The following is a 72089-nucleotide window of genomic DNA, read 5'->3' as shown; positions in this document are numbered from 1 at the left end:
TGGACTGCACAGGACGCGCCGATCGGCGCTACAGTATATGTGGGCTCCATCCGTCTATCAGGTTAAAATTCATCAATCCTCTATATTGTTGCACTTGGCTACCGTTTCAGCTGATGTATTAATGATATGATAATTAGCTACAGGTGCAAATAATTATGTATTCTTTGGTATTTCTTTTAATTAGTGCACATTTCTGATTTTTTGTCATTTTATCTAGCACAGGTCACTTGATATCATATTAATGAAATGTGTTTTTGTACCTACATGTATCATGCACAGATACTATTTGTAAAGTACCAATTATGTGATTATATTGATTGTATATGTGATACACCTATATATGTTTGCTATGTACTGTTCACCAATGCTTGAGAAAGGCTCAGTTGGAGCCGAAACGTCGCTTTGCCATAGATGGGTGAATAAACTAAGATTTTCTTCACGAATTGCTGGGAGTGCAGTCCAATTTTTGTATCTACAAACGTGGGGTAAGCACCTGCTGCCGTGCTTGGATTTTGCACCCATATACGGAGGGTGGTGCCGCCTGTGTTTTTTCTTTTTATATATATATCTAGGCACTGCCCATAATCGGGACCAAAACGTGATTAGACATGACAAAGTTTATAAAATATACAACCCATTATACAATTATTTTTAAGATTATTTTTAAATAAATTAATAACCAGTGCCAAAAAAAAAAGTGATAAAGTGCACAGTGCAAGTGCTCCATGATCATGCAATGAATAGTGAAAAGTCATACAGTACAGACCAAAAGTTTGGACACACCTTCTCATTTAAAGAGTTTCCTTTATTTTCACGACTATGAACATTGTAGATTCACACTGAAGGCATCAAAACTATGAATTAACACATGTGGAATTATATACATAACAAAAAAGTGTGAAACAACTGAAAATATGTCATATTCTAGGTTCTTCAAAGTAGCCACCTTTTGCTTTGATTACTGCTTTGCACACTCTTGGCATTCTCTTGATGAGCTTCAAGAGGTAGTCACCTGAAATGGTCTTCCAACAGTCTTGAAGGAGTTCCCAGAGATGCTTAGCACTTGGTGGCCCTTTTGCCTTCACTCTGCGGTCCAGCTCACCCCACACCATCTCGATTGGGTTCAGGTCCGGTGACTGTGGAGACCAGGTCATTTGGCGCAGCACCCCATCACTCTCCTTCATGGTCAAATAGCCCTTACACAGCCTGGAGGTGTGTTTGGGGTCATTGTCCTGTTGAAAAATAAATGATGGTCTAACTAAACGCAAACCGGATGGAATAGCATGCCGCTGCAAGATACTGTGGTAGCCATGAATAAATCCCCAACAGTGTCACCAGCAAAGCACCCCACACCATCACACCTCCTCCTCCATGCTTCACGGTGGGAACCAGGCATGTAGAGTCCATCCGTTCACCTTTTCTGCGTCGCACAAAGACATGGTGGTTGGAACCAAAGATCTCAAATTTGGACTCATCAGACCAAAGCACAGATTTCCACTGGTCTAATGTCCATTCCTTGTGTTCTTTAGCCCAAACAAGTCTCTTCTGCTTGTTGCCTGTCCTTAGCAGTGGTTTCCTAGCAGATATTCTACCACGAAGGCCTGATTCACACAGTCTCCTCTTAACAGTAGTTCTAGAAATGTGTCTGCTGCTAGAACTCTGTGTGGCATTGACCTGGTCTCTAATCTGAGCTGCTGTTAACCTGCGATTTCTGAGGCTGGTGACTCAGATGAACTTTTCCTCCGCAGCAGAGGTGACTCTTGGTCTTCCTTTCCTGGGGCGGTCCGCATGTGAGCCAGTTTATTTGTAGCACTTTATGGTTTTTGTGACTGCGCTTGGGGAAACTTTCAAAGTTTTTCCCAATTTTTCGCACTGACTGACCTTCATTTCTTAAAGTAATGATGGCCACTCGTTTTTCTTTACTTAGCTGCTTTTTTCTTGCCATAATACAAATTCTAACAGTCTATTCAGTAGGACTATCAGCTGTGTATCCACCTAACTACTCCACAACGCAATTGATGGTCCCAACCCCATTTATAAGGCAAGAAATCCCACTTATTAAAACTGACAGGGCACACCTGTGAAGTGAAAACCCTTTCAGGTGACTACCTCTTGAAGCTCATCAAGAGAATGCCAAGAGTGTGCAAAGCAGTAATCAAAGCAAAAGGTGACTACTTTGAAGAACCTAGAATATGACATATTTTCAGTTGTTTCACACTTTTTTGTTATGTACAGTACAGACCAAAAGTTTGGACACACCTTCTCATTCAAGGAGTTTTCTTTATTTTCATGACTATGAAAATAGTAGATTCACACTGAAGGCATCAAAACTATGAATTAACACATGTGGAATTATATACATAACAAAAAAGTGTGAAACAACTGAAAATATGTAATATTCTAGGTTCTTCAAAGTAGCCACCTTTTGCTTTGATTACTGCTTTGCACACTCTTGGCATTCTCTTGATGAGCTTCAAGAGGTAGTCACCTGAAATGGTCTTCCAACAGTCTTGAAGGAGTTCCCAGAGATTTTTAGCACTTGTTGGCCCTTTTGCCTTTACTCTGCGGTCCAGCTCACCCCAAACCATCTCGATTGGGTTCAGGTCCGGTGACTGTGGAGGCCAGGTCATCTGGCGCAGCACCCCATCACTCTCCTTCATGGTCAAATAGCCCTTACACCGCCTGGAGGTGTGTTTGGGGTCATTGTCCTGTTGAAAAATACATGATGGTCCAACTAAACGCAAACCGGATAAAATAGCCTGCCGCTGCAAGATGCTGTGGCAGCAATGCTGGTTCAGCATGCCTTCAATTTTGAATAAATCCCCAACAGTGTCACCAGCAAAGCACCCCCCACCATCACACCTCCTCCTCCATGCTTCACGGTGGGAACCAGGCATGTAGAGTCCATCCGTTCACCTTTTCTGCGTCGCACAAAGACACGGTGGTTGGAACCAAAGATCTAAAATTTGGACTCATCAGACCAAAGCACAGATTTCCACTGGTCTAATGTCCATTCCTTGTGTTCTTTAGCCCAAACAAGTCTCTTCTGCTTGTTGCCTGTCCTTAGCAGTGGTTTCCTAGCAGATATTCTACCATGAAGGCCTGATTCACACAGTCTCCTCTTAATAGTTGTTCTAGAGATGTGTCTGCTGCTAGACCTCTGTGTGGCATTGACCTGGTCTCTAATCTGAGCTGCTGTTAACCTGCGATTTCTGAGGCTGGTGACTCGGATGAACTTATCCTCCGCAGCAGAGGTGACTCTTGGTCTTCCTTTCCTGGGGCGGTCCGCATGTGAGCCAGTTTCTTTGTAGCACTTGATGGTTTTTGTGACTGCACTTGGGGACATTTTCTAAGTTTTCCCAATTTTTCGGACTGACTGACCTTCATTTGTTAAAGTAATGATGGCCACTCGTTTTTCTTTACTTAGCTGCTTTTTTCTTGCCATAATACAAATTCTAACAGTCTATTCAGTAGGACTATCAGCTGTGTATCCCCCTGACTTCTCCACAACGCAACTGATGGTCCCAACCCCATTTATAAGGCAAGAAATCCCACTTATTAAACCTGACAGGGCACACCTGTGAAGTGAAAACCATTTCAGGTGACTGTCTCTTGAAGCTCATCAAGAGAATACCAAGAGTGTGCAAAGCAGTAATCACAGCAAAAGGTGGCTACTTTGAAGAACCTAGAATATGACTTATTTTCAGTTGTTTCCCACTTTTTTGTTATGTATATAATTCCACATGTGTTAATTCATTGTTTTGATGCCTTCAGTGTGAATCTACAATTTTCATAGTCATGAAAATAAAAAAACTCTTTGAATGAGAAGGTGTGTCCAAACTTTTGGTCTGTACTGTATATAATTCCACATGTGTTAATTCATAGTTTTGATGACTTCAGTGTGAATCTACAATTTTCAGTCATGAAAATAAAGAAAACTCTTTGAATGAGAAGGTGTGTCCAAACTTTTGGTCTGTACTGTATGTAAATTTATAACATTATTTGATACAAGGCACCAAGTTACTAGATGCAAATTCAAAATATGTGCATACATATACTAGAAAAGTTTACCTGGCCAAATATATAAATAAATACCCAATCAGACATCAACACCACATAGTATATATATGATTCCATGCACTATATGTGACTTGTCGTCCATCCTTATAGAGGTACATCCCTCATAACTCCCCCCTAATCCATCCGATTCATGCAGTCCCAAACGAAAGGAAAGGCATCAGCTGTGACAGGTTTCGAAAGCTCATCTCTATTTCTGAAACATATAGAATGCCATTAGCATTAGCAGGATACAACACAAGAATATATATAAGGACCTGTTAAAAACAAAATAAGACAATTAAAATAGCAGTTAAAAACAAACAGTCCTGGGCGTCAGGCCCAGACCCAGGGCAATGATGACCCGAGGAAAGCCCCTGAACTGAACTGAGGGCACTGGGGAATAAACCATCACAGATGGAATTCTGAGGAGAAAGAGGATAGCATGGAGCCAAAGCTCAACAAGAGAGGGGAAGACCAATTTTGAATACCCCAACCTTCTAGATTAAAGGGGCAAAACTGTTGCCCTCATTCAAACCCAGCGGTGCAACTGTATTTAACCACCTCCCGACTGCCTAACGCACGGATGCATCCGGAAGGTGGTTGATTTACTCCACCTGGACGCATCCGTGCGTCATCTCGCGAGACGCGAGATTTCGGTCACAGCCGGCCCGCGCATGCTGGGCCGGCAAAAGTTAAAGGAGCATTTCGTCAGCAACCTGCCAGCCAATGATCGCGGCTGGCAGGTTGCTGATTTTAAAAAAATCCAATCAGAAGCCACATAGCAGATCATATTTGTAAATATGATCTGTTATATGGCTGGCCTGCACCTCTGCTGGTCCTTTTCGTCGGTTGGATCCAGCAGAGGAGCAGGCTACACAGTGAGTACACCAACACCACATACTAGCCCCAGATCACCCCCCTGCACCCCAATTAACCCTTTGATCACCCCTTTGATCGCCCCTGTCAATCACTAGTGAAAGGAAAAAAGTGATCAGTGCAAACTGTCACTTTTTTTTTTACACTGGTATTGACTAGGATAGTTTAGGCCCCTTGGTTAGGTAGTTTAGGGATCAGTTAGCGCCCAGCCCACCGCACCGCAGTCCCTTATTCGCTGATTAGCGTACCGCTAATCAACATTTGTACTTTTATAGTATCTGGAAGTGATCAAAACTGATCACGGTCAGATCTATAATTGTATTAGTGTCACTTTAGTTCGCCCTCCACCCAAAACGCAGTGTTTGCCCGATCAGGCCTGATCGGTCGCCCACACGTGCGTTCACCCACGCCCGCCCCACGGCAGTGACAAAAAAATATCTTTTTTTGATCACTGCACATTCACTTTACACGCGCTGCGGCGGTAAAAAAAATCAGTTTTGATATTTTTTATCAACCGCAGCGGCCTCCGGTACTTCGCTAGCCTCCCATTTGTAAGACAGGCTTGCTTTTTTTCTTGGGTAGTCTCAGGGAATACCCCTAAATTTAGTTGCCCAAATTTCAAACAGGGGGTATTCTTCTGAAGAGGCCTACAGGCTTCTGACCCAGTTGGATGAGGAATGGGAACCCTCATCTGATGAATCTAGCGGGTCAGAATATGAACCTGTAGAAAGCAGTGGCTCTCTGACCCAAAGTTCGGACGAGGAGGCTGAGGTCCCTGATAGCACCAGGCGTACCTGGCCCCGTGTCGCTAGACCTCAGGTTGCGCAGGATCCGCTTCAAGAGCAGCAGAGTGGGGCTGGTGCTGTCGGATTACGTGGTGAGGCATACACCAGCAGCGCAGCCCTTCCTGGACCTATTACCAGCACTGCCGTAGAACATGGTGAAGTAGCAAGCACCAGAAGGGCAGTTGAAGCTGGTACGGTGGCAAGTGCAGTAGTTACCCCGTCGCAGCCACCGCAAAGACGTGCCCGTAGAGCCCCTAGAATCCCTGAGGTGCTGGCAAACCCTGATTGGCAGTCCCCAACTTCAGCTGCACCTGTAGTTCCCCCTTTCACCGCCCAGTCTGGAGTTTGGGTTGAGACAGCTCAGATCGGTTCGGCCCTGGGATTTTTTGAGCTGTTCTTGACTGCGGAGCTCTTAGACTTAGTTGTGGCAGAAACAAATCGGTATGCCACACAACTTATAACCGCCAACCCGGGAAGCTTTTATGCCCAGCCTTTCCGGTGGAAACCAGTCCAAGTTTCTGAAATTAAAATTTTTTGGGGCCTTCTCCTCAACATGGGTCTAACTAAAAAGCATGAATTGCGGTCATATTGGTCCAGGAACCCAATTCATCATATGCCTATGTTCTCTGCTGCTATGCCCAGGACACGATTTGAGACCATCCTGCGTTTCCTGCACTTTAGCGACAACAGCACCTCCCGTCCCAGAGGCCACCCAGCTTTTGACCGGCTCCACAAAATTCGGCCCCTCATAGACCATTTCAACCAGAAATTTGCAGATTTGTATACCCCAGAGCAAAACATCTGCGTAGACGAGTCCCTAATACATTTTACCGGGCGCCTTGGCTTCAAACAATACATCCCAAGCAAGTGCGCCCGGTATGGGGTCAAGATGTATAAGCTCTGTGAAAGGGCCACAGGCTATACCCACAAATTTCGTGTCTATGAGGGAAAAGATCAGACCCTGGAGCCGGTCGGTTGCCCTGACTACCTGGGGAGCAGTGGGAAGACAGTCTGGGACTTGGTGTCACCCTTATTCGGCAAGGGGTACCATCTTTATGTGGACAATTTCTACACAAGTGTGGCCCTCTTTAGGCATTTGTTTCTAGAACGGATTGGCGCCTGTGGCACCGCGCGAACTAGTCGCGCGGGCTTCCCCCAACGGCTCGTTAGCACCCGTCTTGCAAGGGGGCAGAGGGCTGCCTTGTATAACGAAGAACTGCTCGCGGTTAAATGGAGAGGCAAGCGTGACGTTTACATGCTCTCCTCCATTCACGCAGACACGACAATACAAATTGAGCGAGCAACCCGTGTCATTGAAAAGCCCCTCTGTGTCCACGACTATAATGCGCTCATGGGAGGGGGGGGACTTCAATGACCAGATGTTGTCTCCGTATTTAGTTTCCCGCAGAACCAGACGCTGGTATAAGAAGGTGTCTGTATATTTAATTCAATTGGCTCTGTATAATAGTTTTGTTCTCTACAGTAAGGCTGGGAGAACTGGATCCTTCCTCAAATTTCAGGAAGAGATCATCAAGAACCTCCTGTACCCAGGAGGTTCAGTGGCCCCATCCACCAGTGTAGTTAGCCGTCTACACGAGCGACATTTCCCCAATGTCGTTGCTGGTACCTCAACCCAATCGTCACCCCGAAAAATATGTTGTGTCTGTAGCAGGAGTGGAATAAGGCGTGACACCCGCTATTTCTGTCCTGACTGTCCTGACCACCCTGCCCTATGCTTAGGGGAGTGTTTCCGGAAGTACCACACACAGGTACACCTAGCATAGGGATCACATCTCACCAGGACAGGCACACAGGGCTATTAGGGCCCATTCACTCACAGCTGCTGCAAACGTCTCCTTTTACCTGGGACAAAGTGCATAACGCACTTCGCCACATCTTTGGGCGGTTTGCGCTTTGCACATTGACCCATGGGGAAGGAGAGGTTTGTTCTATAAAGGTAAAAAAAAAAAACACCAGTAAGCAAAAAGGTTAATGTTTAGTTCAAAAAGTTAAAGTTTATATGTTCTGTTCCAAAGTTAATAAAATTATTGCGTTGCGGCCTGGTTTTTTCTTTTTTACCTTCCAGGTGGACCAACCGATCGACTAGCTGCAGCACTGATGTGCATTCTGACAGAAGCATTGCGCTGCTGTCAGATTACACGCAAGTCGGTTTATGCGGCGCTGCAAGACGAGATTTCTACTCTGCAGTAAAAGATACGTTTGCCAAGGCATACGAGCTGAGGAGGAGGCGGCGTTCCTATGCTTTGGCAAACACTTTGTATATAAAAATAAAAAATTCCCGGCAATTATTTATTCATCCACATGGATTGATGTGAATGGAGAAATCTGGTTTGCCAGGGCATACGAGCTAAGTGGGTATGGATGTAGGGCGGAGCTCCTATGTCCTGGCAGATGCCTTTTTTTTTGGGCAGAGATTTTTTTAATCCACATTGATCGATGCGAATGAAGAAATCTGTGCCGTTCATTTTTTTCTTTCAGCCCAGAGGCTGAACGGAAAAAAAAAATCTCATTACCTGTATGCTCAATATAAGGAGAATAGCAGAAACTCCTAATGCTGGCCATACATGTAATGATTGCGGAGACCCTCAAATGCCAGGGCAGTACAAACACCCCACAACTGACCCCATTTTGGAAAGAAGACACCCCAAGGTATTCGCTGAGGAGCATATTGAGTCCATGAAAGATTTAAATTTTTGTCCCAAGTTAGCGGAAGGTGAGACTTTGTGAGAAAAAAAAAAAATATCAATTTCCGCTAACTTATGCCTCAAAAATCTTTTTCTATGAACTCGCCAGGCCCCTCATTGAATACCTTGGGGTGTCTTCTTTTCAAAGTGGGGTCACATGTGGGGTATTTATACTGCCCTGGCTTTTTAGGGGCCCTAAAGCGTGAGAAGAAGTCTGGGATCCAAATGTCTAAAAATGCCCTCCTAAAAGGAATTTGGGCATCTTTGCGCATCTAGACTGCAAAAAAGTGTCACACATGTGGTATCGCTGTACTCAGGAGAAGTTGGGGAATGTGTTTTGGGGTGTCATTTTACATATACCCATGCTGGGTGAGAGAAATATCTTGGTCAAATGCCAACTTTGTATAAAAAAATGGGAAAAGTTGTCTTTTGCCAAGATATTTCTCTCACCCAGCATGGGTATATGTAAAATGACACCCCAAAACACATTCCCCAACTTCTCCTGAGTACGGCGATACCAGATGTGTGACACTTTATTGCAGCCTAGGTGGGCAAAGGGGCACACATTCCAAAGTGCACCTTTCGGATTTCACCGGTCATTTTTTACAGATTTTGATTGCAAACTACTTCTCACACATATGGGCCCCTAAATTGCCAGGGCAGTATAACTACGCCACAAGTGACCCCATTTTGGAAAGAAGACACCCCAAGGTATTCCGTGAGGGGCATGGCGAGTTCCTAGAATTTTTTATTTTTTGTCGCAAGTTAGTGGAATATGAGACTTTGTAAGGGCCCTTTCACACTTGCGTTGTCCGGATCCGGCGTGTCCTCCACTTGCCGGAGGTACACGCCGGATCCGGAAAAACGCAAGTGTACGGAAAGCTTTTGAAGACGGATCCGTCTTCAAAATGCTTTCAGTGTTTCTATGGCAGCCAGGACGCTATTAAAGTCCTGGTTGCCATAGTAGGAGCGGGGAGCAGGGGAGCGGCATACTTACAGTCCGTGCGTCTCCCGGGGCGCTCCAGAATGACGTCAGAGCGCCCCAGGCGCATGGATGACGTGTACATGCGATCACGTCATCCATGCGCCTGGGGCGCCCTGACGTCACTCTGGAGCGCCCCAGGAGCCGCACGGACTGTAAGTATGCTGCTCCCCCGCTCCCCGCTACACTTTACCATGGCTGCCAGGACTTTAGCGTCCCGGCAGCCGTGGTAACCATTCAGAAAAAGCTAAACGTCGTATCCGGCAATGCGCCGAAACGACGTTTAGCTTAAGGCCGGATCCGGATCAATGCCTTTCAATGGGCATTCATTCCGGATCCGGCCTTGCGGCAAGTGTTCAGGATTTTTGGCCGGAGCAAAAAGTACTGCATGCTGCGGTATTTTCTCCGGCCAAAAAACGTTCCGTTCCGGAACTGAAGACATCCTGATGCATCCTGAACGGATTTCTCTCCATTCAGAATGCATTAGGATAATCCTGATCAGGATTGTTCCGGCATAGAGCCCCGACGACGGAACTCTATGCCGGAACCGGCCAACGCAAGTGTGAAAGGGCCCTAAGAAAAAAAAAAATAATAATAATCATTTTCCGCTAACTTGTGACAAAAAAGAAAAAGTTTTATGAACTCACTATGCCCATCAGCGAATACCTTAGGGTGTCTACTTTCCGAAATTGGGGGTTTTCTACTGTCTGGGCATTGTAGAACCTCAGGAAACATGACAGGTGCTCAGAAAGTCAGAGCTGCTTCAAAAAGCGGAAATTCACATTTTTGTACCATAGTTTGTAAACGCTATAACTTTTACCCAAACCATTTTTTTTTTTTGCCCAAACATTTTTTTTTTATCAAAGACATGTAGAACAATAAATTTAGCGAAAAATGTATATATGGATGTCGTTTTTTGGGCAAAATTTTACAGCTGAAAGTGAAAAATGTCATTTTTTTGCCAAAAAATCGTTAAATTTCGATTAATAACAAAAAAAGTAAAAATGTCAGCAGCAATGAAATACCACCAAATGAAAGCTCTATTAGTGAGAAGAAAAGGAGGTAAAATTCATTTGGGTGGTAAGTTGCATGACCGAGCAATAAACGGTGAAAGTAGTGTAGTGCAGAAGTGTAAAAAGTGGCCTGGTCATTAAGGGGGTTTCAGCTAGCGGGGTTAAAGTGGTTAATAGGAAAATCCATTTTGTTTCTTATTGGGCTAAAGAAATCAGCACTCGATCGATGCCCCTAACCCGGAGTAGGGTACCATCTGAGTCGTGCTTCTCTTTAAAATGTCTGGCCAAGGTCTTAAGTTGTGTGATGTCTTTCTCATCTTTTGCTGCCTGAATAGAAAGCACATGTTTCCTAACCCTTCTTCTCAGCTGCCGAGACGTTAATCCCACGTAAATAAGATCACAAGGGCAAATCGCCCAATAAATGACCCCAATGATCATACACGTGATCGTATGTGTGATCTTGAACACTTTGTCCCCTACCGCATTGTGGAAGTGGGTTGCTCTGTCCATGTTGGCACAGGCAACGCACTTCCTACATTCGTTAATCCCCCACGGTGACCCTTTTTAGCCAAACAAGCCTCCTTCCTTGCGAGCATAATAACTGCGGATCAATCGGTCACGCAGCTTCTTAGACCTGCGGAAGGTTGTTGAAGCATGTGGGGGTATCACTTCTTGTAACTGGGGATCTGATTTCAAAATGTTCCAATATTTATTCAGGGCTGTATTTACCTCTTTCCATTTGTTGTTAAATTCAGTGATGAACCTAATCTGTTGCGTATCTTAATGAGTTGGTTTCTTATGAAGTAAATCGCCTCTCTTTGATAGTCGTGCTCTCTTATATGCTGTCTCTATGCAACGATTGCCATAACCTCTCTTTCCAAATCTTCTTCTGAGGTCCTCAGCCTGTATCTCAAAAGACTCATCGGACGAACAGATCCTATGGGCCCGCAGAAACTGCCCCACTGGTATGCTCTTTATCAAATTGCCCGGATGTGACGAGCCTGCATGTAACAGTGCATTCACAGAGGTTTCTTTCCGGTACAGATTAGTGCCCAGATGGCCAGCCGCATCCACCTGGAAGACCACGTCCAGGGACTCAACATTTGTACGGGCCATCCATACTTGTGTTCTTTAAAGGATAACTGTCACATTTAGACCCTAATTTCAATTTTCATATATATAGTTACTAATAACATGATATTCCAGAATCAGTTACTATTAGACTGACGTACCCCATATTTAATAAGATTCAGCGCTTAGCAACCAGTCTGCATAAACTACAATTTCACTATTCAGTTAAGATGGCCGCCACTGCCCTCACCCTGAGGCGTATCCTGCCTGCCCTCACTAGCCAGTAACAATAGCCCCCAAAAGTGTCAGTAACCAGAGCCCTCCTCCTAAAGGGTCAATCTCCTGCAGCACAAAGGGGTCCTCTTACCACATGTTGCTTTCATTTATACACTGAGCAGACGGCAGATCTCCATTCCCTGGTCTGCGCCGCTCCAACTCTGCTTTCTCCAGCTCTGCTGAGTGAGGGGGCGTCTGCCAAGCGCAGGGACAAGGATAAGTGCACACAGCCCAGGCACTGTTATCAGCTGTTGGGGAGGACCTGGCTCTAATCATTTACTTACAGTTCCTGGCTGTCAGGAATGTGACCCTGCACGCTGCCGTCCTGCAACACATAGACGGACCATGTCTAGCAACTCTATTTTAAGCAGAGGTAAAAGTAGGCAGTACAGGGAACAAAAATGTGTAATTAAGGTGCAATTGAATACACAGTGAAAAGTTTAAATAGGGTCACCAAGGAGATATTAATCACCACAATTCAATACTCCCAAAAAAATAATAATATGACAGTTATACTTTAAAAACAAATCCATGGGTTCCAACCCATCTTGATGTTTAATCGACGTGTACAAGGATTCCACATCACATGTGGCGATGAGCATATCAGGTTCCAGGTGTATGTATTTTTCTTAAGATATCCATAGTGTCCTTTAAGTGTGTTGGTAATCCCTCCACCAGCAGCTGTAAAAAGTAATAGATGTATTTACAGACTGCATCATTCAAACCATTTACCCCTAATACAATGGGCCTACCAGGAGGCTTCATCATATCTTTATGTATCTTGGGTAAAAGATAGAGGGTTGGAATCATAGGATGATCCGGTAACAGGTGGGAACTCTGTCTCCCAGAGATGATGCCTTGCTCAACCCCTAATTGCAAAATATCTTCCAGTTCTTGCTTAAATTTAATTAGGGGATTAAATGTCAATTTCTTGTAGCAGTTGCCATTCTGCAGCTGTCGTTGCACCTCTTTCTCATACATGGCCGTAGGCCATATCACAATGTTCCCACCTTTGTCTGCCTGTTTTATAACCACATCTTCCCACTCCCCTATCTCTTTCAACGCTCGTCTCTGACCAATAGTGCAATTATCTCTGTCTTTCTGGTCAGAGATGTTAGAGAATTCACTCTCAACCAATTTGACAAAATAATGCACGTTTGGGTATAGCGATAGTGCTGGGAAGGTCTTAGATTTTGGCATCAATGTTTTAGGGAACTCACCAGATTTTTCTGCTGTCTCCTGTTCCTCCAAATATGCGATTAAAGTGGCTAGCGCTTCTTGTTCCATTTGTGTAGAAAAATTTGAGTCCCTCTTCTGATGATAAATCTTTTTGAAAATAAGACGCCTGGGGAAGAGATGTAAATCCTTCACTGTGGAGAAATAGTCAAACGTACAGGTTGGTGAAAAGGATAACCCTTTCCCCAATAGCGACATTTGATCATCTGTCAGCACGTGATCAGACAGATTGATTACCTGTAATTGATGTCTCCCATCTTGACGTCTCTTCCCCACAGGTTGTTTAACATCTGCCATTTTGCGCTTGTTGTCCCTCCTTGGGTATCTACGTGTGTCCTGTCCGGATGTAGTGCCATCTTCACTCCTCGAAGTCCGTGAGGACAATAATGCAGACCGGGATCTCCCCTCATGTGTCTTGTACTTCCATCTATAGATTCTGTTGCTTTCCATATCTTGCAAATCGCGTTGGAATTTTCTGGCTTTGACAGCCTTGATTTGTTTCTCCCAAACCAGGAAGGCCTCGTCGATTTCTCTTTTGGATCCTTCTAATTCCGTTGTGCTCAGTTTCTGAGAGAGTTGTTCATCTAGCTTTGCAATCTCACTATCCAATGATGTCATGGTCTTACCCTTCGATTCAGTAATAAGGCGCACGAGGGTAACCGAGCAGGTGCCACATGCAGCTTTCCATTTTGTACAGAAATCATCATCTTCTTACCCATATGAAGGGAACATCTGTACCCGTAATCCTCTTGGAATAAGTCCCCTTTCTGTATATTTATCCAAGGTGGCTTTATTCCACCAAAGTTTCATGTGTCTGTGTAGCGCATTCCTCAGCTGTGCCCTCAGCTACAAGGCACTCCTACCTCCTGGGTCTGGCCCCCCCGCAGCGCCTCCTGCAAAAACTGCATCAACCTGGGTAACCTAAGTTGACTCTCTGCTGATAGCAACTCCTCTGTGAAAACACAGGAAACAATTATTATAACCAAAACAATCATCTAAAAGATGAAGGATTATGTGTGAGCAAATACTCAATATACCCGACAAATGAGAACACACATATACATTGATAATAGATTTTTATTAAATAGCATCATAAAAAACAACAAAATAAGTAATCATAAAGCTAATATAAATAGCAGTAATGGAAAGGGGGTACATTTATCCGTTGTTTCATTGGTGAGCCGCTGATTCGCAGCGCTACTGCATTACTGCTATTTATATTATATTTATGATTACTTTTTGTGTTGTTTTTTATGATGCTATTTATTAAAAATCTACTATCAAAGTATATGTATGTTCTCATTTGTCGGGTATATTGAGTATTTGCTCACACATAATCCTTCATCTTTTAGATGATTGTTTTGGTTATAAGAATGGAACACTAGTCTGAAATGTTGGGAATATAAACAAAGGTGAAGGTTTGTCGCAAAGAATGACTGTCCTGAAGGGAACACCACCAAACAGCTGTAAACATAATGGGCCAGATTTATCATTAGCTCAGGTCAGAATAATGGAGTGAAAAAGTCCCCCAAAAATGTGCAAACGCTAAAACTGCGCACAAATTTGCCACTTTCTGAAAGTGGATGTGTTTTCTTATGCAACTGAATCTCTAGACAGATTTACTATTGGGACTATTTAAAAAGTCGCAATTTCACTCCAGTGAGGACCATGCTAATTTTATGAGACTTTTTAATAGAACATGCGACTTTTTCATAAAAACGTGCAACTTTTTCGTAAAGATGTGCGACTTTTATAAAGCTGCTTACTGACGGATAAACTGCTACCGTCACAGGAACGCATAATGCACAAGTTCATCTGCAGCCTGCCGGCCGCGATCATTGGCTGGCAGGCTGTAGATTTTTGAATCGTCCAATGAGATGGTTATGTCAGATGCTATTTTGAAAATAGCGTCTGATATAACTGCTGCCTGGTCCTCTGGTGGTCCCTTTTGCTTGGATCGACCACCAGAGGACACAGGCAGCTCAGTAAGTAGCACCAAACACCACACTACACATTAGATATTACCCTGTCATTTATTAACCCCTTATTTAGCACCTGATCACCCATATTAGACTCCCTGATCACCCTGATCACCCCCTTGTCCACCCCCCTGTCATTGATCACCCCCCGTAAGGGTCCCTCATCCCTGCCAGGTAGTTAGCTACTTGCTAGGTAGTTTAGCGCCCACCGCACCGCAGTCACCGATTAGTCGTTGATTAGCGTCATCGCTGTCGCTAATCAGCACTAGTACTATATAGTATCTGTAAGTGATCAATACTGATCGCAATCAGATCTATATAAGTACATTAGGGTCACCTTAGGTTCTACAAAAAACGCAGTGTTCGCCTGATCAGGCCTGATCTTGTGCGCACACTTGCGTTCAGTCCGCCCCGCCGCAGTGACAGAATTTTTTTTTTCTGATCACTGCAAAAACACCGTAAAATCGTGGCCAGACGTACCCGATCCCATGTAAGAGTTCTGCCTACCCTGCATGATGATCCTCATTTGCAGCAGAGTGGTGCTAGCGCTGATCTTGTTTATGGTGCGGCATACACCAACAGCGCAGCACAGCCTGGACCTTCTACCAGCACTGCCGTATTCCCTGGTGAAGTGGCGAGCACCAGAAGGGCAGTTCCAGCTGGTACGGTGGCACGTGCAATAACTCCCCTGTCGCAGCCACCGCGTTCACAGGCCCGTAGAACCCTTAGTCTCCCAGAGGTGCTGGCAAATCCTAATTGGCAATCCCCTGATACCGCCGCACCCGTATTGCCCCCTTTCACCGCCCAGTCTGGAGTTCGCATGGAGACGGCTCATTTAGGATCGGCCCTTCAGTTTTTTGAGCTGTTCTTCACCGCGGATCTCTATGACCTAGTTGTGGCAGAAACCAACCGCTACGCCACACAGTTTATTACCGCCAATCCGGAAAGCTACTATGCCCAGCCTTTCCGGTGGAAACCAGTCACCGTTTCCGAGTTAAATTTTTTTTGGGGCCTTCTCCTCAGCATGGGTCTAGCTAAAAAAAATGTATTGTGGTCATATTGGTCTAAAGACCCAATACATTTCATGCCCATGTTCTCTGCTGCAATGTCTAGGGCACGTTTTGAGGCCATCATGTGCTTTATGCATTTTACGGACAATAGCACCTGTCATCCAAGAGGCCACCCTGCTTATGACCGGCTCCATAAAATTCGGCCCCTCATAGACCATTTGTCATCCAGATTTGCAGATGCGTATACCCCTAATCAAAACATCTGCATAGACGAGTCCCTAGTACATTTTACCGGGCGCCTTGGCATAAAACAGTACATCCCCAGCAAGCTCGCCCGGTATGGGGTCAAACTGTATAAGCTCTGTGAAAGGGCCACAGGCTATACATATCGTTTTAGGGTCTATGAGGGAAAAGACTCAAAACTGGAGCCGGTCGGATGTCCTGACTACCTGGGGAGCAGTGGCAAGATTGTCTGGGACTTGGTGTCACCCTTACTCCACAAGGGGTACCACTTATACGTGGACAATTTTTACTCAAGCGTGGCCCTCTTTCGGCACTTACATCTAGTCGGAATTCAATGCTGTGGCACCGCGCGACCTAGTCGCCGGGGCTTCCCCCAACGGCTCGCTAGTACCCGACTTGCACGGGGGGAGAGGGCTGCCTTGTGTGACTAAGAACTGTTCGCGGTGAAGTGGAGGGACAAGAGGGACGTTTACCTTCTGTCCACCATTCACGCAGACACGACTGTCCAAATTGAACGGGCAACTGGAGTCATTGTGAAACCCCTCTCTGTCCACGACTATAACCTTCACATGGGAGGGGTGGACTTCAATGACCAGATGTTGGCTCCCTATTTAGTTTCCCGCAGAACCAGACGCTGGTATAAGAAGGTGTCTGTTTATTTGATCCAATTGGCGATGTACAATAGTTTTGTTCTCTACAGTAAGGCTGGGAGAACAGGATCCTTCCTAAAATTCCAGGAAGAGATCATTTCGGAAATCCTGTAACCAGGAGGGTCCGTGCCCCAAGGCCCTGATGTAGTGAGCCGGCTACATGACAGACACTTCCCGTCTATCCTGGTACCCCAACTCAACGTTCCCCAAGAAAAAGATGTTGTGTCTGTAGCAGGGGTGGAATAAGGCGTGACACCACCTTTTTTTGTCCTGACTGTCCTGACCAGCCTGCCCTATGCATAGGGGAGTGTTTCCGCAAGTTCCACACTCAGGTACACTATTAGCATAGGGATTGCGTACACAGGACAGGCACACAGGGGTCTTAGGGCCCTTTCACACAGAGCTGCCACAAACCTCTCCTTTCACCTGGGACAAAGTGCATAATGTACTTCACCGCATCTCTGGGCGATTTGCGCTTTGCACATTGTCCCATGGGGAAGGAGAGGTTTGTTTAATAAAGGTAAAAAAATAAAATAAAATCACCGGTAAGCAAAAAAGTTATTGTTCTGTTTCAAAAGTTTATAAAAGTTAATGTTAATAAATTTATTGCGTTGCGGCCTGTTTTTTTTTTTTTTTTTAGTTTTTTTTACCTTCTAGGTGGACCAAGCGATCAAGCAGCTGCAGCACTGATGTGCATTCTGACAGAAGCATTGTGCTGCTGTCAGATTACACAAAAGTCAGTGTATGCGGCGCTGCAAGACGAGATTTCTCCTCTGCAGTAACAGATACGTTTGCCAAGGCATACGAGCTGAGGAGGAGGCGGCGTTTCTATGCTTTGGCAAACACTTTGTATATATAAAAAAATATAAAAAATCCCGGCAATGATTTATTCATCCACATCGATTGATGTGAATGGAGAAATCTGGTTTGCCAGGGCATACGAGCTAAGTGGGTATGGATGTAGGGCGGAGCTCCTATGTCCTGGCAGATGCCTTTCCCCTCCTTTTTTTTTTTGGGCAGAGATTTTTTCATCCACATTGATCAATGCGAATGAAGAAATCTGTGCCGTTCATTTTTTTCTTTCAGCCCAGAGGCTGAACGGAAAAAAAAAATCTCATTACCTGTATGCTCAATATAAGGAGAATAGCAGAAACTCCTAATGCTGGCCATACATGTAATGATTGCGGAGACCCTCAAATGCCAGGGCAGTATAAACACCCCACAAATGACCCCATTTTGGAAAGAAGACACCCCAAGGTATTCGCTGAGGGGCATATTGAGTCCATGAAAGTTTTAAATTTTTGTCCCAAGTTAGCGGAAATTGAGACTTTGTGAGAAAAAACTAAAAAAAAATCAATTTCCGCTAACTTATGCCAAAAATGTTTTTTTCTAGGAACTCGCCATGCCCTTCACAGAATACCTTGGGGTGTCTTCTTTCCAAAATGGGGTCACATGTGGGGTATTTATACTGCCCTGGCTTTTTAGGGGCCCTAAAGTGTGAGAAGAAGTCTGGGATCCAAATGTCTAAAAATGCCCTCCTAAAAGGAATTTGGGCACCTTTGCGCATCTAGGCTGCAAAAAAGTGTCACACATGTGGTATCGCCGTACTCAGGAGAAGTTGGGGAATGTGTTTTGGGGTGTCATTTTACATATACCCATTCTGGGTGAGAGAAATATCTTGGCAAAAGACAACATTTCCCATTTTTTTATACAAAGTTGGCATTTGACCAAGATATTTATCTCACCCAGCATGGGTATATGTAAAATGACACCCCAAAACACATTCCCCAACTTCTCCTGAGTACGGCGATACCAGATGTGTCACACTTTTTTGCAGCCTAGGTGAGCAAATGGGCACACATTCCAAAGAGCACCTTTACCCTAAGTTCACACTTGAGCGTTTTACAGCGCGTTCAAACGCGCTGTAAAACGCTCAACACGTGAAAACCAATGCTTTCCTATGGCCCTGGTTCACACTTGAGCGTTTTACAGCGCGTTTGAACGCGCTGTAAAACACCCGACGCATAAACAAGTTCAGGAGCTTTTTTTGGGGCGTTTGACGCGCGTTTGGGCCATAGACTCTTTGAACAACACTGCTGTCAATCACCCAAACGCGCGTCAAACGCGCGTTTACTATTACAAAAAACGCGCATAAAAACGAGCGACAAAAACGCGCGTAAAACGTGCGTTTGAGAAACGCTTAGGTGTGAAACCAGGGTCAGGATTTCACCAGCCATTTTATACAGATTTTGATTTCAAACTACTTCTCATGCATATGGTCCCCTAAATTGCCAGGGCAGTATAACTACCCCACAAGTGACCCCATTTTGGAAAGAAGACACCCCAAGGTATTCCGTGAGGGGCATGGCGAGTTCCTAGAATTTTTTATTTTTTGTCACAAGTTAGCGGAAAATGATGATTTTTTTATTTTTATTTTTTTCCTTACAAAGTCTCATATTCCACTAACTTGCGACAAAAAATAAAAAATTCTAGGAACTCGCCATGCCCCTCACGGAATACCTTGGGGTGTCTTCTTTCCAAAATGGGGTCACTTGTGGGGTAGTTATACTGCCCTGGCAATTTAGGGGACCATATGCGTGAGAAGTGAGGGACATGGCGAGTTCCTAGAATTTTTTATTTTTTGTCACAAGTTAGTGGAATATGAGACTTTGTAAGAAAAAAATAAAATAAAAAATAAATCATCATTTTCCGCTAACTTGTGACAAAAAAATAAAAAGTTCTATGAGCTCACTATGCCCATCAGCGAATACCTTAGGGTGTCTACTTTCCGAAATGGGGTAATTTGTGGGGTTTTTCTACTGTTTGGGCATTGTAGAACCTCAGGAAACATGACAGGTGCTCAGAAAGTCAGAGCTGTTTCAAAAAGCGGAAATTCACATTTTTGTACCATAGTTTGTAAACGCTATAACTTTTACCCAAACCATTTTTTTTTACCCAAACATTTTTTTTTTATCAAAGACATGTAGAACAATAAATTTAGCGAAAAATTTATATATGGATGTCGTTTTTTTTGCCAAATTTTACAACTGAAAGTGAAAAATGTCATTTTTTTTGCAAAAAAAAATCATTAAATTTCGATTAATAACAAAAAAAGTTAAAATGTCAGCAGCAATGAAATACCACCAAATGAAAGCTCTATTAGTGAGAAGAAAAGTAGGTAAAATTCATTTGGGTGGTAAGTTGCATGACCGAGCAATAAACCGCTAAAGTTGTGGAGTGCCGATTTGTAAAAAAGGGCCTGGTCGCTAGGGTGGTATAAACCTGTGGTCCTTAAGTGGTTAAATATTTGGCCAATTTAAAAATATGAAGACAAACTGGCCTTAGGGACAGGATTTATACAGCAAAGCCCTTTGGTGTTTTCCCTCCAGGATATTCTTCTTACATAATTCAGCTGAGTAAGACTCGCAGTTTCGCTGGGGCCGGTTCTCTTCTCCCTGGCTGTGAGCGCATCCAATCAGAGCGCACCGCTCTTAGCCAGGGAGGAGCTCAAGAGAAATGGCCCCAGCGAAACTGCAAGTCACCGCCTAGTTAGTATAACTGAGTCGGCTCATTATAATATGAGGCGCCAAAATCAACGCGGCCAACAGTCTTTGGGGGGGGGGGGGGGGGGGAAATGTGCCTTGGCATCAGTGGGGACCGCCCTATAAGGTAAGACCATAATTAGACGAGGGCTAAACTGATGAAAGATCCTCTTTAACCTTCCGATGTGTCTATAATAAACTGGATAGTCTACCCAGTTTTTATATTGATATAGGTTATTTGAGATGCTGTGCTGGTGGACAGGGGCCCACCTTTCTCAGGGGATTCCCCTGTGGGCCAGTCCAGCCTGCATATACCGCACTGACAATGCACACTGTGCGGCTCTCATGCAGCGCAAAGTTGGGCAGGCGCGTCACATATTGGGGAAGGACAGCCCAGGGACCGCCTCCTCTTGTACACGTGACTGGTCACATGGCCATGACATCTTCAGGTCCTTTATCTAACCGGGACCTGTCATCGACCCTAGTCCTGGAAACCAGCAGCATGACAGCCTTTAGGGAGTGAGGACCGGACGTTCCCCGGCTGCAGTCAGGTGAGCGCACGGCGGGCTGTGAGGGAAGACTCCCGCCTTGCCGGGGCCGCCAGTGCGCACAGCCGTGTCACAGTCTGTGTGCTGTCCCTCCGATGGCTCGTGTCACTGCTCCTGGCATACAGCGTTACTATAGCATGCCGGCGCAGCGGAGGTCACTGGACCCAGGCGGAAGAGATCCTGCAGCCGCCGCTAAATGTCTACCTGGCTCACCAGTTTGGCCACTTCCCAAGGATTTCACTGGGAGGTTCAGGGTGTATTCGGCGGCAGTGCGGGGCACGCTGCTGCTTTATTGCCGCTGCTGACTCCCACTTAAATCAATAGGAGTCGTTTTTGGCGCTGATTCCGACAGGGAAAACGCCACAAAATACTCCATGTGAACGCCCCTTGCATCGTATTTCCAGCCATTTTGTCTGCTGTGCACTAGACTGCCCCATGGTAGGTTCATATACTGATATAGCTGCCAACAGATGTCATGGCACATGGGTCCATAGAACCCACAGGTGGCATCCGTGCCCATGTCCGAGTCTTTGTCTCACTATAGTAGAGCGCAGCATTTTTCACTTTTCTATTTTATTGACCACTTTTTTATGTCTTGGAGCCTTAGGGTGACGCTGTGTACCCCACAGCTGCATTAGTTTAGGTTTTAGGCTAGGATCTACACGACGACATGTGTCGCGTGACAATTTTTATAATGGTAGTCTATGGTTTCGCACTGCATTGCGACAGTTGCAGAAAAATCCATCTTGAATGGGTTTTTTTTGCAACTGTCGCATTCGCAGCATGTTGCAGTGCGACACCATAGACTACATTATAAAAATTGTCACGCGACATTGGTGCGACAAAATGTGGTTGTGTAGGCCTAGCCTTATGTTCGTGTGATGGATTTACTCAGCATATGTGCTGCGCAAAACTGCAGAGTGTGATGGGAACAGCTATAGCGATTATTCACACGCAGCAGATTTGCTGCAGAAAATGTAGCAACTGAAAATCTGTTCCATTTATCTGAATTGTGATGCCAAGTGAATGATTTCTGCAAGCCCCAGTTTCAGAACTTCGGGTTTGGGTTAGGTGTTCTAAAGATTGTATTATTTTCCCTTATAACATGGTTATAAGGGAAATTAATAGCATTCTTAATACAGAATGCATAGTACAATAAGGCTGGAGGGGGTTAAGGGTTAAAAAAAAATTAAAAATAATTTAACTCACCTTAATCCACTTGTTCGCCCAGCCCGGCTTCTCTTCTGTCTTTCTTCAGGACCTGGGTAAGGGACCTGTGGTGATGTCACTGCGCTCATCACATGGTTCATCACATGATCTTTTACCGTGGTGATGGATCATGTGATGAGCGCAGTGACGTAATCACAGGTCCTTTACCCAGGTCCTGAAGACAGAAGAGAAGTTGGAGCTGCGCGATCAAGTGGATTAAGATGAGTTTTTTTGTTTGTTTTTTTTTTTTTTAACCCCTCCAGCCCTATTGTACTATGCATTCGTATTAAGAATGCTATTATTTTCCCTTATAACCATGTTATAAGGGAAAATAATGATGATCGGGTCTCCATCCCGATGGTCTCCTAGCAACCGTGCGTGAATATCGCACCGCATCCGCACTTGCTTGCGATTTTCCTGCAGTCACATTCACTTCTATGGGGCCTGCGTTGCATGAAAAATGCACAAAATAGAGCTTGCTGCGATTTTTCACGCAACGCACAAGTGATTTGCGCAGCCCCATAGAACTGAATGTGTCAGGATTCAGTGCGGTGCAATGCGTTCACCTCACGCATTGCACCCGCACGGAAAACTCGCCTGTGTGAAAGGGGCCTTAGAAATTGAAGTTTGGTTTTGGAAATACATATGGAATTGTGTGAGTCTTCTACACATTGACCTGCACACGGTACAGATTTGTGTGCAGAAAACCTGCATGAAATCTGAACCAAAGCGGCATAAAAAAAAATGCACATAAATCCACACTATTTATCTTGGTTTTGGTGCATTTTTTTGTGCAGTGTTTGTGGGGTTTTTTGTGTGCAGATTTTCATGCTTATGTTAACAACCCTATTGAAGTCTGTGAGGAAAATCACTCTACAGAAGTTGACATGCTGCAGATTTTAACATTAATTTCTGGTGGCAGCGTTCATTCATTTGAACGTGAGGCAGTGCTGAAGATTGTGGAGGGGTCATGCCAATAAGGGACATCTCCGTGATCCTCAGCACTGCCTCCCATCGAAATGTATGGGGAGGTAGAAAGGATTTCGCCACCAGTGGTTCTTTGGTGGAATTTCGGTGCGGCTGTCGGCGTCCAAATTCCACAGAAAAAATCCACCCTTTGAACATCCCCTTAGGCCACCTGCGCACATTGCGGAATACACATGTACCAAAAATGTGTATGAGATTACACATTTTCTGTGCAGAAATACAGTAGACCTGCCGTGCGGATTTCAAATTTGATATCATGTCAATTATGTTTGCAGTTTTTGCTGCGGATTTCACCCCTTTTCAATGGAAAGGTGAAATCTGCGGCAAAACTGTATCAAATGCGCTCCAAAAAACTAAATAAAAAATTGTGCAGGTGGCCTAAGGCCCCTTTCACACGGGCGATTTATTTTTTTTTTTTTTTTTTTTTTTTTCCCACCCATGGTTGCTAGGTGACGATCGGGCTGGGGACCCGATCTGTATTATTTTCCCTTATAACATGGTTATAAGGGAAAATAATAGCATTCTGAATACAGAATGCATAGTAAAATAGTGATGGAGGGGCTAAAAAAAAAATAAAAAAATTAATTCACCGAGTCAACTTGATCGCGTAGTTGCGGATCTCTGTCTTCTTCTGTAATGTTAAGCTGCCGGCTAAGGTCCTGTGGTGACGTCACATCACATGGTCCCTCACCATGGTGATGAGCACAGTGACGTCACTTTGCCAGGTCCTGAAGATAGAACAGAGACCGGCAGCTATGGAGCAGGTAAAATAATAAAATCTACACAACACCTAACCCAAACCTGAACTTCAGTGATTAAGTCCGGGTTTGGGTCTGGGTACCAACGCACCCGCATCTTATCGGGCCCTTACACGCCACGCCCGCGTGAAAGGGGCCTAAGGGTGCTTTGCACACGGTGCAAATTTGTGGGCAGAAAATCTGCATGAAATGTGCACCAAAACTGTACAAAAACCGCACATAAATCCACTGTATTGTTTTATGCAGTTTTTGGTACAGATGGTTTAACAACCACATTGAAGTCTATGGGGAAAACCATTCCACAGATGGTGCGGAATTGCACAAACAATTGACATGCTGCGGGTTTGAAAATCTACATAACGGGTCAATTTCCGCACCTAAATAAAAAAGCAGAGTGTACACGAGATTTGTCTGGTCTCGTTCACTTTCTTGGTGCTGTATTAGGGCTCATGCACACGAACGTATTTTCTTTCCGCTTCCGTTCGTGTTTTTTTGTGGACCGTATGCGGAACCGTTCACTTCAATGGGTCCGCAAAAACAACGGAAGGTACTCCGTGTGCATTCCGTTTCCGTTCCGCCAAAAAAAAGTAGTGCATATCCTACTATTGACCGCAAATCACGGTCCGAGGCCCCATTCAAGTCAATAGGTCCACCAAAAATATGGAACGCACGCGGAACACATCCGTATGTCATCCATATTTTGTGGATCCATACTGTATAAATGCTATGCCCAGCCCATATTGCTTATGTGTTTGGTAATTAATAAGTTTCTGTTTCCGATCCGCAAAAAATCGGATCCCATACAGATATGTTTTGTGGAGGAACGGAAGAGGACTTAAATCAGAGAAAAAAAAAAACTCGGATACAGAACAACGGATCAGTGAAAAACGGGCCGCGAAACAACAACGGTCGTGTGCATGAGCCCTTACACTGCGATTTTTCTCCACAAAATCTGCACAGAAAAACTGAGCATAATACACATCATGTGTAGGACGCCCATTAGGCCACCTGCACAGGGGTGCGGGCAAACGCACAAGAATTTCCTTTTGGATTTATGTGTGTTTCTGCAGCATATCCGCACCAAAATCTGCAATGTCTAATTGTGTTTTTTGGTGCGTATTTGATGCGGCTTTACCGCAGATCTCACCCTTTCATTGAAAAGGTGCGGGTGCTATGCGTTCACATCGCGCATTGCACCCGCGCTGAAAACTCGCTCGTGTGAAAGGGGCCTAAAACTGCAAACATAATTGACATGCTATTTAATTTGGAATCGGGGCAGCAGGTCAATTTTTACATTGAAACAATCCATGTGACCTGTTATGTGCTGTTTAATATCAGCAGGTTGTCATTTGTTTATGCAATTCCACACCTTCTGTACAGTGGTTTATCCATAGACGTCAGTGGGATTTTGTACATAAACAGAAAATCCCTATGAAAAAAGCATAAAAAATGTGATAAATAGTTCAGATTTATGTGTGGTTTTGGTGCAAATTTCATGCAGATTTACGGGATACAGAAATCCAAGTGCTTCCCAGCAAAACAATTTTGATCAAACTAATTTTCAGTTGCAGAAATTTCTGCAAAACAAATCTTCCACCTGTAAAGGCCCCTATGGCTCATGTACACGACTGTCGCCCAGCCGGCCCTGTGCACTCCGCATCACGGATGCGGACTTGAATGGTTCCACAATCTGGGAGATGCGATGCGGAACGGAAGCACTACTTCCGCTGTGTTTCTGTCCGCAAAAAAAAGTTTTTTTTTTTTTTTTTTTTGTTTTTTTTTACGGTGTGGACGGATCACGGACCCATTCAAGTTGAATGGGTCTCGTTCCGTCCCGGTCGCCGCACGGATGTAGCCCGTGTATTGGGGACCGCAAATTGCCCTAAAGGCTATGTTCACGAGTGACTAAAATGCTATGGCCATTATATCACTTGTATCTGGTCCGGTTTCCTTTATGCTGGAGTCCTCTCCTGCATAAGGGAGACCAGAGAGATCAGTTATGTTCCGCGGTAACAAAATCCGTAACGCAATTCAGTGTAAACCCGAACCCTAAAGCCTCATTCACTCGTCAGTGTTCTACTGACGTGTGTTGTGTGTGTTCTCCACGGACAGCACACGTCCCCGTTCATTTTAATGTGTGTATTCACACATGAGTGTTTTAGCACGGTCCGTGGGTCTGTTTCTTTAGCACGGATGCAAGCTCTATTTTGTCAGTGATCACGACTACATCATGCCCATTATAGTCTATGGGTCCGTGAAAACCACAGATGCCATCCGTGTTTCACGGATCATTAGGAAGAGATGCTTTGAAAATTATTTTTCAGCTGTTCAGTGTCAGTCAAATGCGGATGACACAAGGACTGTTAAAAATGGACATCTTCACGGAGGCATCACTGACCACCTTTTTACGGATTTAAACACGGAAGTGTGAATGAGGCTTAAAGGGAACCTGTCATGAACCTTATGCTGCCCATACTAACTGCAGCATAAAGTAGAGACAGGTGAGATGATTTCAGCGGTCTGTCATTTATAAGTTAAAAATAAGTAGTTGCTGAGAACCAACATTACAATGATTGCAGACTGGGCCTGGAAAAGAGTCACGGCCACCTGAGAAGAGTCATGGTTATTCATGAATTCCTGCTCTCCCGCCCACCTGCTGATGATTGACAGTCTTCTACCTAGTTTTCTCCCTTTCTCTCTAGGAGAGAACTGCCAATCATCAGCAGATGGTCGGGGAGAGCAGGAGATTATGAATAACCAGGACTCTTCTCAAGATTTGACTCTTTTCAAGGTCTGTGCTGCAATGGTTATGATGCTGGTTCTCGTCAACCACTTACTTTAAGCTCATGAGTGACACACCGCTGAAATCAGCATTTCTGTCACTAATTTATGCTGCCCTCAGTGAGGCCAGCATTAAGTTAATGACAGGTTCCCTTTAACTCAAACTTCTAAAACTGTGTGCGTCTCACACTGCTCCTGCCAACTCCTCCCCTCTCCATAGACTTCTTTTGAGAGGGGAGGACTTTATGTGTAATATGATCCTTCAGTGAGCTGCTCCTATTCTAAACAGATTGACATATTACAAAGTTTCTTATGGTTGCCTGTACTCTTTATTTATGCAAAGTTGTGTGACAAGTTTGTGACCTTTTTAAAAACATGTGAGGGGGCCTGAATTTTGTGGTCTGTCTGCAGTCCATTCTGCACACGGATGAAAAATGCAACCTTCAGAATGAGGCGTTAGCTGGGATCATGGACACAGAATTTGTCTGCAGGATGTTTTTAAGGCCTCACGTTATGCCTGGTATAATTTACTACTACTCCGCAGACATAGTATAGGCAGCTGTCACCTGCACATAGCTGTAAACTAGAAACCAAACCGGAACACACATGTGAAGATCTGCCCTAAGACTACTTCAAAGGAACGTCTGCAACTGTGATTTGTCTGTAAAAGCACAGGCAAGTCACAGTTGCACGCCACTTGCATTGTGGTCTATGATGGCACTTGCGACCAAAAATCCAACAGTGTTGGATTGTTTGTTTGCAACTGTTTCATGGTGACCCCATTGACAATTATTAGATGTGATGTTGTGCAACACATGTTGCTGTGTACCCTTTTCCCAAGAAAACATGTAGTCAGCTTCTGGGTACAAGTTGGCATTCTTTTCAAAGGCTTGTTAACCCCCCTTTTTATCTAATTCTCTCAGCCTGCCTCCGGAAATTCATGCTTGCCTGCTACGTGCCATTTTGGTCCTCCCCGTAGCTTCTGGTGTGTCCATAGTCCAGTCCTCAGAGTGTTACATCCTGCGCCGTATGGTCACATGCTCTGCTGCAGCCAATGACTGTCTTCAGCAGTGATGTGGCTGCAAGCCACACATTTTTACATTACTAGTGACATTGTTTTGCACATGTTTTTTGTTGCATTTATTTTTGTAAATTGGGATCCAGTTGCTTGTGGTGCTGTCAAGCTCTGCTGGATACTTTCAACTCTGGATTTCAAAATGCAGATGTGAAAGTAGTCTTGGCTAAAACAGAATTTAGTTAAAGCTTGAAGAACCCCTTTAAGTGCTCATGTTTGAAGAGGTTGCAATTTTAGGGGTTGTGTAAAACTCCTGCTTTGCTTTGCCAGTATTAAATGGCCACAGCTTAGACGTGTGCAGAGTGATCTCTTGGGACCAACTGTGCTATGAAATCCCACAATTTAGTTTCTTTTTATAATCGCCTGTTATAAGAGCCAGCAGTGCAGATGCTTCACCTTGTTGTAAAAGGATGTGAATATCAATAAAATTCAGTCGAGTAAAGATTATACGTTTCAGTTGGTACTTTGATTATTAGGTTGCAGTTTCTTAGACAAATATTCCAGCTATGTGACCTGATCTACCGCATTTCTCGGCCTATAAGATGCACCTGCCCAGAAGACGCACCTAGGTTTTTGAGGAGGAAAATAAGAAAAAAAATATTTTGAACCAAAAATTGTGCTTTTGGTGGGTTTTGAACTAATGGTCTGTTGATGACACTATTATAGGGGATCTGTGGATGACGCCCTGTTATGGAGGGGATCTGTGGATGACGCCCTGTTATGGAGGGGATCTGTGGATGACACATATATAGCATCCCCCCCCCCCATAACAGTGTCCCTGTGTAAATAGTGAATGACTACCAATACAGGGGCTGGGAGCCGGCAACTGATATTGGAATGGCAGCGGGGCTCGATACTGTATTCTATTACACCGGGCCCCGCTCACTGAGTATTCATATCTAATGTGTAGACATAGGCGCTTTGTTAAACTATAGCAATTTTTTGCAGTGGTAGAGAAATCAACCGTAGTACTTACTTGAAATTCCGGCAGCAGGCAGTCCAGACGGCAGTGTAACATCACTCAGTAGGTCACGCGCCTGCTCCTCCCACTTTATGAATGAAGTAGGCGGAGCAGGCGAGTGACGTTACACTGCCGCCCGGCCTGCCTGCTACGGGAATTTCAAGTACTACAGTTGATTTCTCTACCACTGCAAAAAATTGCTATAGTTTAACAAAGCGCCCATGCCTACACGTTGGATATTTCAAGACAATACAATAAAGTCTCTGTATAGGATATTAGTCCCTCTAGCGCTGCAAATCCTATCCACGCGCGCCATCAGTGGAGTCTTGTGAGTATAATCTATTCACAAGGTGCGATAAATGTTGAGAGCATACTACACCATAGTGCGGTTTTTCACTCCATTTCAGGTTTCCATGCCAATGCTGAGATTTGATGTGAGCATGTGGTCCTATTAACTGAAGATCCTTTTTCGATTACAAAAGAATAGGAACTGATTGGAATAGAAAAATAACTCTCTCCTGCAGCGCAATCCTTTTTTATTACTACACTTAGGATATGAATACTACGGTGAGCGGGGCCTGCTGTAATAGAATATAGTGACTGCAGCGGGCCCTGCTGCCATTCCAATATCAGTTGCCGGCCCCTCCTCCCTCCCCACTGATGCTGTCTGCATCTTTTGAAATTAATGGGTCCACATCCAATCTGCAAAATTGCGGACCAAAAATACATTTGCGTGCATGAGTCCTTGTGTTAACTGTTGACTTTTACAAGTGCTTTAATCAGGATACGTCATTAGTTTCTGATCGCAGATCAGCTATTCCGGAGTAACTTTGGCCCTAGAACTAAACCACTGTGTGGTGGATGGAGGTGGGTGCTGCAGCTCTGCTTCCATTGAAATGAATGAGAGCACAGGTGCAGTAAGCAGCTCCATCAACTACATAATGCTGATCGGGGGGTTAGGGAGTGTAGGGTGCCGATCAGATACTGATGGCCTATTCTGAGGAAAGTACTGGAAAGCCCCTTTAAAGGCTATGTACACCTTTCTGGATTAATTTTTTTTTTTTTTGCGATTGCATTTAACTTATTTTTGACAATCATATTTTCTATTGGCCTTTACTAAAAATATTAAGGTGTTTTCTCAAAGGGTTGACATGTGTGACTGGTTCTTTCATGTTGTGCCTGTAATCTAATAAATCTTATCTCTAAACTACTAAGAGGTCATAAACACTTATGTCAGAGGGCAGAGATGAGAAGTCCTCTGCTCCTCAGATGACAGAAAAGACCAAAAAATCAGCAGGTAGCTATGTCCGCTAAAGGAATCTGAACCGTATCATTTACAATCATGAAATTTGGCACACAGGTACATCAGGTGTCCGGGATGGTTTTAGATCGGGTCGCCGCTCTCTAGCAAGTACCGTTCCTGAGACATCCCCAAAAAATGCATTAGCCAATAGAAGCCTGGTCACATGACCCTTTATCAGCAAATAGAAGTTCGCAGGCCCTTAGTTCCACATACACACAGTTTTACACCAGGTTTTTATGACAACCCAGCCATTTTTCTTCACTGCTGCAGGTCAGCTTTAACCCCTTAAGGACCGGGCTCATTTTCACCTTAAGGACCAGGCCATTTTTTGCAAATCTGACCAGTGTCACTTTAAGTGGTGATAACTTTAAAACGCTTTGACTTATCCAGGCCATTCTGAGATTGTTTTTTCGTCACATATTGTACTTCATGATACTAGTAAAAAAAAGTCAAAAAAATTAATTTTTTTGCATAATAAAATACCTAATTTACCAAAAATTTGGAAAAATTAGCAAATTTCAAAGTTTCAGTTTCTCTACTTCTGTAATACATAGTAATGATATTTTATTTTTTGGGGATGTTACAAGGCTTAGAAGTTTAGAAGCAAATCTTGAAATTTTTCAGAAATTTACAAAAACCCAATTTTTAGGGACCACTACAGCTCTGAAGTCACTTTGCGAGGCTTACATAATAGAAACCGCCCAAAAATGACCCCATTCTATAAACTACACCCCTCAAGGTATTCAAAACTGATTTTACAAACTCCGTTAACCCTTTAGGTGTTGCACAAGAGTTATTGGCAAATGGGGATGAAATTTGAGAATTTCATTTTTTTGCCTAATTTTCCATTTTAACCCATTTTTTCCACTAACAAAGCAAGGGTTAACAGCCAAACAAGACTGTATCTTTATTGCCCTGACTCTGCTGTTTACAGAAACACCCCATATGTGGCCATAAACTACTGTACGGCCACACAGCGGGGCGTAGAGTGAAAGGTGCGCCGTATGGTTTTTGGAAGCCAGATTTTGCTGGACAGTTTTTTTGACACCATGTCCCATTTGAAGCCCCCTGATGCACCCCTAGAGTAGAAACTCCATAAAAGTGACCCCATCTAAGAAACTACACCCCTCAAGGTATTCAAAACTGATTTTACAAACTCCGTTAACCCTTTAGGTGTTGCACAAGAGTTATTGGCAAATGGGGATGAAATTTGAGAATTTCATTTTTTTGCCTAATTTTCCATTTTAACCCATTTTTTCCACTAACAAAGCAAGGGTTAACAGCCAAACAAGACTGTATCTTTATTGCCCTGACTCTACTGTTTACAGAAACACCCCATATGTGGCCATAAACTACTGTACGGCCACACAGCGGGGCGTAGAGTGAAAGGTGCGCCGTATGGTTTTTGGAAGCCAGATTGTGCTGGACAGTTTTTTTGACACCATGTCCCATTTGAAGCCCCCCTGATGCCCCCCTAGAGTAGAAACTCCATAAAAGTGACCCCATCTAAGAAACTACACCCCTCAAGGTATTCAAAACTGATTTTACAAACTTTGTTAACCCTTTAGGTGTTGCACAAGATTCAATGGAAAATAGAGATATAATTTCAAAATTTCACTTTTTTGGCAGATTTTCCATTTTAATATTTTTTTTCCAGTAACAAAGCAAGGGTTAACAGCCAAACAAAACTCATTATTTATGGCCCTGATTCTGTAGTTTACAGAAACACCCCATATGTGGTCGTAAACTACTGTACGGGCACACGGCAGGGCGCAGAAGGAAAGGAATGCCATACGGTTTTTGGAAGGCAGATTTTGCTGGACTGGTTTTTTGACACCATGTCCCATTTGGAGCCCCCCTGATGCCCCCCTAGAGTAGAAACTCCATAAAAGTGACCCCATCTAAGAAACTACACCCCTCAAGGTATTCAAAACTGATTTTACAAACTTTGTTAACCCTTTAGGTGTTGCACAAGATTCAATGGAAAATAGAGATACAATTTCAAAATTTCACTTTTTTGGCAGATTTTCCATTTTAATATTTTTTTTCCTGTAACAAAGCAAGGGTTAACAGCCAAACAAAACTCATTATTTATGGCCCTGATTCTGTAGTTTACAGAAACACCCCATATGTGGTCCTAAACTACTGTACGGGCACACGGCAGGGTGCAGAAGAAAAGGAATGCCATACGGTTTTTGGAAGGCAGATTTTGCTGGACTGGTTTTTTGACACCATGTCCCATTTGAAGCCCCCCTGATGCACCCCTAGAGTAGAAACTCCAAAAAAAGTGACCCCATTTTAGAAAGTACGGAATAGGGTGGCAGTATTGTTGGTACTAGTTTAGGGTACATATGATTTTTGGTTGCTCTATATTACACTTTTTGTGCGGCAAGGTAACAAGAAATAGCTTTTTTGGCATTTTTTTTTTTTTGTTATTTACAACATTCATCTGACAGGTTAGATCACGTGGTAATTTTATAGAGCAGGTTGTCACGGACGCGGCGATACCTAATATGTATACAATTTTTTTTATTTATGTAAGTTTTATACAATAACTTCATTTTGAAAACCAAAAAATTGTTTAGTGTCTCCATAGTCTAAGAGCCATAGTTTTTTCAGTTTTTGGGTGATTATCTTGAGTAGGGTCTAATTTTTTGCGGGGTGAGATGACAGTTTGATTGGCACTATTTTGGGGTGCATATGACTTTTTGATCGCTTGCTATTACACTTTTTGTGACGTAAGATGGCAAAAAATTGCTTTTTTTACACAGTTTTTTTTTTTTTTTTTTTACGGTGGTCATCTGAGGGGTTAGGTCATGTAATATTTATATAGAGCCGGTCGATACGGACGCGGCGATACCTAATATGTATACTTTATTTTTATTTATGTACATTTTACACAATGATTTTATTTTTGAAACCAAAAAAAATCATGTTTTAGTGTTTCCATAGTCTAAGAGCCATAGTTTTTTCAGTTTTTGGGCGATTATCTTGAGTAGGGTCTCATTTTTTGCGGGATGAGATGACGGTTTGATTGGTACTATTTTGGCGTACATGCGACTTTTTTGATCACTTTTATTACCTTTTTTGGGAAGTAAGGTGGGCAAAATTTCAATTTTCTCATAGTTTTTATTTTTTTATTTTTATGGCGTTCACTGTGCGGGGAAAGTAACATGACCATTTTATAGATCAGGTCGTTACGGACGCGGCGATACCTAATATGTGTAGTGTATTTTATTTTTTTAATTTTTATTCAGTGATAAATGTTTTTTTTTTTTATCTTAACTTTTTTCACTTTTTATTTGATTTTTTTGACCCAGACCCACTTGGTTCTTGAAGATCCAGTGGGTCTGATGTCTGTAAAATACAGAACAGAACCTATATAGGGTTCTGCACTGTATTTTACTTACACTGAACAGATCTATGCTTTCAGCACAGATCTGTTCAGCACCATGGACAGCAGGACGCCTGAGCAGGCGTCCTGTTGCCATGGGAACCTTCCCCGTCTGCTCAGTTATGGTCAGAACTGCGCAGACGGGGAAGGGTAAGGACAGGGTTCTGGGGGGGCTGTCTGGGGGCTCTCTCCTTCTCCCATCGGGGGGCTGCAAAGGCACAGCAGCCCCCCGATCGGAGAGGGAGGGAGCTCCCTCTTACTGTTAACCTTTTCCATACAGCGGTCCGTACGGACCGCTGTATGGAAAGGGTTAAACGGCTGACATCGCATCAACGATGTCAGCCGTTTATACCAGGGTGCCAGCAATGTGCTGGCACCCTGGTATACCCACTGTACACCAACGATTATGCAATGGGAGGCGGGCGGGGGATCGCGATCCCGCCTGCCGCACCGCCCGCCTCCCGCAACGCCCCCACTGCATGCGACACCCCCCCTGCACCTCCCGCCGCCATCAAATCATACAGGGGTGCAGGGGGGGGTTAACAATATTGATTTCGGGCACTCTGAAGTTTCTGATCCCCGCGGTCAGGGACCGCGGGGATCAGAAACGGCAAAAAGCGCAGCAAACCGCAGGTCTGAATTGACCTGCGGTTTTCTGCGATCGCCGATACGGGGGGGTCAAATGACCCCCCCCTGCGTTGTTACGGGATGCCGGCTGAATGATTTCAGCCGAAATCCCGTTCCGATTAACCCCCGCGGCGCCGGAGTTACGGTTTTAAGTCAGGACGTACCGGTACGTCCTCGGTCCTTAAGGACTCGGGAAATAGGGCGTACCGGTACGTCCTCGGTCCTTAAGGGGTTAAAGGGGCAGGGCGCTGTGGATGACACTTAAGGGAGCGAAGTGCTGTGCAGATCAGTTAGGCCTCTTTCACACAGGCGTTGCTTGTATGGGCCGGATAGGATGCGGGTGCGTCACGGGAAAATAATATTATTATTTTTTTTATTTTATTTTTTTTAGCCTACAAGTGGGTTGAGTTTTGTATGCGATTGCGTTGCTTTCTTCAATTTTTTTCTGCGTGAGTGCAATGCATTTTGCATGCACGCGCGGGCGTAAAAACTGAATGTGGTACCCAGACCCAAACCTGGACTTCTTTACTGAAGTTCGGTTTTGGGTTAGGTATTCTGTAGATTTTAATATTTTCCCTTATAACATGGTTATAAGGGAAAATAATAGCATTCTTAATACAGAACGCTAATTAAATTAGGGATGGAGGTGTTAAAAATAAATAAAAATTCAATAAAACTCACCTCATCCACTTGTTCGCGTTGCCCAGCTCGTCTTCTTTCTTTGATGACCTGAGAGGAAAAGGACCTTTGGTGACGTCACTGCGCTCATCACATGGTCCACCACCATGGTGATGGACCATGTGATGAGCGCAGTGACGTCACCAAAGGCTTTTTTCCTCCCAGGTCATCAAAGAAGAAGAGGGAAGACGAGCCGGGCAGAGCGAACAAGTGGATGAGGTGAGGTTTATTTAATTTTTTAACCCCTTCATCCCTAATTTAATTAGCGTTCTGTATTAAGAATGCTATTATTTTCCCTTTATAACAATGATCGGGTCCCCATCCCGATCGTCACCTAAAAACCATGTGTGAAAATTGCACCGCATCCACACTTGCTTGTGGATGCTTGCGATTTTTCACGCAGCCTCATTCACTTCTGTAAAAAACGCACATTATAGAGCATGCTGCGATTTTCAATGCACAAGTGATGCATGAAAATCACTGCTCATGTGCACAGCCCCATAGAAATGAATGGGTCCGGATTCAGTGCGGGTGCAATGCGTTCACATCACGCATTGCACCCGCCTGGAAAACTCGACCTTAAGGCCGTATCACTGAGGCTCACAGCATTAAAAGCAACTACCGACAGCCCCATTGGCCGCAGGGGGTGTCGATAGGAAGCCTGAGGTTCTGGGTTTTTGACCATTTAGATGCCGTGATCTCACTTGACCATGGCATCTAAAGCATTTAATTACCGCAGTCGGCATTATTACTGGTCACGGTAATTAGCAGCAGATCTCTGCTGTTTGAAACAGCAAAGACCTGTCGGCCATGACACCTGCTGCACGTGCGAGCGGGCTCCATGTTTGCCTATCGCTCCAGTGCCGTACATGTACAGTTGTGGCCAAAAGTTTTGAGAATTACATAAATATTGGAAATTTAAAAAGTTGCTGCTTAAGTTTTTATAATAGCAATTTGCATATACTCCAGAATGTTATGAAGAGTGATCAGATGAATTGCATAGTTCTTCTTTGCCATGAAAATTAACTTAATCCCCAAAAAAACTTTCCCCTGCATTTCATTGCTGTCATTAAAGGACCTGCTAAGATAATTTCAGTAATCGTCTTGTTAACTCAGGTGAGAATGTTGACGAGCACAAGGCTGGAGATCATTATGTCAGGCTGATTGGGTTAAAATGGCAGACTTGACCTGTTAAAAGGAGGGTGATGCGTGAAATCTTTGTTCTTCCATTGTGACCTGCAAAGAAACGCGTGCAGCCATCATTGCGTTGCATAAAAATGGCTTCACAGGCAAGGATATTGTGGCTACTAAGATTGCACCTCAATCAACAATTTATAGGATCATCAAGAACTTCAAGGAAAGAGGTTCAATTCTTGTTAAGAAGGCTTCAGGGCGTCCAAGAAAGTCCAGCAAGCGCCAGGATCGTCTCCTAAAGAGGATTCAGTTGCGGGATTGGAGTGCCACCAGTGCAGAGCTTGCTCGGGAATGGCAGCAGGCAGGCATCTGCATGCACAGTGAGGCGAAGACTTTTGGAAGATGGCCTGGTGTCAAGAAGGGCAGCAAATTAGCCTCCTCTCTTCAAAAAAAACATCAGGGACAGATTGATCTTCTGCAGAAAATATGGTGACTGGACTGCTGAGGACTGGGGAAAAGTCATATTCTCCGATGAAGCCTCTTTCCGGTTGTTTGGGGCATCAGGAAAAAGGCTTGTCCGGAGAAGAAAAGGTGAGCGCTACCATCAGTCCTGTGTCATGCCAACAGTAAAGCATCCTAAGACCATTCATGTGTGGGGTTGCTTCTCATCTAAGGGAGTGGGCTCACTCACAATTTTGCCCCAAAACACAGCCATGAATAAAGAATGGTACGAAAACACCCTCCAACAGCAACTTCTTCCAACAATCCAACAACAGTTTGGTGAAGAAAAATGCATTTTCCAGCACGATGGAGCACCGTGCCATAAGGCAAAAGTGATAACTAAGTGGCTTGGGGACCAAAACGTTAACATTTTGGGTCCATGTCCTGGAAACTCCCCAGATCTTAATCCCATTGAGAACTTGTGGTCAATCCTCAAGAGGCGGGTGGACAAACAAAAACCCACTAATTCTGACAAACTCCAAGAAGTGATTATGAAAGAATGGGTTGCTATCAGTCAGGAATTGGCCAAGAAGTTGATTGAGAGCATGCCCAGTCGAATTGCAGAGGTTCTGAAAAAGAAGGGCCAACACTGCAAATACTGACTCTTTACATAAATGTCGTGTAATTGTCGATAAAGGCCTTTGAAACGTATGAAATGCGTGTAATTATATTTCTCTACATCACAGAAACAACTGAAACAAAGATCTAAAAGCAGTTTAGCAGCAAACTTTGTGAAAACTAATATTTTGTGTCATTCTCAAAACTTTTGGCCACGACTGTACAGCGCTGGTAGCGAACAGGTTAAAACGGCAAAACCCAGAACAGAATCTAAACAAAACCTGTCTCAGCAAACAACACTTTGCTGAAACCACTGCAGATTTCTGGATTTCAGTTATCTCATCCAGCTGAGGTATCTGGGTGAGATATACACACCTTCCACCACAGTAGATATAGATAGATATAGAGATGTAAATAGATACAGTAAAATGATGATAGATGGATATCTCTCCATCTTCACACACACACACACACACACACACAATTTTATATATACAGTACAGACCAAAAGAGTTTTCTTTATTTTCATGACTATGAAAATTGTAGATTCACACTGAAGGCATCAAAACTATGAATTAACGCATGTGAAATTATATACATAACAAAAAAGTGTGAAGCAACTGAAAATATGTCATATTCTAGGTTCTTCAAAGTAGCCACCTTTTGCTTTGGTCACTGCTTTGCACACTCTTGGCATTCTCTTGATGAGCTTCTAGAGGTAGTCACCTGAAATAGTTTTCACTTCACAGGTGTGCCATGTCAGGTTTAATAAGTGGGATTTCTTCCTTTATAAATGGGGTTGGGACCATCAGTTGCGTTGTGGAGAAGTCAGGTGGATACACAGATGATGGTCCTACTGAATAGACTGTTAGAATTTGTATTATGGCAAGAAAAAAGCATCTAAGTAAAGAAAAACGAGTGGCCATCATTACTTTAAGAAATGAAGGTCAGTCAGTCCGAAAAATTGGGAAAACTTTGAAAGTGTCCCCAAGTGCATTCACAAAAACCATCAAGCGCTACAAAGAAACTGGCTCACATGCGGACCGCCCAGGAAAGGAAGACCAAGAGTCACCTCTGCTGCGGAGGATAAGTTCATCCGAGTCACCAGCCTCAGAAATCGCAGGTTAACAGCAGCTCAGATTAGAGACCAGGTCAATGCCACACAGAGTTCTAGCAGCAGACACATCTCTAGAACAACTGTTAAGAGGAGACTGTGTGAATCAGGTCGTCATGGTAGAATATCTGCTAGGAAACCACTGCTAAGGAAAGACAACAAGCATAAGAGACTTGTTTGGGCTAAAGAACACAAGGAATGGACATTAGACCAGTGGAAATCTGTGCTTTGGTCTGATGAGTCCAAATTTGAGATCTTTGGTTCCAACCACCGTGTCTGTGCGACGCACAAAAGGTGAACAGATGGACTCTACATGCCTGGTTCCCACCATGAAGCATGGAGGAGGAGGAGGAGGTGTGATGGTGTGGGGGTGCTTTGCTGGTGACACTGTTGGGGATTTATTCAAAATTGAAGGGATACTGAACCAGCATGGCTACCACAGCATCTTGCAGCGGCATGCTATAGTGCTTTAGTTGGACCATCATTTATTTTTCAACAGGACAATGACCCCAAACGCACCTCCAGGCTGTGTAAGGGCTATTTGACCATGAAGGAGAGTGATGGGGTCCTGCGCCAGATGACCTGGACCTGAACCCAATCGAGATGGTTTGTGGTGAGCTGGACCGCAGAGTGAAGGCAAAAGGGCCAACAAGTGCTAAGCATCTTTGGGAACTCCTTCAAGACTGTTGGAAGACCATTTCAGGTGACTACCTCTTGAAGCTCATCAAGAGATTGCCAAGAGTGTGCAAAGCAGTAATCAAAGCAAAAGGTGGCTACTTTGAAGAACCTAGAATATGACATATTTTCAGTTGTTTCACACTTTTTTGTTATGTATATAATTCCACATGTGTTAATTCATAGTTTTGATGCCTTCAGTGTGAATCTACAATTTTCATAGTCATGAAAATAAAGAAAAGTCGCTGAATGCGAAGGTGTGTCCAAACTTTTGGTTTGTACTGTGTAAAATGTATGTATGTATATATATCTATATATCTATATATCTATATATCTATATATATATATATATAATATTTGTGGTCGTGGCTACAGATGGTGAACAAGGACGTGAGGTTAACTACTTGTAACCATAAAGCAACCTGGTAGAACTGGCCTGAGTTGTGCCCAAAGCCATGACTGTGGGTTGGCCTATAAGGGGGCAAAAGACACGGTTAGGTTGAATTTACATTTATTTCATATGATTACAACACGAGATTAGAGAAGGCATCAGAGAATTCCTTATGCGGATTAGGAATATATCTGGTGTAGCAGGATGATTGCCAGCGGCCCATTTTGCAGATGATATGGCATGGGACATTGTGTTTGGAGGCAGCACCTATGTGGAAAGAGTGTCCAGATATGGTTCTGGGATCATGGCCCAACCCCTTGGGCAGGATGCGAATATGGGAGATGAACTGGGCAGTAGTGAGGTATTTCCCTTTGAACGGTAGTAGCGGTTCGTTCGTGGGGGAGTGAGCCAATAGGGCCAACAGTTTATTAAGAACCTGGACTGGGCACCACTTATTGAAAGTTTTGAAGTATTTGATTTGAACGGGGGGCCCGATTTGCAATGTTTTTGTTGATGGTAAATTTAATGCGTGATGATCGTGATTAAGGACTAGCTGGCTTCTGGTTAAACCTTTGACTTTGGATGAAACTACAGTGAATTCTCCTGGGCGCAGAAAACCATAAAAGCCCAGATACATGGCAGCTTTAATGACCATGGAAGGAAGGAGGCCAAAACGACTACCATCTAGCGAGTCTGAAAGCTTCCTAAACAGCTCCCCAGAGATGGTTTGCCTGCTGGGCGTGCTGCTCTGGCGGTTCTTGAGACTGCCCCTAAGGGTGGCTTTGACTACTGGAGAAGTGAAAACTGACTTACTGCCTGGGTCCCTCAGCATGGAATGATGCTGTACCCCTGCCAGATACAGTTTAATGGAGTTATAGGAGAGCTTGAGATGCTAAAAGCCATTAAATACATAGTCCTTATCTGTGATTCTTGGATGAAGACAGGAATTTTTTTTTTTTTTTTTTTTTTTTTAGATGTTCCAACCGGTCCTGTAATTCCTGGGCGTGTTGGCGGAAAGTGACCTATACACGAGGGGAGGAAGAGTCGGAAATTAACAGTCTGAATAATTCTGCCTTCCTGGCGGAAGCCGGAGAGGGTATCCCTCTTCTACTGAGCTTGGCAATCAGCTTAGGCGCGGTCCAACTCCTAAGTGAAGTAGCGCTGGCGTGCTCTGAGGCTAGGGTCTCCGGAACTGAAGAGGTCTCCCCCTTGTCGTCCAGATGAGACATGCTAGAATTGGAAGGAGTGACAGTTAAAACTGGATTAAAGATTCTGCCCGGGAACCATGTATCCTGTATCCTATGGAAATGAAGAAAGGAGGGACGCAGGGCCCGCGTGGCCATGACCGAGCGAGACCTGGACCGTGGCCCGGGTGACAAGGGTAGACGTGAAAACCTGGACAAGGAGACCTGAGTGACAGACAGTGTGGAAGACATGAAGAAAGGGGGTCTGAGTAACGTGGACAGGCGTGAAATGAGGAAGACGGAGGGCCTGAATAACGAAAACGGGCGTGGAACATGAAAGACGAAGGGCCTGGGTGACGTACACAGGTGTGGACATGGAAGACGAGAGGCCTGGATAACGTAAACAGGCGAGGTACGTGGAACTGAGAGGCCTGAGTTACGTAAACAGGCGTGAAACATGGGAGACAAGGAGGCCTGAGAAATGCAAACAGACGTGAAACATGGAAGAAAAGAGACCTGAATGGCTTAAACAGGCGTGAGATGGTGCGAGACAGAGAGGCCTGAGAAACGTGGACTGGCGTGGAAGATGGAAACGAGAGGCGTGGATAGACGTAAGGCATGAAAACGTGGAGGCCTGAGTAATGTAAACAGGCGTGGAACATGGACGGAGAGGAGGCCTGAGTAACACAAACGGGCGTAAAACATAGGAGGCAAATGAGCCAGGGAAACACAAACAGGCGTGCAACATGGAAGGCTGAGAGGCCTGAGAAACGTGAACAGGCGTGGAAGAATGGAGGCAAGGAGGTTTGAGGGACGTAACAGGTGTGAAACGTGGAGATGGAGAAGCCTGAGTAACGTAAACAGGCGTTAACATGGAAGGGAAGGCTTGAATGACGAGACAGGCGTGAAAAAGGAAAACAGAGAAACTAATAGCTAGACAGGAGTGGGACAAGGATGATGGAGGGGCTGAGAAATGGAGACAGATGGGCGACATGAGACACAGACTGGAAGGTGACAGTTAAGACGAGGACAGAAGGCCTGCGTGAGACGATAGCTGTGCAGTATCCGTGGAGACGACACCGCGAACCAAAATTGAGCAACTTACCGCAATTGACGGAGGAACCTGTAGAGAAGATAATAGCCCGCGTAACGCAGCTGGGTCCCGGAAAAGATGAATTAGCCTGGGATGAAGTGACAATTACTGGCCTTAAATGAGCTTGACCGAGATTTGGAAAGGATGAGAATTCGGGTAGGCAGATCGCGCATGACCAGCTACTGAATAACCAGGCAGACCCGGAAGTAACGCGGAGGAACGATCCTAACGGCACAGCAAGCGCCCGCAATGGAAGGGGGAGGCTCTTGAGAATTTATGAACCTCCGCCCCTCCCACAACATGTATATAATGTAACGTTTATAATAATATATATATATATATATATATATATATATATATATATATATATATTATGTACACACACACACCTTGTACACATATATACATATCCACACACATGTATGTATTGTATATATCACAATGTGGGAAAAGCAGTAACCTTTATTTAATGTTGGGAATGTAGGATTGCTATCATTATGTTGATTTCTCTATGTAGTTATTTGACTGGAGGACTGATGAGATGACACCTGAGGTGCGGTTGTCACTGTTGCATCACAAGTAGGCAGAGACGTCATATGACTGCTCCTCTGAAGATGCTTGCAGTGATGCATGCTGGGATTTTTACTTTCACTTTGCGGCTGCTCCACCCACACAGCCTCTCATCAACGTGAGCATGCTATGCTGAATGCAGTAGAAAAATTATATATATATATATATATATATATATATATATATATATATATATATATATATATATATATATATATATATACACACACAGTTTATCTCTCATGATACAAATACCTATTGGCTTTAGTTATTGTCTGGGGCACTTTATTGTATTTTATACTTATGGTTGTCAACCCCTTTAATGAATCATGATTCATATTACACATATCCATAACTTGGTCATTTCACCATCAATTTAGGTTAGAATCGGATACTGTATACATGATATTAATACAAATACAGAGGCTGCCTCTGTCTCCTTATCAAACAAGCGGTCGCTCTGTTGTGCACTGTTATTGATGGTAGGTTGGCATGCTTCTAGGCTCTAGATTACGTAGATGAAAACTGAGTGGTTATTGTTGACATGCTCCTTCCTCAGTGGTTAGGTTAGTTAACCATCTGCGTAATCTACAGCTTAGAAGCATGCCAAGCTACCATCAATAAGAGCGCACTACAGAGTAGACAGCTCATTTCATAAGGAGACAGAGGCTGTCCCACGTGGGATGCTGGGAGAGCAGCGCCTGAGTAACCCAGCGGCCGGGACACCGCAAGCCCTTAGTAACTGAAACAAGGGCAATACCGGAGGCTGCTTCAAATCGGCGCAACAGTACGGAGTTGTAATGTACAACAATGCCATTAAGTGATACTAACTGGCTACTTAAAGGGTTTCTGTCATCACAAAATGTGTTATGTAGCTGGCTGACATTAGCGATGTGTGTCAGCAGTACATAACTATGTAACGTCTATCTGCCTACATGCCGCCGTTCGCCCAAAAAAACTTCTAAAAAAAATCTGCAAATGAACCTCTAGGTGCTATTGGGGCGTTGCTGCAGCACCTAGAGGTTCCGTCTCCTCACGCCTGTGCCGTCCCGTTTAGTATTCGGCCCAGGCTCAGTGAGTGAAGGACTCTCGCCTGCTGCCGGCTTCCTCACTGCGTCAAATACATCACAGAGCTCCCCGGAAGTGAAGACAGCCGGTAGCAGGCGAGCGTCCTTTACTCACTGCACCTGCGCCGAACACTAAACGGGACGGCACAGGCGCGGGATTTTACCTCTAAAGAGCAGAGCAGAAATGTCCATCAAAGCAAAATGGGCGTGCCGAACGGTGACGAGACGGAGCCTCTAGGTGCTGCAGCAACGCCCCAATAGCACCTAGAGGCTCATTTGCATATTTTAAAAGTTTGTTTTCTGGACAAACAGCGGCATGTAGGCAGATAAAAGTTAGTTATATACTGCTAACATTAGCACATCGCCAGTTGCGGTCCAGCTCACCCCAAACCATCTCGATTGGGTTCAGGTCCGGTGACTGTGGAGGCCAGGTCATCTGGCGCAGCACCCCATCACTCTCCTTCATGGTCAAATAGCCCTTACACAACCTGGAGGTGTGTTCGGGGTCATTGTCCTGTTGAAAAATAAATGATGGTCCAACTAAACGCAAACCGGATGGAATAGCATGCCGCTGCAAGATGCTGTGGTAGCCATGCTGGAGGTAACCTCCTCCATGGTGGGAACTAGGCATGTAGAGTCCATCCGTTCACCTTTTCTGCATCGCACAAAGACATTGTGGTTGGAACCAAAGATCTCAAATTTGGACTCATCAGACCAAAGCACAGATTTCCACTGGTCTAATGTCCATTCCTTGTGTTCTTTAGCCCAAACAAGTCTCTTCTGCTTGTTGCCTGTCCTTAGCAGTGGTTTCCTAGCAGATATTCTACCATGAAGGCCTGATTCACACAGTCTCCTCTTAACAGTTGTTCTAGAGATGTGTCTGCTGCTAGAACTGTGTGTGGCATTGACCAGGTCTCTAATCTGAGCTGCTGTTAACCTGCGATTTCTGAGGCTGGTGACTCGGATGAACTTATCCTCCGCAGCAGAGGTGACTCTTGGTCTTCCTTTCCTGGGGCGGTCCACATGTGAGCCAGTTTCTTTGTAGCGCTTGATGGTTTTTGTGACTGCACTTGGGGACACTTTCAAAGTTTTCCCAATTTTTGGACTGACTGACCTTAATTTCTTAAAGTAATGATGGCCACTTGTTTTTCTTTACTTAGCTGCTTTTTTCTTGCCATAATACAAAGTCTATTCAGTAGGACTATCAGCTGTGTATCCACCTGTCTTCTCCACAACGCAACTGATGGTCCCAACCCCATTTATAAGGCAAGAAATCCTACTTCTTAAACCTGACAGGGCACACCTGTGAAGTGAAAACCATTTCAGGTGACTACCTCTTGAAGCTCATCAAGAGAATGCCAAGAGTGTGCAAAGCAGTAATCAAAGCAAAAGGTGGCTACTTTGAAGAACATGGAATATGACATATTTTCAGTTGTTTCACACTTTTTTTTGTTATGTATCTAACTCCACATGTGTTAATTCATAGTTTTGATGCCTTCAGTGTGAATCTACAATTTTCATAGTCATGAAAATAAAGAAAACTCTTTGAATGAGAAGGTGTGTCCAAACTTTTTGTCTGTACTGTATATCTTTCTAATTTACAAATTGGCAGTGGGTACGCCAAAGATAGTGCACCTTAATCCAGAAGCCTGGGAAAGAAGAGCCACTGTGACACTTTTTTTTTATATTTACAAAAATCAACTTAATAAAATCGTATACAAAGGGCGGGTCTCACACTGTACACAAAAGGAAGTTGGTGGGTGCACCAGGTTGGGAACCCAAAACCACGAAATATAAGAATTGGAAAATTAAATGTAGATATGTCAGTACACCTTAGATATAAAGCGACTTCCCAAATGTATTTACATGTATTAAAAATATGCGTACCGTATATACATGTATAAATAAGAATAAAAAATATCAAATACACTGTAGTTAAAGGGAGTCTGTCACCAGATTGTGACCTTATAGACCGCTTACATAGCGCTCTAGCATAGCAGTCTATGATTCTAATGGTACCTTTGATGTGTGCTTCTGAAGTTCCCCCAAGGCAAAAACGGACTTTTATTCAAGGGATCGCAAGTGCCCAGGGAGGGGTTCACCTTGTTGGAGCCCAGGCTGTTCTGCCTCTTTTCGCCATATCCCCGCCCCAGCCTCTTCCTCTGCCCGCCCCGCTTTTCCTTTGCATCCTCTTTCTCTGCAGCCGGATCCCGCGCCTGCGCTATCCATTGCTTGACCGGGGCATGCGCACGGCGATGCCCATTGTGGGCACGGCATCGCAGTAGCTACTACGCATGCGCCGGCCAACGGCGAGAAACAGCGGCGAGGAGGCGGACCAGATACACCCACAATGGGCATCGCAGTGCGCATGCCCCGGCCAAGCAATGGATAGTGCGGGATTCGGCTGCAGAGAAGGAGGACGCAAAGGAAGAGCGGGGCGGGCAGAGGAAGAGGCTGGGGCGGGGATATGGCGAAAAGAGGCAGAACAGCCTGGGCTCCAACAAGGTGAACCCCGCCCTGGGCACTTGCGATCCCTTGAATAAAAGTCCGTTTTTGCCTTAGGGGAACTTCAGAAGCAAACATCAAAGGTACCATTAGAATCATAGACTGCTATGCTAGAGCGCTATGTAAGCGGTCTATAAGGTCACAATCTGGTGACAGACTCCCTTTAAATAGATAAGCAATGATTGATTTGCATAACACATGCATTCATCCTAATGCAAACTATTCCTAAAGAGCTTCACACATAAATATAAAAAATAATCAATGATCCTGATGATTAGCTAGTTCACAATTCTTGTATTTAATAGTGTCTAAGTTCCTGATTAGGGTACATAATCTATTATTGATTAAAGTCCACGAATGAAGAGATTTTTAGACAGTTTGTCCGATCCACAAACCTTTCTATAAGGGTTACTACCCAAAAAAAAACGTTGGTGAGTCTTTTGCAAGTTGCACTTGCATTTGGTGAATTTTTGCCAGTAGCAGTTTTACTGATACATTTTCGCAAATGGTGCTTGTAAGGCTACTTTCACACTAGTGTTTTTTGTGGATCCGCCATGGATCTGCAAAAAAACTCTTCCGTTACACAACCGCATGCATCCATCATGAACGGATTCGATAATTGTATTATCTGTAACATAGCCAAGACAGATCCGTCATGAACTGTATTGAAAGTCAATGGGAGACGGATCAGTTTTCTATTGTGCCAGATTGTGTCAAATAAAACGGATGCGTCCCTATCGACTTACATTGTGTGCCAGGACGGATCAGTTTGGCTCAATTTCGTCAAGCGCACAGCAAAACGCTGCGGGCAGCGTTTTGGTGTCAGCCTCTAGAGCGGAATGGAGACTGAACGGAGGCAAACTGATGCATTCTGAGCGGATCCTTTTCCATTCAGAATGCATTAGGACAAAACTGATCCATTTTGGACCGCTTGTGAGCGACCATGAAAGCCAAAGCTCAAGTGTGAAAGTAGCCCAACAATGAGTACACAGTAGCGCTTAGGCCTCATGCACACAACAGTATTTTGCGTTCAGTATACTGGACGTTTTTTGAGCTCAGTATACGGAACATATACTGAACCATTCATTTCAATGGTTCAGCAAAAAATACTGAAGTGTCTCAGTGTGCATTCCGTTTCAGTATTTCAGTATTTCCGTGCCGTGAAAAGATAGAACATGTCCTATACTTGTCCGCAAATCACGGTGCTTGGCTCCATTCAAGTCAATGGGTCCGCAAAAAAAACTGAACACATACGGAAATGCAGCCGTATGTCTTCCGTTTCCGTTCCGTTTTTTCCTGAACCATCTATTGAAAATGTTATGCCCAGCCCAATTTTTTCTATGTAATTACTGTATACTGTATATGGCATACGGAAAAACGGAACGGAAAAACGGAAAGGAAACGGAAACACAACGGAAACAAAAAACGCAACAACGGATCCGTAAAAAACGGACCGCAAAACACTGAAAAAGCAATACTGTCGTGTGCATGAGGCCTAATACTGATAAATTTTCACGTTGCGCTTGTAGCAATAATTGTTAAACATGTAACAATTGTGCTGGTGAATAGTTACTTTATAGCTCTTGTAATAAATGTCTGTGTGGCAAAGCGCTTACCTATCTATTAGTTAATATCCAGAGCACTGGTGGTTATGTGGCTTGGAGGTGGAGCACTTACCTTTTGGATAAGGTTGGAGCGGGAATAGGTTATGGGGCTGTGCACTCACCCCCGCCTTGTCAGCGTGCCGTGACCGCTCTTGCAGCTCCTCGCTAGCGCTGATAGTGATGTTGAAACTTCCAGCATACCTCCCTGCACACACGTGCCCATTGATTCCACTGCTCACCACACGAATACTCTGTTGACCCGTAAGTGCTTGCTTAGACGTTGTTAAGGATTTCATCAACTGTTTGCTTAGTATGGATGTCTTTAGGTGGATGTCGACTTCAACCATAATAGTGACATATGGTCTGCTAGACATGTTTCGGAGCCTCTGCTCCTTCCTAAGTTGCTATATGTCACTTAGGCCTCATGCACACGACCGTTGTTTTATTCCGTGTCCGTTGTGCCGTTTTTCGTGAATTTCTGCGGACCCATTGACTTTCTCGGCTAATGCACCATTTGCCATCCATGATCCTTGGATCCTTGGTTCCAGTCCGTCAAAAAAATATAACCTGTCCTATTATTTTCGCGGAAAAAGGTTTGCGGGCCCATTCAAGTCAATGGGACCATTAAAAAAAACCAAAAAAACGCGGAGGCACACAAGATTGTCATCCGCGTCCGTTTTTTTTTTTCCCTATCATTTGCATGGCAAACCTGTCATAGACTTTTCTTTTTACTTTCCTTTATGTCTGGTGGTCCTCCAAAAATAAAGGAAGACACACGGAAACAAAAACGGAAACGGATTGCGGAACGAAACGCAAAAACGGTCGTGTGCATGAGGCCTTAAAATGTATAGTCCTTTTATACTGCTCAGTATTCACCATGATCGGGACCAGTGCCACAAGAATACAACAAAAACCTGTACATGGATCAGGATTTCTAATTGCACTTTTATTTACTCCTCCTTCCCTTTTCTCATTAAACATTCCTCTTGTTGCTATATACCAGTATACACACATTTAACCCATATCTAATCATTTGGAAGTTCTTTTAAAGAACTGCGTTAATGCTGCATTTTTGTTGTGATTTCTTTATTCCACCTGTAGCTTTCCATGTACAGGTTTTTGTTGTATTCTTGTGGCACTGGTCCCGATCCATTTGGTCCAGTTCATGGTGAATACTGAGCAGTATAAAAGGACTATACATTTTAAGTGACCATATAGCTACTGAGGAAGGAGCAGAGGCTCCGAAACGCATCTAGCAGCCCATATGTCACTATTATAGTTGAAGTCGACATCCACCTAAAGACATCCATACCAAGCAAACAGTTGGTGAAATCCTTAACAACGTCTAAGCGAGCACTTACGGGTCAAGAGTATTTGCGTGGTGAGCAGTGGAATCAACGTGTGTGCAGGGAGGTACGATGGAAGTTTCAACATCACCATCAGCGTTAGCGAGGAGCTGCAAGAGCGGTCACGACACGCTGACAAGGCGGGGGGGGGGGGGGGGGTGCACAGCCCCATAGCCTATTCCCGCTCCAACCTTATCCAAAGGTAAGTGCTCCACCTCCAAGCCACATAACCACCAGTGCTCTGGATATTAACGAATAGATAGGTAAGTGCTTTGCCACACAGACACTTTACACTCACCTAAATAATTATTGGGAACACCTGTTCTATTTCTCATTAATGCGATTATCTAGTCAACCAATCACATGGCAGTTGCTTCAATGCATGTAGGGTTGTGGTCCTGGTCAAGACAATCTCCTGAACTGCAAACTGAATGTCAGAATGGGAAAGAAAGGTGGGCTACAACAGCAGAAGACCCCACCGGGTACCACTCATCTCCACTACAAATAGGAAAAAGAAGCTACAATTTGCACGAGCTCACCAAAATTGGACTGTTGAAGACTGGAAAAATGTTGCCTGGTCTGATGAGTCTTGATTTCTGTTGAGACATTCAAATGGTAGAGTCTGAATTTGGCATAAACAGAATGAGAACATGTATCCATCATGCCTTGTTTCCACTGTGCAGGCTGGTGGTGGTGGTGTAATGGTGTGGGGGATGTTTTCTGGGCACACTTTAGGCCCCTTAGTGCCAATTGGCCATCGTTTAAATGCCATGGGCTACCTGAGCATTGTTTCTGACCATGTCCATCCCTTCATGACCACCATGTACCCATCCTCTGATGGCTACTTCCAGCAGGATAATGCACCATGTCACAAAGCTCGAATCATTTCAAATTTGTTTCTTGAACATGACAATGAGTTCACTGTACTAAAATGGCCCCACAGTCACCAGATCTCAACCCAATAGAGCATCTTTGGGATGTGGTGGAACGGGAGCTTCGTGCCCTGGATGTGCATCCCTCAAATCTCCATCAACTGCAAGATGCTATCCTATCAATATGGGCCAACATTTCTAAAGAATGCTATCAGCACCTTATTGAATCAATGCCACGTAGAATTAAGGCAGTTCTGAAGGCAAAAGGGTGTCCAACACCGTATTAGTATGGTATTCCTAATAATTCTTTAGGTGAGTGTATAGCGCTTGTAATAAATAACTATTCACCAGCACAATTGTTACATGTTTAGCAGTTATTGCTACAAGCGCAACGTGAAGATTTATCAGTATAAGCGCTACTGGTTACTCATTGTTACAAGCGCCTTTTTTTTTTTGGGGGGGGGGGGGGGATAGTAATCCTCATAGAAAAGTCTGTGGATCTATCCGATTCATTTGCCGATTCATTTTTGCAAATGGCGCTTGTAACAATGAGTAACCAGTAACTTTGTCTAAAAATCTTATGAAAGGTTTATTTTTATTTTCCATTACACCCCATGACAGCACCTGTGAGAGATCCTCCCCCAGGTGCTGTCATGGGCTCATAGAAAACATATTACCGGTAAGAGTAATTGAAGTATTTTTATTATGTACTTAATTTATGAACTTTAATCGATAATAGATTACGTACCCTAATAGGGAACTTTGATTTACACTATTATATATATGAATTGTGGACCAGCTAATCATTAGGATTATTGATAATGTTTTTATATTTGTGTGAAGCTCTTTAGGAATTGTTTGCATTAGGATGAATTTTCAATGTGTTATGCAAATCAATCATTGCTTATCTATTTAGCTACAGTGGTATTTTATATTTTTATTCTTATTTGTACATATATGTATATATATTTTTCATACATGTAAATACATTTGGGAAGTCGCTTTATATCTAAGGTGTACTGACACATTTTTCCAGGAGGTAGTTTTGCCTATCTACAGCTGCAGCGGTAGGAGGGAGGGTGGCTTTCTCCCTGCAGCTCACGAGTGAGCTGTTCAAACGGACATCCCTGTGTCCGTCCAGGCCCTGCGCCGAACGAAGTACAGAGAGTCTGAAAGCCGGACTGTCCGGCCTAAAACCGGACCTCTGGCCACCCTAGTGGAGGTCACTGTCAAGGGGGTGGGGTGCTGTGGAACTCGCTGTTAAAGGGGCAGGCTGCTGTGAAGGTCAAAGTTAAGGTGGAGGCCCCATTTCAAGGAGACGTGACACTGGGAGGGGGGGGGGGGCTGTGGAGGTCACTGTTAAGGGGGTGGGGTACTGTAGATGTCACTGGTATAGTGGATACTGTCGATTATCTTTTAAATGAAATATACCTGTGCAAAGCCTGGTCCTTCAGCTAGTTGTTAATAAAGACCTATTGAAATTTTTGCCACAGACCAGTGAAAATACGCTAAGCAATCACTGTTATATTGCACAGCTTCAGACATCTTAGAGATGTTGCTGTAGCCGTTTAGGCTACTTTCACACTAACGTTTTAGCAGGGTTAAGCAAAAAAACGTTATGCATCCGTTATGAACAGAGCCAGTTGTATTATCTGTAACATTGGCAAGATAGATCTGTCATGAACTCCATTTAAAGTCAATGGGGGACGGATACGTTTTCTATTGTGTCAGAGAAAACTGATCCGTCCCCATTGACTTGCATTGTGGGGCATGCTGCGGTTCGCTCGCTGGTATGAGTGGAACGGAATGCATTTCCGTTCTGTTCAGTAATGTTTTGTCCCCATTGACAATGAATGGGGACAAAACTGAAGTGTGTGTTTTTTTTTTTTTTTTTTGTTTTTTTTTCAGTATTGAGACCATATGAAGGATGTCAATACCGAAAAATATTGACGCTAGTGTGAAAGTAGCCTTAGGTGGGTTTAGCAGTCAGATCACCATTGATTGTTACAATGAAGTGGCTGCAGCTCTCCTGTGTAGTGTGCCCAGGAGTTGTACCTCTGGCCGCTGCATCCAGACAGGGAATGAATGGAGATGGCTATATGCATCCCTCTTTTTTGATTTCTATGTGAGTTGCGGACACGGCCAAGCCTGATATTCTGTGGGTGTGCCATAAGTGGCTCTGATGGTAATCGCCCTTGAAATTGAGTTGAAGATCGACATCCCAGTCAGGCTGCCCATCATATATTACCTTTCCACAAGATGTCGAGTTTCAGGCCTGATGCTGTACCCTTCACCTAGAAAGAGTTTACCCCTTAAAATCATTTTGTCTATATGAGCCCCTTTTATTAGTTATGTTTAAAGAAAAGCTGAGTTGAGAACACGTCCAGGAATTATTAATTTGTGTATCAAGGTTAGATCTGTATAGTAAATCTGTGTTAGTCACTCCTGGGATTTATTCACCTGCTTCTCTTCATTGTGTATGATCATGGCTTTCCACTGTCTTGCAGGGCCTGTGATGGATTCTATCCAAGCACTGAGTTTTCTATTGCTCCTTCTGCTGCCCTTGAGGAATTGCTCCGAGACAAACAAGCAGAAAAAAGACGCAGCCTTTGAAATCTGTATCCCTTTACTGTGTACAGAGGAGAGCCTTTGTATTCCTGGAGTCGTGCAGTCCAGTAATCGTTTTTACCTCTCTGGTGTGAGATCGCTATACCACCCTGTTTCATCACCCCGGATATTCTGAGATACGCATTATAATCCCTAGAGAAGTCTTATTTTACAAGAAGCGTAAACATATTTTGGCATGACTGTATTATTGGCAGTCAGCATCTGTCGCTGGCCTGCTTCTGAAAGATCTTCTTCATACTAAAATTATTAGAATTAAAAGCCGTTATTCCGGAACTGAGTAATCACATTACACTAATCTTCCTTAAAGGGACACTGACAGGCCTTCTGAGGATAATTAGATCTTTATATGCCCCCCTAGGTCTTATAAAAAGTTTCCAATTCATATAAGTATTATCCCCGTGCGCATTGTTAAACGTGAAAAATCATCTTTATAATCACCTGTCCTTTCTGCCAAGGGGCGTTCTTTGTGCCGCATTTGTGCCCAGCCGCGTCCCAACTGCCGGATCCTTAGACACGCCCATCTCATTAGTATTCACTTGGCGCAATGTGATCCCGGCGAGCGAGGGTGCCGGGCGCATGCGCAGGATCTCCGAATGTCGGGGACAGGAAAATCCTCAGAAGGCCTGTTAGTGTCCCTTTTAAAATGCTTAGCAAAAGTGTGTCCATCTTCTGAAATCCATTTCTATCTTTTTTTTTTTTTTTTAAGTATGCAAAGGAGGACAAAAGAGCCCAAGGAGCTGTACTTCTCACTAAAGGAGCCCCGCTCCTCTCCACCTCGACATCATGATGCTGCTGCAGATCTCATGCAGACGTACATCTGTGCACCTGCGCTGTCTGATAGCTTGTGTGGGTAGCAGCTTTATCAACTGAATGTACATGTGCCTGCTCTTTTAGCAATAAGTAAAGCCTCCTGGGTACTTTTATCCTCTTTAGCATAATTTATAAAATGTTTTTCTGGGACAAAAGAAGAGTAATCGGTACATATAGATATATTAGAAAATTACAAAAGGATAGCTAAAGTGTCCTGCAAATGGTCTGCGGTGGAGACAGACCCCCTTTTAATATGTACAAATCATGGGTAAGTTGATGCACACAGAAGTTAGTAAATTTGAAATTTTAACTTTTTTTGTTTTTTACCTCGTGCACACTACCGTTGTTTGGGTCCACTTTTTAATTTTTTTGGGGATTGCTTGCTGACCCATTAACTTCTATTACGTAATCCGCATGCTGTCTGCATCCATGTGACCATTCCGCAACTTATGGAACATGTCCTATTATTGTCCATTTTGCAGACAAGCAAATGCTTTTTTCTACAAAGAAGATGCGGCATGCACGTGGCTGGTATTCATATTTTGCAGATCTGTGATTTGCGGACCCTAAAATACATACGGTCATGTGCACGTAGCCTAAATCTTGTATGAAGAGGAATATAAGACGTTTTGGTTTTACAGACTAGACTGTAGCTCTACTAGTATTTTTTGGAGAGGTTTTATTCCTGCTATTTAGACCTTGACAGATTGCAGATAAGAAGCTTTTTGAGGTGAAGAGGAAGGATCAGATCAATGCCCTCAATAACCTCATTGAACTAAATGATGTCAACCAGCAGTACAAGATTATTGACATAATGCTAAAGGGTCTTTTCAAGGTGAGATTGTTCCCATACAATTGAAAACTCTCCATTCATGAGATAAATTGGCAAAATAATAAAAGCAGCACAGGCATTAGCTACAGCTTGTAGAGATGAAACACTTGAAATCGCACGCTATATGTATCCCGTGCAGGTAAATAGAAAACGCGCAGCTAAGCTTGGAAAGAGTGTGTTCACATCTCCAAAATACGTGTCAGAGAAATGTGACCTGTATTTGCCACGGTTTTGCAGTCACCGTGGTGTGGATCTGGCAGTGGCTTTAAGGCGGTTTGATAGAGTTAATGCAGTGGTTCTCAACCTTTCTAAAGCCGTGACCCCTTAATACAGTTCCTCATGTTGTGGTGACCCCCAACCATTACATTTTTTTCCTTGCTACGTCATAACTAATTTTGCTACTGTTATGAATTGTAATGTAAATATCTGATGTGCAGGATGTATTTTTATTGCTACAAATTGAACATAATTAAAGCAGAGTAATTAATCACAAAGACAAAATGTTGGGTACCCCTCAAATAAATAAATCAGTGGTGCTTCAAGTCTCCCCCCCCCCCCCCCCCCCCTAAATAAATCAGAAGTGCTCAGGGTCCCCCAAATAAATAAATAAATCAGCGGTGCTTCAGGTCTGCTTAAAATTTAAGCAGACCTGAAGCACCGCTGATTTATTTATTTGGGGGACCCTGAGCACTTCTGATTTATTTATTTAAGCCTTAAATTAATCAGAAGTGCTTAGGGTCCCCCAAATAAATAAATCAGCGGTGCTTCATGTCCCCCCAAATAAATTAAGCATTGCTCAGCCAAATAATTAAAATAAAATTAGCCAGGCTCAATTAAATTATTGGTGGCAGTGGTGCTCAGCGGCGGTGTCATTAACAAAAAAACTCGGACCTCAGCAGACCGGCGGTCCGACTTACCCATCCAGACGTCAGGCTCCTTCAAGCACAGGCAGTGATAGGACATCACTTCCTGTGCGCGAGGATAAGGGGCCGCTGCCGTTGTGCGAGCGACCCACAATAGGAAGCCTCAGGCGCCCCCCCCCCCCCCCGGAAAGGGCCGATCGACCTTTTTTTGCAACTGATGTTGAAGTGAAAAATACGTTATGTTTACATTCCCTAAAACCAAGGGGTTGACCAGTTTATCCTAACTCATTCACACATCCATGACATCCATGACATCCATGGCAAGACAGTCAGTGGCTCATCTGTGAGGATGTCTGTGAAGGGTCCATGTTTGGTCTTTGTGTCTGTTTTTTCTGCCTGCCACGCAGGGGCGTAGCTAGAAATGCATGGGCCCCATAGCAAAAAAAATTTATGGGCCCCCCCAGCCCCCACATATCTATCGGGCCTCCCACCACCCCTTCCAGAGCTCCCACCCAAACACCTATCCTAGATCTCCCACCGCCATGAGCATAGAAAAGTCTGAGGGTCTGGAGGTGTCGCATCTGGTCTGGCACCTACCAATAAGGCCCCATTCACACGTCCGCAATTCTGTTCTGCATTTTGCGGAACGGAATTGCGGACCCATTGATTTCTATGGGGCCGCACAATGTGCAGCCTGGACACGGAGTTGCGGACCCGCACTTCCGGGTCCGCAATTCCGTTCCCGAAAAAAAATAGAACATGTCCTACTCTTGTCCGCATCTGCAGACAAAAGTAGGCATATTCTATGCAGTGTCGGCAATGTGCGGTCCGCAAATTACGGATCGCACATTACCGATGTCAGTGTTTTGCGGATCCACGGGCCCGTGGATTTGCAAAACACTTACGGATGTGTGAATGGGGCCTTACCATGCGTCTTCAGTTAGATGAGAGAGAAAAGTCTGAGTGCACTCATACTTTTTTCTCTCATCTAATTTTTACAAGTCAGTCCCATCAGACTCCCTCACTGCCTACCCCAGGGGCAGTGCCCGTGCCTGGCGCAGGCCCACACACTGCCTGCCTGCGGCCTGAGTCTGACCCTTGGGCCTGGCACACACACACAGTAAGTAGTGTGCCCAGTAACCACTTCAGCCATAGAGACAGATTCCCACTCCCACAGAATTCAGAGTCCCAGTCCCAGACTCCCACCACTCACTCCATGATCCCAAGACCCAATCCCATTCCATATCCCATCATCATTAAGCTGGTCCCTGGGCTCTGCCCTGCCGCCGCCTGCCACTCAGTCAGAGTAGAGACACTCTCTGTCACCAGTTAGACAGTCTCAAAACTCACCTCGCCGCCGCAGCCACCGCACGTCCGCACTGCCACTGCCGCCTGCTTCTGAGTGTCTGATCTGACTGGGAGCCGGAGATGCGCGGAAACCACGCCTCCGGCTCCTCCTCACTCAGTCAGACCTCACTCAATGTTGCGGCCGCCCGCCCGCCCCCTCTGACATGACAGACATGTGAGCCGCCAACAGCCACTGCCCCCGGGGTGGGCCCTGGCCTGGATTTTGAATAGGAGGCGGTGGGGGGGCCGTGGGCCCCCCTGGCTCAGGGGCCCGGTCGCAATTGCGACCGCTGCGACCCCTGTAGCTACGCCACTGCTGCCACGCACGTTAGTCTATGGACACAAAGGAGATGCCATTCGCGTATGGTCTGCGTTTTACATAGAACATCCCTATTCCATGGAAACTGCTAGGCTGAAAATTAATTTCCAGAACATCATCTACCGATGTTCTATGTAAATCGCAGACCATACGCGAATGGCATCTCCTTTGTGTCCATAGACTTTAATAATCGTGAAGGATCCGTAATCACTGACAAAAAAGGCCATGCTTCTGTGTTTTCACCACAGACCCATAGTCTATGTAGCGCCACTGATGTGTGAATACACCTATTAAAGTCACTAAATACATGAGCGGTCCATGAGTGATTCACTGACTTGTGATAGAGGCCTTACAAATGTACTGGAAACAGCATTGTAACCAGTGTACAGATATACTGTTATAAAGGCATCTGTCCTGTTGTACAGTTAGCTCTTGTGTATGGCCTCTGATGGAGGGGTACATGACTATACGCGTCTATCAGCGGCTTCCATTAGGTAATTAGCACTTGCACAGTGATACTCTGAATAAGTAGTTGGAATAGGCACATAAAAAAAAAAAGCTGTACAATAAACTGCAGAGTGATGGATACTTTATTTTGGTTTTAAATCATTAACTATTGGTGATGCATCCTCAGGTTAGGCCATCAACATCTGATCGGTGGAGTTTTGACTACCGGCATCCCCACCGTTCAGCTGTTAAGCGCTGCAGCCTTTTGATTGTGTTCTAGGCACAGCGCCATCCACTTTATAGCGACTTTGTTTGGTAGTACAACTCTGTCTCATTCACTTGAATGAAACTGAGCTGCAGAAAAGCTATGTTACCGATGGACATGATATCAAAAGTGTAGGAAGAGGCCTCATCACCTGCCCAAGCTCCTTGGGCCCCATCTAACTCCACCGATCAGGTATTGGTGACCTATCCTAAGGATTTATTTAGAGTTATTGACAGTGTGGGCCCTTTACGGAGAGGGGGTGACAGGGATGCGATATTAAGGAAGAAGGAACTCAAATGGATCTACACACTGAAATCCCTACAGCCATTTGGTTTAAATCTTGAATTTAATGTGGCTGGTATCAGCTAAAATCTGGATTTAATCAAGAAATATATTTTTTATATGGCTGACTTCATATTTCTCCTCTGTTACAGTATTTTTTGCTTTGTTTTTTTTTTAATTATGTGCCTTAATCACACCACTTTATAGCATCATGATTATCATTGTAGTTTTGTCTACACACACCTGTGTATGATATATTATTTATCAATGGTAACCTGTGCACAGTGAAAATACTATGTGTCACCAATATCTAGTGATTTCTGTTCTCTTTATTATGCCTGCTGTACCTATGTGATGCCCATGTGTTTTTGCATGTCTCCCTGTTCCTTCCTTGCGCTAGTATTAATGGCAGTGCGCTTTCTATGCCTGATTGTTGTTATCCTTGGCGAGCGTTTTTTGCACACTGTTCATGTACTGCAGTGGTGCGATCGCCCTCCATGTACAGCCCCATTTGAGTCCTTATGCATACTCCAATCCGTAACGCCAGGTGGGAGTGGCCTTGTGACGTTAGTCAGCCGCCGCCTGATGATGTAAGTTGTCCGGCGTGGACTATGCATTCGGATTCACTTGGGCACGTCATACGCGCGCCGCCGCGTGGTGGCGCATGCGATGACGTATGCAGACATGCGCACTGCCGATCATGGGACGCTGGAGGGACGGAGGAGCCATGTATATGATGGCCTCACATAGGTACGTTTTTCTACAGCTGGCTAATCTATTTCAGCATGTCGGTCCCCATTGATTTCATGCACAGGTGTGTTATACATAAATTTGAATCTTATTGGCTGCTTAGCGGTGTGGGTGGGCCTGTCATGTGCTACTTATAGGCTGTGATTTTAACTTGTTAACATGCTTGACAAAGGCTACTCCTAGCCGAAACGTTGCTGCAAACTACTTTTTATATGCCTTGTTGTGAGGAGTGTTCCTGAATAAAGAAGTTTTCTGGCGAGACGCTGCTGTGGCCCTCCATTCTTTTTACTATCCTAAGGATGGGTGATCATTAGGGATTAATGAACTTCAAGTTTTGAAGTTCGGGTATATGCGGAATTGCGTTATAGATTCTGTTACTACGGTCCATAACGGAATGCCTTTTAGAGCCATTCCGGTATGCATTCTGTCACAATAGAAGTCTATGGCCTGCATAACGGATCCGTCCGGTTTCTGTTATGCAGGAGTCCTCCCATTAGTTTCCGCAATGTCACCTGGCTCACTGCTGGGTGGAAGACTCTGCCTAGCAGTCCCTATGGAGAGCCCAGTATGTCACCGGATGTTCAAAAAATGCCTTTGCCCTGCGTCATTCGGCACAGGGCAAAGGAGAGCATTGAGGCTTGAAATGGGGTGAAATGTGGCTATGCCATAAATGTCCTATTGATGCTGAGCGCACTGTGAATGAAGAGCAAGCTGTGTATGTGCAGCTTTTTCCATGTGCAGGCTTCTGAAAATAGTTGACCTCTCCATTCACATTGGGGTCCCATTCTTGAGAGAGGAGCAGGTCCCAGAGGTGGACCAGAACCTATTGGACATTTATGGTATTCCCCCCCCCCCCCCCAATGTTTAAAGGTAACCCTTTAAACGTGACCATTCATTTGCTAGCATAAGAAGTTTCATACGTCTTACAAAGACTATTTTAGTGAACAATTTTCTGAGATTTATCTGCTGTGTCTTTTGCACTGTGAAAGGTCCACAATGGTATTATATTGTATTGTAACAGGTGCTGGAGGACTCCCGAGCTGTTCTCATTGCAGCAGGAGTACAGCCTGATGGTCCATTCCCTGTAGACGAGAAGATTAAAGACGGTAAGATATATTTAACTGGATAAATGCTTTAATCATTTCAATTGTAAATTATTTAACACTTTGTTCGTAATAAGAAGAGAAAAAAAAAAAGGTCTCTACTTCCTAGAATAAAGTGTAGACAATTTGCAGCAAGAAAAACTCACTGATTTAAGCGGTTCAATGAACTGTAGTTCTTTTTGTTTTATTTATTATTTAAAAATATTTAATTTTTTTATTGCATAATAAAAGTTGCTGAAAGTAAAAAAAAAATGTTTTTTATGGGGTGAGCCATCTCTGAACAGCTGCATAGATTGCCTTTGCTGCAGACACAAAGCATAAAAGATTAAGGAAGGGAGATAATCACTTTTTGCATCCATCTGAAAAAAAAATCCCTTTCCCGTTACAAAAAACAAAAGTAAATGGAAAATACATGTTTTTATTACTGTGCCATGAACAGAGCACCTGCAGTACAACAGATCTGTCATTGGAACCTTTCCTCCACTTCCACCACCAGCTTGTACAGCAAAGTTAAAACTGAGCTATGCTAAACTGGAGGGTCTGGTCTATTGCCAGTGAAACCGATCATTGTGATTTTTCTCTATATAGTAAGAGACATGAAAGCAAATTAATGAAATAGATTTATCGGTACATTAGGTACAAAAATATGATGCATAGCATATGTTACATAATTTGATAGCATATAAAGGAAATAATGTTATGGCAAGTTTTCCTGGAAAGATATGGGGATGTGACTGTTGACATCTTATCTTTTTATGTTTCTTGCAGGTTTGTTTTATGATGCCTATATACCTTCAATAGCTGTTGGTTGTATGTGTATGGGGGAGCATTTTGCTCTTCAATGGGGGAGAGAGGAGAAATGTGCCGCCAGACATCTGTGGTGGCGACTTATGTCCTGGGACATTAAATTTCAACAGGCCCGATCCTCTTCTCCCTCAATATGGCCTATCCTAGGCGAGTTGGGAGCTCTTCATACACATTAGATTGTCGGGCAACCCAAGTGAAAACAGTGGGATTGACCAACAATACTTAGTGTATGGAGGCCTATGAGAGTGATTGAAAGCAGATGGATCATTGGCTGAATTATTAGATCTCATTAACACTTCTTTATGGAACTCTGGTTGCAGCCTATTCACACACGGTGGAGAATTCCGCATTCTTTGGTGATGTTGTACTACGTTTTCCCAAGATCGTTCACCATTATTTTGATCGAAATTCCAACTGGAACAACCTAATTCGATGGGGCATTGGCTTTTGTAACCTAAGTGGCATTTTTGACGATGGTCCACATTCCCAGCTTCTTGGCCTGGTATGCCTTAACCCACTATTATAGCAAGCGTCTCTCCTTGTGTTCATGCATGTAAACATATGTGTTTGACTTCAGTTTTCCTGACCAGTATTCATGGTGATGTTCTACTTTCTACACTCGTTTACACTTAAAAAGATATGACTTTATTACAGTAAATTCTTCTACAATTGGCATTTGTAGCTGGATTAGCTGATATTTTTTAACCTCAAATTATTATGTGGCTAAAAGTATGTGAAAACACATTCATTACCCATAGAGAATAGTGGAGCAGATGTGTAGTGTATAAAAATATGTCCTCTGTTGCATTGCTTCCATACTACCTCTTGAAGTGATATCGGCACAAGATGTGTGTTCTGGAAGCTTCATAAAGTGAGTTTCCATGGTACAAGCCTAAGAGCACCATGCTTAATACCAGATGTCAACTGAGTGGTGTAAAGCATGGGGTTGTGGATATGTGTTCTCTGGAGTGATGATGTAAAAGAGAAACTGGCTTAATCGCCCATGGCAACCAATCAGATTTAATCTTTCATTTTCCAAAGGAGCTCTGAAAAGAGAAAGATGGAATCTGATTGGTTGCTATGGACAACTAGGCCACTCTTCCTTTACATCAGTTTAGATAAATCTACTCCATAGTGCCTACTCTAAAACATGGTAGAGGAAGAAATTATTGTCTTGGTTTGTTTTTCAGGGTTTCCAGTGAAGGGTAAATTTGTGCCAGTAGTTTAGGAAAGGCCCTTTGTGGCACAGTCCTGCTGGAACATCAGTGTAGAAAACCAGGTCATAAATGCATCATTCTAGTATGGCACAAAACTGGTATGCAAAAGTTGTAAATTTTGGTGCTTTTTGGCATCAAAATTTGCATCTTCGCTATTTTCAGAGTGGGTGGAGTATGGGTGGGATGAGGTAGCATGTGGGTGGAACATCCGCAGCCCGACTCATTTAATGACGGTGCACCCCCGTCAGAACGCCTGACAATGGCACACAGAACTCAGTTGGCCAGAATTAGTACCTCTTGATATTTCTTGCGCATCATATGGCAGCGGGTTTGCTATAAAGACTGGTGAGAAAAAAAACACTAATCTTAATACATTCCCTCTATAGTTTGCAAAATTTGGTGTGGAGGAACTGAAGTTGATGAATTGGAACATCAGACCTCACTTCACCAGTCTTGTGAAAAATCTTCCCAGAAGTGTGAATTATGTTATTAGGGATAAGTGAATTTCATATTTTTGAAGTTTGTGTTCTGGTATAAGCTGAATTGCGTTATGGATTCCGTTACCACGGACCATAACACAATTAACGGAATGCCTTTAGAGGCATTCCGTTATTCATTCCGTCATAATAGAATTCTATGGCCAACATAACGAATCTGTTCAGTTTTCGTTATGCATTCCGTCATGGAATTGCGTTATGGTCCGTGGTAACAGAATCCATAACGTAATTCCGCTTATACCACAACACGAACTCGAAGTTAAAAATATGAAATTCACTCATCCCTAGGTGTTATACCCACAAAATTAGGATCAATTCCATTATAACGCCCTATGGTTTTAGATATCTGTGGAAAGTTTGTGGGTGTCATTGTTAGATGTTCACATACTTTTAGCCATAACGTGTTCATTTCTAAGGGTACTTTCACACTAGCGTTATTCTTTTTCGGTATTGAAATCCGGTAAAGGGTCTTAATACCGGGAAAAAACGCATCATTTTTGTCTCATTGCATTCTGAATGGAAAGCAATCCGTTCAGTATGCATCAGGATGTTTTTTGTCCCATCCCTTGTACGGTACTTGACCGGACAAAATACTGCAGCATGCTGCGGTATTTTTTTTCCGGACAAAATCTTGGAATTCTACCGCACTTGCCAGATCCGGCATTAATTTCCATTGAAATGTATTAATGCCGGATCCGGTACTAAGTGTTCCAGAAATTGGGTTTTCCGGTCTGCACATGCGCAGTTCTTTCGAGCTTTAAAAAAAATTAATAACGGATCGGTTATTCCGGATGATGCCAGAAAGACGGATCCGGTATTTCAATGCAAAAGTCTAACTCATCCGGGGGAAAAAAGATATCAGTTTGCATACTGAATTTCGGATCCAGCAGGCAGACGGAACTGCCTGCTGGATTCTTCTAATGCTAGTGTGAAAGTACCCTAAGCTGTGACCCCTTTGGACTATAGAACTCAAATTAAAGTTTAAATGGATCTTCTGTCATAATTTTCATCCTTCATAATATGCCCATCGTGCTTCATTTCATACAGTGTGAATTTAATTTTTGTGAGCATTATATTTCATACTCCAATGTTATCTTTACAGGTGCAGTATATACATCAGCTTGATTGACTGATATACTATGGTTATATTAAACTTTTTATTTTAGATGTCTCAAGAGTTGGGCATCAGTGAAAAGTCCCCTGATTATCGAAATCCCTTTAGGACTGAAAATATGGAAGTAAGTTTATCTTCCCTGTTTGTATGTGGATTTTAGCATGCAGTACATATGCTCTTTTAAAGAGGACCTGTCACCTCTCCTAACATAAAGGGGATTGTGTAGGACTCTAGGATTTTACTATTGATGGCCTTTCCTCAAGAGAGGCCATCAGAGTCTGATCAGCAGGGGTCTGACACCCCGCTTCCTCACTAACCAGCTGGGAAGTTGGATCCGAATGACACAACTTCCTAACATGCAGTGCACGAACCAGGGCCTGCTGTCCCTCCAATCCTGGCTGTTCAATCCCTAGATGCCACAGTCAATAGTGAAAGGTGCTGATGCTTTAGCATGCCACCTTGGAGGCCTAACAAAGGCCCCCAGGTCTTCTATGGCTAACAGCCTGTCAGTCTCAGTAATGGTCTATAATTATGCATTATAAAAGCGATCAAATGGTTGTATTTTGATGTCTCCTAGTGGGACAGAAAAACCATATTAAGTTTAATAGTTTATTGAAAATGATAAAGTAGAAAAGATAAATAAATAAAAACATTTCCCATAAAAGTTGTTTAATTTTGTAAAATTGGTAAAAATAGCAAAATAAATAATATAAAGATACTGATGAATAATGTAAAAAAAAGCGAAACAAAATGCAATTTGTTTCCCCATTCTTCTCCCTCCAAAAAAATGATATACATTAATAAGTCCCATATACCCCCAAATGGTACCAATGAAAACTACTGCATAAAGCAAGCTGACGTATGGAAAAATTGCAGTTGTTGGCTCTTCGAATGCAGCAGCAATTTTTTTTTTTGTGTGCAAAAGTAGTAAAAAAATAAAACTACATATTTGGTATTGCCATAATTATACTGACCCATAGATTAAAAGTAACATGCTAGTTATGCCGCATGGTGATCATTTTTTGTTTAAATCAGCTCATTAGGCTAAGACGCGCTCACATTCCTACCCTCTTTTCAAAACTAGAGCAAGCGATGTAAAAAATGCAAAATGTCCCAAAACTCCTGTGCAAATAAACCAATAAAGTCAGGAAAACCTGTTTTGCTACTTTTTAAAGACAGAACTTCCTTAAGTATTAGTTTCTCTTTTGGCATCCATTGGGTGAATGGATGCATTTAAGATATTGTCAGGAGAGTTCCAGTTGCATACATAAATGTGCACTTAAAATCTGTGAACACAGCCGTACGGTAATATTTTTATATATTTACCCACATAACGATACAATATAGTGTTCAAAGAATATTCTTGTGTCTAATCTACGCTGTCATATAATACTCAAGTAATCGGTGCTGGCATATGTGGAATAACAGGACTTAACTAACTTACTCCAACACCCCTACTGCACATGGTTAATACGACACAGCATATACGACACAATTTTAGACTGAAACCCACCAAAAACAAGTTGCTGATGTATCGATATGTGTGAACCATAGTTTCTTGGAAAAGATGGATATTCTCCAGAAACTGTATTGATAATTGTAAGAGTTGGTATTTTGAGTACAATACATGTAATTGTGGATGCATTTTCTCAGTTTTTACCCAATACAGATGCCTTTCAGAAAGCACTGAAAGAAGAGGAGAAACGAAGACGTAAGGAAGAGAAACGGAAAGAAATCAGGAAAGGTCCTCGAATAACGCGCTCTCGGTCAGAATTATAACGCCGAGCAAAGGAAATTGTGTGCGTACAGTGGAGAAAGCCTTATAGAACAATACATGTGCCAACATCAGTCCTGTCTGACCCTGGATATCGAAAACCAAGTAGATTTGACCACAAGTTCTATGCCAGAGCTCATCAATCAATATTTCTATTCATTATCGGCAAGGTTTATTGTCTCACTCACAAGATAATTTGCCCTGTAAAATAATTGAGTTGTTTCTAAGAATGTTAGAAAAGAGCCATGTCAGTCATATTAACATTTGTTTTTATGAAGGTCGGGTATTGTACTTGTGAGGCCACACACCATCCATTGTCGCTGGTTTTATTGTGAAACTTTTTGCCTAAATGCAACAAAACTGCTATTTGTGGACTCGCCCATAGTGTGTAGTACCACATTTTGAATCGTGGTTTTGCCATAATTTGGAGCAAAATGCTTCTGTTTTCAGAAACTGCACATTTTTACCATGACCACAATAAAATTGCAACACGTGAATACCCCTTTAAATTTCTTGTTTATCTTTAAAGGGACCCTTCTGTATCACTTTCAATATGTCATAGCGACATGTTAGAAATTTTGATCAACAGAGGTCTGGTCTCTAAAATGGAAGGGCGGAATTTCTGACCTGCTCAGCTCTGCTGGGAGAGCAGAGCAAGTGGTATGCAGGCTCACATTAAGGCTATGGGGAAGAATTATCAAGACTGGCGTATATGCCAGTCTTGATCTCCCTGGGATGGTTAGAGATGCACCTAATTTATTAAGATGCCTCTTAATAAATTAGGTGCATTTCTGTTTCAGAAACTGAAGTCTACGCCAGCCTGCAGACTTCAGCTATAACTTACACCACACTTCCTGGCGTAAGTTGTAGTAAATCCGGTGGACCAAGCAAAGTCTCGTCCCTCCTGATAAGCCCCACACTTTTTCTTTTTTCTTTCTTTTCTTTTTTTTTTTTAAGTAAATGTACTGCTATGAGTTTGTACACTGCTCGCTTACTCATCTGAGAAGAGCTGACCACAGCCAATCAGGAAGGAAGGGGCACAGCACTCAAATGAGCACTGCTGCCCCTTTATTTTAGTAATTTGTGGGGGTTTCTGCATCAAGACTTCTACTAGACGTGGTTGCAGCTGTTACAGATGGAATATGTTTATTTATCATGTTTCACCTGTTAAGAAAGCAGCGCTAAAAACCATGGAAAAACTGCTTGATTTTCAACAGCACCTGGATACACCATCTGAATACCCCCTAAGGCCCCATTCACATGACTGTATTTTTGGTCCAAATGCGATCCACATTTTTTGCAGACTGGATGCGCAACGGGGTTGCAAAAAAATGTGTGCTGTCTGTTCCGTAGCCACACAAAAAAGATAGAACCGTTTTGCGGACAAGAATAGGCATTGTTACAATGGATCTGCAAAAAAACAGATGCAACACAGACGACACACGGACCCCATCCATATTTTTTGTGGACTGCAAAATACATACAGTAGGGTGCATTCACATGACCGTATATATGTTTTGATGTCAGCAAAACACGGATCTGCAAAAATTATGGATTTTTTTGCGTCCCCATTGAAAAAAAAAGTGCAGATCGGATGCAGACCAAAAATCTAATTGTGTGAATACACAAAATCTTAGACTACAGAAAATCTATGAATATAGGAGAAGTTGAAATCTATAGTAGTTATATGAAGTATGAATCCTCCCCTCCCCTTTTTCTTCCTGAAATGAAGGGAACTATTTTGTTTAATTCGTAAGCTGCTATTTAACATATTTTCTACTATTGTATGTCGGGGGATTACTGCATCATGTTATAGCATATCTTGAGTAGTAACTGAAGTGTTACATTTCAATGATTGTCTAGAAACATGTTCATTTACACGGTGTACAGAATGAGACCTTATTCTGCACAATGTTTCGAATGCTGTAAACATTTACTACTTATTCCCGCTGTATCTAATATCAATTTATGATCTGACTAGGAAGTTTACAACGGTCTTCTCCATGTCACAAATGTTATCCAGTTTTGTGTACAGAAAGCTTAAAGGGGTTCTCTAGTTTCATGATGACATTTTTTTATCTGCCCAGAGTTCCCCAAACACTGCATATTTTTGCCCCATATACCTGTTTTTCATGTCATTATTCACAAGGCTTGCTCTGCCTGCCACAGTGTTCTCTCTGCGGTAGTCTCGCTCCTGATACCTCGCTTCGCCATGTTAGGTAGGTGGAGAACACCCGCAGAAACTAGCAAAGCATGGTGGGTTTGGTTAGATGTGAACAGAAAGTTCTTCTTGTAAACCTCCTGCCAGGATGCAGTGAAGCTGAGAAAAGGGGAAGGAAAGTGCCGACGTGAAAAGCTGATGCATGGGGCAACTACAACAGTATGCAGTGTCTGGGGGGGCTCTACACAGATGAAACCTATTTCATTAAAGGGGTTCTCTGCAAAAAGTGTTTTTTTTTTTTTTTTTTGTTTTTTTTTTTTTTTTGGTTTCAAAAAATTTATTGGGCAAAATACAAAACATTTACAATAAATAAGATTTTTACAATCTCTCAATTCTTAGTGACCCAGCTAATTATATATAAACATAAATATATTCAACTCGTCTTTTCATAGCAATTAGAAAACCCTCCCCTCCCTCCCCCCCAATTTGTGGTGCGTCAAAGTAGGACCCCCAAATATGAAACAACCTGACCTCAGCTATTCAAATCCTCCAACCACCCCATATCCTGCTCCACTGGTACTCAGTTTCCCTCAGTTTATATATAATTTTCTCATAGTTCTTTACCTTATCAGTTAAGTTTAACCATGTATTTATGTCTGGAGCGGAACGGGCAAACCAGGTCCGACTGATCAGAACTCTAGCCAACATCAGTATTCTGCTCAGGAAAATCTTTTGATACTTGTGATTTTTTAGTTTGGAAAGATCATTAAGAACAAATACTTGTGGTTCAAAAGGAATTCGAATTTTTAGTTTATACATAATACAGTTATTGATACTATTCCAATAATTTATAAGTTCTGGACAAGTCCATATCATATGGAGAAAGTCCGCTCCTACAGTGTCACATTTGGGACAGCTGGACGAATCTCTTAACCCACATTTATTCATCCACAAGGGAGTAATATATAATCTGTGACAAATATAGAATTGTATTAGAACATGGTTGAAGTTCTGGGATAATAAAGATAAATTCCCAAAAATATTCTCCCACCCTTCTATTTGTAAATTCGGACAATCCACCTCCCACGCTTTTTGTCCTGGTGACTGTGTATCACTAAACCGTGTCTTTAGTAATAACTTATATATATTGGAAATTTTTATTCTAGAAGGTGTACCCCCTACCCAATCATTCAGAAAAGATAGATTATCTATATCCAACAGCCGCTTATCATCCAAACTAGATAATACAGATCGCAATTGAAAATACCTAAACCATGAAAGATTTTTTATAGTGTGTGTCATTTCTATAAAAGGTTTAATTTCTCTATCTTTAACTACCTGTGAAATATATAAAATGTTATTCTTCTGCCAAAATGTGTCAGCTGCAATTTCATCCAGCCCTTGTAAATAGAAATTATGCCAAAGAGGCGTAAATATAAGTGAACCCTTAACCTTCAACCATGTCCTAATTGTGGCCCACACTTTCAGGAGTAGTTTTATAGTCTCTCTGTAGCCTTGGTCATAGGTCTTCAATAGCCCAGATTCCAACAAAGTGAAAATATTATTGTGAGCGTGACTAGTTACCAACTTCCCCAGCAGTGCACTGTTCTCTGATTCATAACACATTAGTAACTGGGCTGCAATAAAATACCCCTTAAAGTAGGGGAGATTTAAACCCCCACACTCCACAGATTTATACAAATATTCCAACTTAATTCGAACTCGCTTTCTTCCCCAGATTAAATCATTAATTATTCTTTCCATAAGTTTAAAATGTTTATCTTGTATCCAAATAGGTGTATTCCTAAGCACATAAAGAAATTGTGGTAGTATCACCATTTTAACTAATGAAACTCGATCAGCTCTAGATAGGGGAAGTTTCAGCCAGATTCCTATTTTTGCTCTGATCTTTACCATTATAGGGATCAAATTAAGTTCTAAAAAATTTTCAACTCGAGGCGATATAGTCAAACCCAAGTATTGAAAAGTATCAACAGTATCCAACTGTGTAAAAGGAACCTCTTTCTGTAGCAGGGGGTCTATTGGGAGCAGACTGGTCTTGGCCCAGTTTATAAAAAAACCAGACACCTCTCCAAATAGTTTAACCATTTGAATAATCCTAGGGAGAGTAGTTTCCGTATGATCTATAAAGAACAAAACATCATCTGCATATAATGAAATACGGTCTTGTATTCCTAGTGTCCCAAATCCTTTGACCTGATCATCCTGCCTGATAGCAATCGCAAGGGGTTCGATATACACATCAAATAATAAGGGAGATAATGGGCAACCTTGACGGGTGCCTCTGTTTAAATCAATACTACTACTCAAAATTCCATTAAGGCTCAATTTGGCCCTCGGAGATCTATATAATAACTTAAGAATGCGTATGAACCTTTCTCCAAAGCCCATCCTAGCAAGAACCTTCCAGAGGAAGCGCCACTCCACCCTGTCAAAGGCCTTAAAGGCATCCAATGACAGGATGGAGCGGGCGGTCCCCCCAGGGGCCTGGATATTAGAAAAAAGCCGATGTAGATTATGATGTGTACCCTTATTTTGAATAAAACCGCTCTGGTCCGGATGTACAATGGAGGAAATGACCCTAGAAAGCCTTGTAGCGAGGACCCTCGCAAGAAGCTTTACATCTGCATTGAGCAGAGAAATTGGTCTATAAGATTCTAAATCTAGAGGGTCCTTGCCTTTTTTTGGGATTAATATTATTATAGCCTCCATCATTGAATCTGGTAGTATCCCATCCTTCATTGATTCAGCAAAGACCTCCAACAATCTGGGAAAAATACAGTCCCCATATTTAGTATAGAATTCATATGGAAGCCCGTCTGAACCAGGAGTGGAGTTAGCTGAGCATAGTTTAATAGCTCCCTCAAGTTCTTGCATTGAAACCTCCAATTCTAGTGCTTTTTTTTGCGTCTCAGTAATAGTTGAGAAGTTGATCCTATCTAGATAGGAATCTATCTTATCCTCTGTAATGTTGGAATCAGCTTTGTACAGGTCAAGGAAATAATCAAGAAAGGCCTTCTCCACCAGGCCCTGTCTAGTGACTATCCTACCATCACTCGCTCGAACCTTATCTATATGTTTTTTTGGTTGTTGATTGGAGATTACTCTAGAAAGGAGTTTACCAGGTCGCCCTGACTCTGTAAAGTATTTTTGCCCTTTAAAAAAAAGACTCTGTTGAGCCTTATCCAGTAAAAAGTTAGCATATATTTGGGTGGCTTTTTGCATATTTTCCCTATTCTTCTGCGTCTTATTTATATGGAAGGATTCTGTCGCCAACACTACATCTTTTTCTAGATTTTTCTGTTTTTTAGCATATTCCCTTCTAAGATTCGTAATGTTACTAACCATCAATCCCCTCATATACGCCTTAAAGGTGTCCCATACCACTTGAATTTTTGCTGAGCCATGGTTTATATCCCAAAATCGGCCTATTTCATTTTGAATTATTTCATGTGTCTTTATAACTGATAGCCAATAAGGGTTTAGTCTAAAGGGAGGTTTTGGTGTATATCTTTCCTGAGATAAGCATAGTTCAAGTAATAGCGGAGAGTGATCGGATATTGACCTTGTTTCATATTTCATTCGCTTTATCAATTTCAGATGTTTTTAGAAAATGCCTGTAGCCTGCCTCTCTAGGAACAGTTATAATTACCTGCTACCAGCCAATCCAGTCCTCATCACTGTGCCACTGTGTTCATGTTCTAGTCCCTGTAGTATTGATATCTGCATACTCGCATGCCCTACTGCTAGCTATGACTGGCTTCAGTGGTGACGTGCTGCTTGTGGTCACATCACTGCTGAAGCCAGTTATTTGCTGCAGCAGAGCATATGACCACACCCATGCTGAGCTGGATGTCAACACTGCGGCTACTGGAACATGGCCTCAGAAGCGGTGCGGGGGACCAAAGTGACGGAGAGCACCTAAGTATGAATCTTCTGTTTAGAGAGGCAGACTGCGGGTACTTGCTAAAAACTCATTCAATCCTTTTCAGCTGTGAGTGGTATCCACCAATTTTTATACTTCTGCTGGCTATTACATTATATAGACTTTTTTGAAAAGTGCATCAAACCACCCTAAGGATGGCTGCACACGGTGCACTTAATGTTTTTTGTTTTTTTTCTGTGCAGATTACGTGAGAAAAAAAATGCTATGTAATACAGTACCAGCAACGTGAATGAGATTTGACACCTTAGGTGTGGAAATTGACCCGTTGTGCGGATTTCCCCATAGACTTCAGTGTGGTTGTTTACATAAACAGAAAATCCGCACACAAAAAAAAAGGATTTTCTTCATACAAATCTGCACCGTGTGCAGGCCCCCCTAGACCCCTAGAGAATTTTTACACCGTGCAGATTGTAGTAATACTAATCAGTGTCTGCTTCACACTGATGTTCTACCAAGATTTCATAAATACATAAAGTACAATCACACTACGTGAGCATTTGCACACATAACTAGCAAATAAAACAAAAAATCACGTCCACTGCCACAAAACTCAAGAACTATTAAATAATCTAAGCAAAAGATGAAAGTACAGCTATTTCCCAGTGTACAGGAGCTCACACATGCAGCCTGCCTGAACAATCTGGTCTTGGGCACGCGTTTTATATGCGCACTTTCGAATAAGGGCTTATGCACCCGACCGTTGCCCGCTTTGCGGTGCGCAAAACACGCATACCGGCTGTGTTCATTTTGTGAAATTGAAGCTCTGGCCAATTATAGAACTGTCTGTAAGGCTACTTTCACACTAGCGTTTTAGCTTTCCATTTCTGAGATCCGTCATGGGGTCTGAAAAGCGTTCCAAAACGGATCAGTTTTGCCCTAATGCATTCTGAATGGAAAAGGATCCGCTCAGAATGCATCTGTTTGCCTCCAATCAGTCACCATTCCGCTCAGGAGGTGGACACCAAAACGTTGCCTGCAGCGTTTTTCTGTCTGCGATGTGGTGACACAATAGAAAACTGATCCGTCCCCCCATTGGTGTTCAAGACGGATCCGTCATTGCTATAGAAAATATAATACAACAGGATCCGTTCATGACGGATCCAGACGATGGTATTATTGTAACAGAAGCGTTTTTTGCAGATCCATGACAGAGCAGCTAATGTGAAAGTAGCCTAATACGGACAATAATAGAACATGTTCTATTTTGGTGCGGAATGGCCATGCAGAAATGGAATGCATACAGAATATATTCAGTTTTTTATGCGGACCAATTGAAATGAATGGATCCGCATACAGGCTGCAAAAAATATATATACGTTTGTGTGCATGAGACCTAAGTCATTCCCTATAAAGATTCCCAGACTGGCGATGACAACCACTGCCTAGTACCTGACGCTGATTGTGTGAGCTGCCGTTTTAGATAATTATATGCTGTTGGCCAGGAATTATTTATTGTAGTCTATTCTTTTCTGTCAAGGCATTAAAGGGGTATTCCAGTTGTGTGAAGATATCCCCTATTAGATTGGTGGGACCCCTTCTGATCA

The 72089-nt window shown here is 43.3% G+C and overlaps 1 protein-coding gene across 1 annotated transcript; it reads left to right on the top strand.

Moving 5' to 3' along the window:
- Positions 1–20834: 20834 nt before the first annotated feature.
- Positions 20835–64914, top strand: CCDC134 (coiled-coil domain containing 134). The gene is made up of 7 exons (XM_044301511.1): positions 20835–20978; positions 51870–51980; positions 53514–53635; positions 58927–59011; positions 60136–60317; positions 62696–62767; positions 64297–64914. Exons 2-7 carry the CDS (start codon positions 51878–51880, stop codon positions 64420–64422), a joined length of 690 nt encoding a protein of 229 aa, XP_044157446.1. The 5' UTR covers positions 20835–20978; positions 51870–51877; the 3' UTR covers positions 64423–64914.
- Positions 64915–72089: the final 7175 nt, after the last annotated feature.

Source organism: Bufo gargarizans, chromosome 7, assembly GCF_014858855.1.
Source record: "Bufo gargarizans isolate SCDJY-AF-19 chromosome 7, ASM1485885v1, whole genome shotgun sequence".
Taxonomy (NCBI): domain Eukaryota; kingdom Metazoa; phylum Chordata; class Amphibia; order Anura; family Bufonidae; genus Bufo; species Bufo gargarizans.
Note: the sequence above shows the minus strand (reverse complement) of the source record. Positions and strands in the feature narration are given on the sequence as shown.

Bases quoted from the DNA above. Each gene is read 5' to 3' on its own strand.
- CCDC134 (XM_044301511.1), top strand. From the start codon at position 51,878: ATGGATTCTATCCAAGCACTGAGTTTTCTATTGCTCCTTCTGCTGCCC. The intron at 51,981-53,513 runs GTATCCCTTTAC...GACAGATTGCAG, and splicing joins AGACGCAGCCTTTGAAATCT to ATAAGAAGCTTTTTGAGGTG. The intron at 60,318-62,695 runs GTATGCCTTAAC...TTTTTATTTTAG, and splicing joins ATTCCCAGCTTCTTGGCCTG to ATGTCTCAAGAGTTGGGCAT.